We start from the raw sequence: 72,089 nt of genomic DNA on the forward strand, positions 1-72,089 counted from the left end.
TGTTGATGAAACACAGAAATTGCATCGGGATTGAATACAACAGTCACCATGCGCACTTGCCTAAATGGGAGTAATGTCTCTAACAGTCTATGATTTGATCGTTCCCAGGAAGACCAGTAGTAGCTTCCGATGCACATCTGGAGGCATTCTGTAATCTGTGGAGTATCAGAGTGTTGATGAAACACGGAAATTGCATCGGGTTGAATACAATAGTCACCATGCGCGCTTTCCTCCATGGCAGTAGTGTCTCAAACAGTCTACGTTTTGATCGTTCCATGGAAGACCAGTAGTAGTTTCCGAAGCACATCTGGTGGCATTCTGTAATCTGTGGACTATCAGAGTGTTGATGAAACACAGAAATTGCATCGGGATTGAATACAACAGTCCCCAGTCGCACTTTCCTCCACGGGAGTAATGTCTCAAACAGTTTACACTTTGATCGTTCCCTGGAAGACCAGTAGTAGTTTCCGATGCACGTCTGGTGGCATTCTGTAATCTGTGGAGTATCAGAGTGTTGATGAAACACAGAAATCGTATCGGGATTGAATACAACAGTCACCATGCACACTTTTCTCCACGGGAGTAATGTCTCAAAGAGTCTTCGCTTTGATCGTTCCCTGGAAGATCAGAAGTAGTTTCCGCTGCACATCTGGTGGCATTCTGTAATCTGTGGACTATCAGAGTGTTGATGAAACACAGAAATTGCATCGGGATTGAATACAACAGTCACCATGCGCAGTTTCCTCCACAGGAGTAAAGTCTCAAACAGTCTACGCTTTGATAGTTCCGTGAAGACCAGTGGTAGTTTCCGATGCACATCTGGTGTCATTCCTGAATCTGAGGACTATCAGAGTGTTGATGAAACACAGAAATTGCATCGGGATTGAATACAATAGTTACCATGCGCACTTGCCTAAATGGGAGTAATGTCTCAAACAGCCTACGCTTTGATCGTTCACTGGAAGACCAGTGGTAGTTTACAATGCACATCTGGATGCATTCGGTAATCTGTGGACCTTCAAAGTGTTGATGAAACACAGAAATTGCATCGGGATTGAATACAACAGTCACCATGCGCACTTGCCTAAATGGGAGTAATGTCTCTAACAGTCTACGATTTGATCGTTCCCAGGAAGACCAGTAGTAGCTTCCGATGCACATCTGGAGGTATTCTGTAATCTGTGGACCTTCAGAGTGTTGCTGAAACAGAGAAATTGCATCGGGATTGAATACAACAGTCACCATGCGCAATTGCCTACTTGTTAGTAATGTCTCAAACAGTGTATGCTTTGATCGTTCCCTGGAAGACCAGTGGTAGTTTCCGATGCACATCTGGAGGCATTCTGTAATCTGTGGACTATCAGAGTGTTGATGAAACACAGAAATTGCATCGGGATTGAATACAACAGTCACCATGCGCACTTTCCTCCATGGGAGTAATGTCTCAAAGAGTCTACGCTTTGAGTTCCCTGGAAGACCAGTAGTAGTTTCCGATGCACATCTGGAGGCATTCTGTAATCTGTGGACTATCAGAGTGTTGATGAAACACAGAAATTGCATCGGGATTGAATACAACCGTCACCATGCGCACTTTCCTCCATGGGAGTAGTGTCTCTAACAGTTTACGCTTTGATCGTTACCTGGAAGACCAGTAATAGTTTCCGATGCACATCTGGAGGCATTCTCTACTCTGTGGAGTATCGGAGTGTTGATGAAGCACAGTAATTGGATCGGGATTGAATACAACAGTCACCATGCGCACTTTCCTCCATGGGAGTAGTGTCTCAAACAGTCTACGCTTTGATCGTTCCCTGAATGACCAGTAGTAGTTTCCGATGCAAATCTTGAAACATTCTGCAATCTGTGGACTATCAGAGCGTTGATGAGACACAGATATTGCATCGGGATTGAATACAACAGTCACCATGCGCAATTGCCTACTTGTTAGTAATGTCTCAAACAGTGTATGCTTTGATCGTTCCCTGGAAGACCAGTGGTAGTTTCCGATGCACATCTGGAGGCATTCTGTAATCTGTGGACTATCAGAGTGTTGATGAAACACAGAAATTGCATCGGGATTGAATACAACAGTCACCATGCGCACTTTCCTCCATGGGAGTAATGTCTCTAACAGTCTACGCTTTGATCGTTCCCAGGAAGACCTGTAGTAGCTTCCGATGCACATCTGGAGGCATTCTGTAATCTGTGCAGTATCAGACTGTTGATGAAACACAGACATTGCATCGGGATTGAATACAATAGTCACCATGCGCGCTTTCCTCATCGGGAGTAATGTCTCACACAGTCTACGCTTTGATCATTCTTTGGAAGACCAGTAGTAGTTTCCGATGCACGTCTGGTTTTATTCTGTAATCTGTGGACTATCAGAGTGTTGATGAAACTCAGAAATTGCATCGGGAATGAATACAACAGTCAGCATGAGCACTTCCCTCCATGGGAGTAATGTCTCAAACAGCCTACGCTTTGAATGTTCCCTGGAATACCAGTAGTAGTTTCCGATGCGCATACGGAAGCATTCTGCAATCTGTGGACTATCAGGGAGTTGATGAAACACAGAAATTACATCGGGATTGAATACAACAGTCAACATGCGCACTTTCCGCAATGGGAGTAATGTCTCAAACAGTATAAGCTTTGATCGTTCTCTGGAAGACCAGTAGTAGTTTCCGATGCACATCTGGAGGCATTCTGTAATCTGTCTACTATCAGAGTGTTGATGGAAGAGAGAAATTGCAACGGGATTCAATACAACAGTCACCATGCGCACTTGCCTACATGTTAGTAATGTCTCAAACAGTCTACGCTTTGATCGTTCCCTGGAAGACCAGTGGTAGTTTCCGATGCACATCCGGAGGCATTCTGCAATCTGTGGACTATCAGAGTGTTGATGAAACACAGAAATAGCATCGGGATTGAATACAACAATCACCATGCGCACATTCCTCCACGGAGTAATGTCTCAAACAGCCTACGCTTTGATCGTTCACTGGAAGACCAGTGGTAGTTTACAATGCACATCTGGATGCATTCGGTAATCTGTGGACCTTCAAAGTGTTGATGAAACACAGAAATTGCATCGGGATTGAATACAACAGTCACCATGCGCACTTGCCTAAATGGGAGTAATGTCTCTAACAGTCTACGATTTGATCGTTCCCACGAAGACCAGTAGTAGCTTATGATGCACATCTGGAGGCATTCTGTAATCTGTGGACCTTCAGAGTGTTGATGAAACAGAGAAATTGCATCGGAATTGAATACAACAGTCACCATGCGCAATTGCCTACTTGTTAGTAATGTCTCAAACAGTGTATGCTTTGAACGTTCCCTGGAAGACCAGTGGTAGTTTCCGATGCACATCTGGAGGCATTCTGTAATCTGTGGACTATCAGAGTGTTGATGAAACACAGAAATTGCATCGGGATTGAATACAACAGTCACCATGCGCACTTTCCTCCATGGGAGTAATGTCTCTAACAGTCTACGCTTTGATCGTTACCTGGAAGACCAGTAGTAGTTTCCGATGCACATCTGGAGGCATTCTGTACTCTGTGGAGTATCGGAGTGTTGATGAAGCACAGTAATCGGATCGGGATTGAATACAACAGTCACCATGCGCACTTTCCTCCATGGGAGTAGTGTCTCAAACAGTCTACGCTTTGATCGTTCCCTGGATGACCAGTACTAGTTTCCGATGCAAATCTTGAATCATTCTGCAATCTGTGGACTATCAGAGCGTTGATGAGACACAGATATTGCATCGGGATTGAATACAACAGTCACCATACGCATTTTCCTCCATTGGAGTAAAGTCACAAACAGTCTACGCTTTGATCCTTCCCTGGAAGACCAGTAGTAGTTTCCGATGCACATCTGGAGGCATTCTGTAATCTGTGGACCTTCAGAGTGTTGATGAAGCAGAGAAATTGCATCGGAATTGAATACAACAGTCACCATGCGCAATTGCCTACTTGTTAGTAATGTCTCAAACAGTGTATGCTTTGATCGTTCCCTGGAAGACCAGTGGTAGTTTCTGATGCACATCTGGAGGCATTCTGTAATCTGTGGACTATCAGAGTGTTGATGAAACACAGAAATTGCATCGGGATTGAATACAACAGTCACCATGCGCACTTTCCTCCATGGGAGTAATGTCTCTAACAGTCTACGCTTTGAGATCCCTGGAAGACCAGTAGTAGTTTCCGATGCACATCTGGAGGCATTCTGTAATCTGTCTACTATCAGAGTGCTGATGAAACACAGAATTTGCATGGGGATTGAATACAACAGTCACCATGCGCACTTTCCTCCACAGGAGTAATGTCTCAAACAGTCTTTGCTTTGATCGTTCCCTGGAAGACGAGTAGTAGTTTCCGAAGCACATCTGGTGGCATTCTGTAATCTGTGGACTATCAGAGTGTTGATGAAACACAGAAATAGCATCGGGATTGAATACAACAATCACCATGCACACATTCCTCCACGGAGTAATGTCTCAAACAGTCTACGCTTTGATCGTTCCCTGGAAGACCAGTAGTAGTTTCCGATGCACATCTGGATGCATTCGGTAATCTGTGGACCTTCAAAGTGTTGATGAAACACAGAAATTGCATCGGGATTGAATACAACAGTCACCATGCGCACATTCCTCCACGGAGTAATGTCTCAAACAGCCTACGCTTTGATCGTTCAATGGAAGACCAGTGGTAGTTTCCAATGCACATCTGGATGCATTCGGTAATCTGTGGACCTTCAAAGTGTTGATGAAACACAGAAATTGCATCGGGATTGAATACAACAGTCACCATGCGCACTTGCCTAAATGGGAGTAATGTCTCTAACAGTCTATGATTTGATCGTTCCCAGGAAGACCAGTAGTAGCTTCCGATGCACATCTGGAGGCATTCTGTAATCTGTGGAGTATCAGAGTGTTGATGAAACACGGAAATTGCATCGGGTTGAATACAATAGTCACCATGCGCGCTTTCCTCCATGGCAGTAGTGTCTCAAACAGTCTACGTTTTGATCGTTCCATGGAAGACCAGTAGTAGTTTCCGAAGCACATCTGGTGGCATTCTGTAATCTGTGGACTATCAGAGTGTTGATGAAACACAGAAATTGCATCGGGATTGAATACAACAGTCCCCAGTCGCACTTTCCTCCACGGGAGTAATGTCTCAAACAGTTTACACTTTGATCGTTCCCTGGAAGACCAGTAGTAGTTTCCGATGCACGTCTGGTGGCATTCTGTAATCTGTGGAGTATCAGAGTGTTGATGAAACACAGAAATCGTATCGGGATTGAATACAACAGTCACCATGCACACTTTTCTCCACGGGAGTAATGTCTCAAAGAGTCTTCGCTTTGATCGTTCCCTGGAAGATCAGAAGTAGTTTCCGATGCACATCTGGTGGCATTCTGTAATCTGTGGACTATCAGAGTGTTGATGAAACACAGAAATTGCATCGGGATTGAATACAACAGTCACCATGCGCAGTTTCCTCCACAGGAGTAAAGTCTCAAACAGTCTACGCTTTGATAGTTCCGTGAAGACCAGTGGTAGTTTCCGATGCACATCTGGTGTCATTCCTGAATCTGAGGACTATCAGAGTGTTGATGAAACACAGAAATTGCATCGGGATTGAATACAATAGTTACCATGCGCACTTGCCTAAATGGGAGTAATGTCTCAAACAGCCTACGCTTTGATCGTTCACTGGAAGACCAGTGGTAGTTTACAATGCACATCTGGATGCATTCGGTAATCTGTGGACCTTCAAAGTGTTGATAAAACACAGAAATTGCATCGGGATTGAATACAACAGTCACCATGCGCACTTGCCTAAATGGGAGTAATGTCTCTAACAGTCTACGATTTGATCGTTCCCAGGAAGACCAGTAGTAGCTTCCGATGCACATCTGGAGGTATTCTGTAATCTGTGGACCTTCAGAGTGTTGCTGAAACAGAGAAATTGCATCGGAATTGAATACAACAGTCACCATGCGCAATTGCCTACTTGTTAGTAATGTCTCAAACAGTGTATGCTTTGATCGTTCCCTGGAAGACCAGTGGTAGTTTCCGATGCACATCTGGAGGCATTCTGTAATCTGTGGACTATCAGAGTGTTGATGAAACACAGAAATTGCATCGGGATTGAATACAACAGTCACCATGCGCACTTTCCTCCATGGGAGTAATGTCTCAAAGAGTCTACGCTTTGAGTTCCCTGGAAGACCAGTAGTAGTTTCCGATGCACATCTGGAGGCATTCTGTAATCTGTGGACTATCAGAGTGTTGATGAAACACAGAAATTGCATCGGGATTGAATACAACCGTCACCATGCGCACTTTCCTCCATGGGAGTAGTGTCTCTAACAGTTTACGCTTTGATCGTTACCTGGAAGACCAGTAGTAGTTTCCGATGCACATCTGGAGGCATTCTCTACTCTGTGGAGTATCGGAGTGTTGATGAAGCACAGTAATTGGATCGGGATTGAATACAACAGTCACCATGCGCACTTTCCTCCATGGGAGTAGTGTCTCAAACAGTCTACGCTTTGATCGTTCCCTGAATGACCAGTAGTAGTTTCCGATGCAAATCTTGAAACATTCTGCAATCTGTGGACTATCAGAGCGTTGATGAGACACAGATATTGCATCGGGATTGAATACAACAGTCACCATGCGCAATTGCCTACTTGTTAGTAATGTCTCAAACAGTGTATGCTTTGATCGTTCCCTGGAAGACCAGTGGTAGTTTCCGATGCACATCTGGAGGCATTCTGTAATCTGTGGACTATCAGAGTGTTGATGAAACACAGAAATTGCATCGGGATTGAATACAACAGTCACCATGCGCACTTTCCTCCATGGGAGTAATGTCTCTAACAGTCTACGCTTTGATCGTTACCTGGAAGACCTGTAGTAGTTTCCGATGCACATCTGGAGGCATTCTGTACTCTGTGGAGTATCGGAGTGTTGATGAAGCACAGTAATTGGATCGGGATTGAATACAACAGTCACCATGCGCACTTTCCTCCATGGGAGTAGTGTCTGAAACAGTCTACGCTTTGATCGTTCCCTGGAAGACCAGTTCTAGTTTCCGATGCACATCTGGAATCATTCTGTAACCTTTGGACTATCAGAGTGTTGATGAAATTCAGAGATTGCATCGGGATTGAATACCACAGTCACCATGCGCACTTTCCTCCATGGGAGTAATGTCTCAAATAGTCTGCGCTTTGATCGTTCCCTGGAAGACCAGTAGTAGTTTCCGATGCATATTTGGATGCATTCTATTATCTGAGGACCTTCAAAGTGTTGATGAAACCCAGATATTGCATTGGGATTGAATACAACAGTCACCATGCGCACTTGCCATCATATTAGTAATGTCTCAAACAGTCTACGCTTTTATCGTTCCCTGGGAGACCAGTGGTAGATTCCGATGCTCATCTGGAGGCATTCTGTAATCTGTGGACTATCAGAATGTTGATGAAACACAGAAATTGCATTAGGATTGAATACAACAGTCACCATGCGCACTTTCCTCCACGGGAGTAATGTCTCAAACAGTCTACTCTTTGTTCGTTCCCTGGAAGACCAGTAGTAGTTTCCGATGCACATCTGGTGGCATTCTGTTGTCTGTGGATTATCAGAGTGTTGATGAAACAATGAAATTGCATCGGGATTGAATACAACAGTCACCATGCGCACTTTCCTCCACAGGTGTAAAGTCTCTAACAGTCTGCGCTTTGATCGTTCCCTGGAAGACAAGTAGTAGTTTCCGATGCACATCTGTTGTCATTCCTTAATCTGTGGACTATCAGAGTGTTGATGAAACACAGATATTGCATCGGGATTGAATACAACAGTCACCATGCGCACTTTCCTCCACGTGAGTAATGTCTCAAACAGTCTACGCTTAGATCATACTCTGGAAGACCAGTAGTAGTTTCCGATGCACGTCTGGTGGCATTCCCTAATCTGTGGACTATCAGAGTGTTGATGAAACTCAGAAATTGCATCGGGATTGAATACAACAATCAGCATGCGCACTTTCCTCCATGGGAGTAATGTCTCAAACAGTCTACGCCTTGATCGTTCCCTGGAAGATCAGGAGTAGTTTCCGATGCACATCTGGAGGCATTCTGAAATCTGTGGACTAACTGAGTGTTGATGAAGCACAGAAATTGTATCGGGATTGAATACAACAGTCACCATGCGCACTTTCCTCCACAGGACTAATGTCTCAAACAGTCTACGCTTTGATCGTTCCCTGGAACACCAGTAGTAGTTTCCGATGCACATCTGGTGGCATTCCTTAATCTGTGGACTATAAGAGTGTTAATGAAACACAGAAATTGCATCGGGATTGAATACAACAGTCACCATGCGCACTTTCCTCCATGGGAGTAGTGTCTCAAACAGTCTACGCTTTGATCGTTCCCTGGAAGACCAGTAGTAGTTTCCGATGCACATCTGGATGCATTTAGTAATCTGTGGACCTTCAAAGTGTTGATGAAACAAAGAAATTGCATCGGGATTGAATACAACAGTCACCATGGGCACCTCCCTACATGGGAGTAATGTCTCAAACACTCTACGCTTTGAGATCCCTGGAAGACCAGTAGTAGTTTCCGATGCACATCTGGAGGCATTCTGTACTCTGTGGAGTATCGGAGTGTTGATGAAGCACAGTAATCGGATCGGGATTGAATACAACAGTCACCATGCGCACTTTCCTCCATGGGAGTAGTGTCTCAAACAGTCTACGCTTTGATCGTTCCCTGGATGACCAGTACTAGTTTCCGATGCAAATCTTGAATCATTCTGCAATCTGTGGACTATCAGAGCGTTGATGAGACACAGATATTGCATCGGGATTGAATACAACAGTCACCATACGCATTTTCCTCCATTGGAGTAAAGTCACAAACAGTCTACGCTTTGATCCTTCCCTGGAAGACCAGTAGTAGTTTCCGATGCACATCTGGAGGCATTCTGTAATCTGTGGACCTTCAGAGTGTTGATGAAACAGAGAAATTGCATCGGAATTGAATACAACAGTCACCATGCGCAATTGCCTACTTGTTAGTAATGTCTCAAACAGTGTATGCTTTGATCGTTCCCTGGAAGACCAGTGGTAGTTTCTGATGCACATCTGGAGGCATTCTGTAATCTGTGGACTATCAGAGTGTTGATGAAACACAGAAATTGCATCGGGATTGAATACAACAGTCACCATGCGCACTTTCCTCCATGGGAGTAATGTCTCTAACAGTCTACGCTTTGAGATCCCTGGAAGACCAGTAGTAGTTTCCGATGCACATCTGGAGGCATTCTGTAATCTGTCTACTATCAGAGTGCTGATGAAACACTGAATTTGCATGGGGATTGAATACAACAGTCACCATGCGCACTTTCCTCCACAGGAGTAATGTCTCAAACAGTCTTTGCTTTGATCGTTCCCTGGAAGACGAGTAGTAGTTTCCGAAGCACATCTGGTGGCATTCTGTAATCTGTGGACTATCAGAGTGTTGATGAAACACAGAAATAGCATCGGGATTGAATACAACAATCACCATGCACACATTCCTCCACGGAGTAATGTCTCAAACAGTCTACGCTTTGATCGTTCCCTGGAAGACCAGTAGTAGTTTCCGATGCACATCTGGATGCATTCGGTAATCTGTGGACCTTCAAAGTGTTGATGAAACACAGAAATTGCATCGGGATTGAATACAACAGTCACCATGCGCACATTCCTCCACGGAGTAATGTCTCAAACAGCCTACGCTTTGATCGTTCAATGGAAGACCAGTGGTAGTTTCCAATGCACATCTGGATGCATTCGGTAATCTGTGGACCTTCAAAGTGTTGATGAAACACAGAAATTGCATCGGGATTGAATACAACAGTCACCATGCGCACTTGCCTAAATGGGAGTAATGTCTCTAACAGTCTATGATTTGATCGTTCCCAGGAAGACCAGTAGTAGCTTCCGATGCACATCTGGAGGCATTCTGTAATCTGTAGAGTATCAGAGTGTTGATGAAACACGGAAATTGCATCGGATTGAATACAATAGTCACCATGCGCGCTTTCCTCCATGGCAGTAGTGTCTCAAACAGTCTACGTTTTGATCGTTCCATGGAAGACCAGTAGTAGTTTCCGAAGCACATCTGGTGGCATTCTGTAATCTGTGGACTATCAGAGTGTTGATGAAACACAGAAATTGCATCGGGATTGAATACAACAGTCCCCAGTCGCACTTTCCTCCACGGGAGTAATGTCTCAAACAGTTTACACTTTGATCGTTCCCTGGAAGACCAGTAGTAGTTTCCGATGCACGTCTGGTGGCATTCTGTAATCTGTGGAGTATCAGAGTGTTGATGAAACACAGAAATCGTATCGGAATTGAATACAACAGTCACCATGCACACTTTTCTCCACGGGAGTAATGTCTCAAAGAGTCTTCGCTTTGATCGTTCCCTGGAAGATCAGAAGTAGTTTCCGATGCACATCTGGTGGCATTCTGTAATCTGTGGACTATCAGAGTGTTGATGAAACACAGAAATTGCATCGGGATTGAATACAACAGTCACCATGCGCAGTTTCCTCCACAGGAGTAAAGTCTCAAACAGTCTACGCTTTGATAGTTCCGTGAAGACCAGTGGTAGTTTCCGATGCACATCTGGTGTCATTCCTGAATCTGAGGACTATCAGAGTGTTGATGAAACACAGAAATTGCATCGGGATTGAATACAATAGTTACCATGCGCACTTGCCTAAATGGGAGTAATGTCTCAAACAGCCTACGCTTTGATCGTTCACTGGAAGACCAGTGGTAGTTTACAATGCACATCTGGATGCATTCGGTAATCTGTGGACCTTCAAAGTGTTGATGAAACACAGAAATTGCATCGGGATTGAATACAACAGTCACCATGCGCACTTGCCTAAATGGGAGTAATGTCTCTAACAGTCTACGATTTGATCGTTCCCAGGAAGACCAGTAGTAGCTTCCGATGCACATCTGGAGGCATTCTGTAATCTGTGGACCTTCAGAGTGTTGCTGAAACAGAGAAATTGCATCGGAATTGAATACAACAGTCACCATGCGCAATTGCCTACTTGTTAGTAATGTCTCAAACAGTGTATGCTTTGATCGTTCCCTGGAAGACCAGTGGTAGTTTCCGATGCACATCTGGAGGCATTCTGTAATCTGTGGACTATCAGAGTGTTGATGAAACACAGAAATTGCATCGGGATTGAATACAACAGTCACCATGCGCACTTTCCTCCATGGGAGTAATGTCTCAAAGAGTCTACGCTTTGAGTTCCCTGGAAGACCAGTAGTAGTTTCCGATGCACATCTGGAGGCATTCTGTAATCTGTGGACTATCAGAGTGTTGATGAAACACAGATATTGCATCGGGATTGAATACAACCGTCACCATGCGCACTTTCCTCCATGGGAGTAGTGTCTCAAACAGTCTACGCTTTGATCGTTACCTGGAAGACCAGTAGTAGTTTCCGATGCACATCTGGAGGCATTCTCTACTCTGTGGAGTATCGGAGTGTTGATGAAGCACAGTAATTGGATCGGGATTGAATACAACAGTCACCATGCGCACTTTCCTCCATGGGAGTAGTGTCTCAAACAGTCTACGCTTTGATCGTTCCCTGGATGACCAGTAGTAGTTTCCGATGCAAATCTTGAAACATTCTGCAATCTGTGGACTATCAGAGCGTTGATGAGACACAGATATTGCATCGGGATTGAATACAACAGTCACCATGCGCAATTGCCTACTTGTTAGTAATGTCTCAAACAGTGTATGCTTTGATCGTTCCCTGGAAGACCAGTGGTAGTTTCCGATGCACATCTGGAGGCATTCTGTAATCTGTGGACTATCAGAGTGTTGATGAAACACAGAAATTGCATCGGGATTGAATACAACAGTCACCATGCGCACTTTCCTCCATGGGAGTAATGTCTCTAACAGTCTACGCTTTGATCGTTACCTGGAAGACCTGTAGTAGTTTCCGATGCACATCTGGAGGCATTCTGTACTCTGTGGAGTATCGGAGTGTTGATGAAGCACAGTAATTGGATCGGGATTGAATACAACAGTCACCATGCGCACTTTCCTCCATGGGAGTAGTGTCTGAAACAGTCTACGCTTTGATCGTTCCCTGGAAGACCAGTTCTAGTTTCCGATGCACATCTGGAATCATTCTGTAACCTTTGGACTATCAGAGTGTTGATGAAATACAGAGATTGCATCGGGATTGAATACCACAGTCACCATGCGCACTTTCCTCCATGGGAGTAATGTCTCAAATAGTCGGCGCTTTGATCGTTCCCTGGAAGACCAGTAGTAGTTTCCGATGCATATTTGGATGCATTCTATTATCTGAGGACCTTGAAAGTGTTGATGAAACCCAGATATTGCATTGGGATTGAATACAACAGTCACCATGCGCACTTGCCATCATATTAGTAATGTCTCAAACAGTCTACGCTTTTATCGTTCCCTGGGAGACCAGTGGTAGATTCCGATGCTCATCTGGAGGCATTCTGTAATCTGTGGACTATCAGAATGTTGATGAAACACAGAAATTGCATTAGGATTGAATACAACAGTCACCATGCGCACTTTCCTCCACGGGAGTAATGTCTCAAACAGTCTACTCTTTGTTCGTTCCCTGGAAGACCAGTAGTAGTTTCCGATGCACATCTGGTGGCATTCTGTTGTCTGTGGATTATCAGAGTGTTGATGAAACAATGAAATTGCATCGGGATTGAATACAACAGTCACCATGCGCACTTTCCTCCACAGGTGTAAAGTCTCTAACAGTCTGCGCTTTGATCTTTCCCTGGAAGACAAGTAGTAGTTTCCGATGCACATCTGTTGTCATTCCTTAATCTGTGGACTATCAGAGTGTTGATGAAACACAGATATTGCATCGGGATTGAATACAACAGTCACCATGCGCACTTTCCTCCACGTGAGTAATGTCTCAAACAGTCTACGCTTAGATCATACTCTGGAAGACCAGTAGTAGTTTCCGATGCACGTCTGGTGGCATTCCCTAATCTGTGGACTATCAGAGTGTTGATGAAACTCAGAAATTGCATCGGGATTGAATACAACAATCAGCATGCGCACTTTCCTCCATGGGAGTAATGTCTCAAACAGTCTACGCCTTGATCGTTCCCTGGAAGATCAGGAGTAGTTTCCGATGCACATCTGGAGGCATTCTGAAATCTGTGGACTAACTGAGTGTTGATGAAGCACAGAAATTGTATCGGGATTGAATACAACAGTCACCATGCGCACTTTCCTCCACTGGACTAATGTCTCAAACAGTCTACGCTTTGATCGTTCCCTGGAACACCAGTAGTAGTTTCCGATGCACATCTGGTGGCATTCCTTAATCTGTGGACTATAAGAGTGTTAATGAAACACAGAAATTGCATCGGGATTGAATACAACAGTCACCATGCGCACTTTCCTCCATGGGAGTAGTGTCTCAAACAGTCTACGCTTTGATCGTTCCCTGGAAGACCAGTAGTAGTTTCCGATGCACATCTGGATGCATTTAGTAATCTGTGGACCTTCAAAGTGTTGATGAAACAAAGAAATTGCATCGGGATTGAATACAACAGTCACCATGGGCACCTCCCTACATGGGAGTAATGTCTCAAACACTCTACGCTTTGAGATCCCTGGAAGACCAGTAGTAGTTTCCGATGCACATCTGGAGGCATTCTGTACTCTGTGGAGTATCGGAGTGTTGATGAAGCACAGTAATTGGATCGGGATTGAATACAACAGTCACCATGCGCACTTTCCTCCGTGGGAGTAGTGTCTCAAACAGTCTACGCTTTGATCGTTCCCTGGATGACCAGTAGTAGTTTACGATGCAAATCTTGAAGCATTCTGCAATCTGTGGACTATCAGAGCGTTGATGAGACACAGATATTGCATCGGGATTGAATACAACAGTCACCATACGCACTTTTCTCCATTGGAGTAAAGTCACAAACAGTCTACGCTTGGTCCTTCCCTGGAAGACCAGTAGTAGTTTCCGATGCACATCTGGAGGCATTCTGTAATCTGTGGACCTTCAGAGTGTTGATGAAACAGAGAAATTGCATCGGAATTGAATACAACAGTCACCATCCGCAATTGCCTACTTGCTAGTAATGTCTCAAACAGTGTATGCTTTGATCGTTCCCTGGAAGACCAGTGGTAGTTTCCGATGCACATCTGGAGGCATTCTGTAATCTGTGGACTATCAGAGTGTTGATGATACACAGAAATTGCATCGGGATTGAATACAACAGTCACCATGCGCACTTTCCTCCATGGGAGTAATGTCTCTAACAGTCTACGCTTTGATCGTTACCTGGAAGACCAGTAGTAGTTTCCGATGCACATCTGGAGGCATTCTGTACTCTGTGGAGTATCGGAGTGTTGATGAAGCACAGTAATTGGATCGGGATTGAATACAACAGTCACCATGCGCACTTTCCTCCACGGGAGTAGTGTCTGAAACAGTCTACGCTTTGATCGTTCCCTGGAAGACCAGTACTAGTTTCCGATGCACATCTGGAATCATTCTGTAACCTTTGGACTATCAGAGTGTTGATGAAATTCAGAGATTGCATCGGGATTGAATACCACAGTCATTATGCGCACTTTCCTCCATGGGAGTAATGTCTCAAATAGTCGGCGCTTTGATCGTTCCCTGGAAGACCAGTAGTAGTTTCCGATGCACATCTGGTGGCATTCTGTTATCTGTGGATTATCAGAGTGTTGATGAAACACTGAAATTGCATCGGGATTGAATACAACAGTCAGCATGCGCACTTGCCTAAATGGGAGTAATGTCTCTAACAGTCTACGATTTGATCGTTCCCAGGAAGACCAGTAGTAGCTTTCGATGCACATCTGGAGGCATTCTGTAATCTGTGGAGTATCAGAGTGTTGATGAAACACAGAAATTGCATCGGGATTGAATACAATAGTCACCATGCGCGCTTTCCTCCATGGGAGTAGTGTCTCAAACAGTCTACTTTTTGAACGTTCCCTGGAAGACCAGTAGTAGTTTCCGAAGCACATCTGGTGGCATTCTGTAATCTGTGGACTATCAGAGTGTTGATGAAACACAGAAATTGCATCGGGAACGAATACAACAGTCCCCAGTCGCACTTTCCTCCACGGGAGTAATGTCTCAAACAGTTTACACTTTGATCGTTCCCTGGAAGACCAGTAGTAGTTTCCGATGTACGTCTTGTGGCATTCTGTAATCTGTGGAGTATCAGAGTGTTGATGAAACACAGAAATTGCATCGGGATTGAATACAATAGTCACCATGCACACTTTCCTCCACGGGAGTAATGTCTCAAACAGTCTACGCTTTGATCGTTCCCTGGAAGATCAGAAGTAGTTTCCGATGCACATCTGGTGGCATTCTGTAATCTGTGGACTATCAGAGTGTTGATGAAACACAGAAATTGCATCGGGATTGAATACAACAGTCACCATGCGCAGTTTCCTCCACAGGAGTGAAGTCTCAAACAGTCTACGATTTGATAGTTCCGTGGAAGACCAGTAGTAGTTTCCGATGCACATCTGGTGTCATTCCTGAATCTGAGGACTATCAGAGTGTTGATGAAACTCAGAAATTGCATCGGGAATGAATACAACAGTCAGCATGAGCACTTTCCTCCATGGGAGTAATGTCTCAAACAGCCTACGCTTTGAATGTTCCTTGGAAGACCAGTAGTAGTTTCTGATGCGCATCTGGAAGCATTCTGCAATCTGTGGACTATCAGAGTGTTGGTGAAACACAGAAATTACATCGGGATTGAATACAACAGTCAACATGCGCACATTCCTCCATGGGAGTAATGTCTCAAACAGTATAAGCTTTGATTCCTCCCTGGAAGACCAGTAGTAGTTTCCGATGCACATCTGGAGGCATTCTGTAATCTGTCTACTATCAGAGTGTTGATGGAACAGAGAAATTGCATCGGGATTGAATACAACAGTCACCATGCGCACTTGCCTACATGTTAGTAATGTCTCAAACAGTCTACGCTTTGATCGTTCCCTGGAAGACCAGTGGTAGTTTCCGATGCACAGCTGGAGGCATTCTGTAATCTGTGGACTATCAGAGTGTTGAAGAAACGCAGATATTGCATTGGGATTGAGAACAACAGCCACCATGCGCACTTCCCTCATCGGGAGTAATGTCTCAAACAGTCTACGCTTTGATCGTTCCCTGGAAGACCAGTAGTAGTTTCCGATACAAATCTTGAAGCATTCTGCAATCTGTGGACTATCAGAGCGTTGATGAAACACAGAAATTGCATCGTGATTGATTACAACAGTCACCATACGCACTTTCCTCCATTGGAGTAATGTCTAAAACAGTCTACGCTTTGATCCTTCCCTGGAAGACCAGTAGTAGATTCCGATGCACATCTGGAGGCATTCTGAAATATGTGGACTAACTGAGTGTTGATGAAACACAGAAATTGTATCGGGATTGAATACAACAGTCACCATGCGCACTTGACTACATGTTAGTAATGTCTCAAACAGTCTAGGTTTTGATCGTTCCCTGGAAGACCAGTGTTAGTTTCCGATGCACATCTGGAGGCATTCTGTAATCTGTGGACAATCAGAGTGTTGATGAAACACAGAAATTGCATCGGGATTGGATACAACAGTCACTATGCGCATTTTCCTCTGCAGGAGTAATGTCTCAAAGAGTCTACGCTTTGATCGTTACCTGGAAGAACAGTAGTACTTTTCGATGCACATCTGGAGGCATTCCTTAATCTGTGGACTATCAGAGAGTTGATGAAACACAGAAATTGCAACGGGATTGAATACAACAGACACCATGCGCACTTTCCTCCACGGGAGTAATGTCTCAAACAGTCTACGCTTTGATCCTTCCCTGGAAGACCAGTAGTAGTTTCCGATGCACATCTGGTGTAATTCTGTAATCTGTGGACCCTCAGAGTGTTGATGAAACACAGAAATTGCATCGGGATTGAATACAACAGTCACCATGCGCACTTTCCTCCATGGGAGTAACGTCTCAAACAGTCTACGCTTTAATCGTTCCCTGGAAAACAACTGGTATTTTCCGATACACATCTGGAGGCATTCAGAAATCTGTGGACTAACTGAGTGTTGATTAAACACAGAAATTGCAATGGGATTGAATACAACAGTCACAATGCGCACTTTCCTCCATGGGAGTAATGTCTCAATCTGTCTACGCTTTGAGTTCCCTGGAAGACCAGTAGTAGTTTCCGATGCACATCTGGAGGCATTCTGTAATCTGTGGACTATCAGAGTATTGATGGAACACAGAAATTGCATCGGGATTGAATACAACAGTCACCATGCGCACTTCCCTCCACGGGAGTAGTGTCTCAAACAGTCTACGCTTTGATCGTTCACTGGAAAACCAGTAGTAGTTTCCGATGCACATCTGGAGGCATTCAGAAATCTGTGGACTAACTGAGTGTTGATTAAACACAGAAATTGCAATGGGATTGAATACAACAGTCACAATGCGCACTTTCCTCCATGGGAGTAATGTCTCAAACTGTCTACGCTTTGAGTTCCCTGGAAGACCAGTAGTAGTTTCCGATGCACATCTGGAGGCATTCTGAAATCTGTGGACCTTCAGAGTGTTGATGAAACATAGAAATTGCAACGGGATTGAATACAACAGTCACCATGCGCACTTGCCTACATGTTAGTAATTTCTCAAACAGTCTACGCTTTGATCGTTCCCTGGTAGACCAGTGGTAGTTTCCGATGCACATCCGGAGGCATTCTGTAATATGTGGACTATCAGAGTGTTGAAGAAACACAGTTATTGCATTGGGATTGAGAACAACAGCCACCATGCGCACTTTCCTCATCGGGAGTAATGTCTCAAACAGTCTACGTTTTGATCGTTCACTGGAAGACCAGTGGTAGTTTACAATGCACATCTGGATGCATTCGGTAATCTGTGGACCTTCAAAGTGTTGATGAAACACAGAAATTGCATCGGGATTGAATACAACAGTCACCATCCGCATTTTCCTCCATGGGAGTAATGTCTCTAACAGTCTACGCTTTGATCGTTACCTGGAAGACCAGTAGTAGTTTCCGATGCACATCTGGAGGCATTCTGTAATCTGTGGACCTTCAGAGTGTTGATGAAACAGAGAAATTGCATCGGAATTGAATACAACAGTCACCATGCGCAATTGCCTACTTGTTAGTAATGTCTCAAACAGTGTATGCTTTGATCGTTCCCTGGAAGACCAGTGGTAGTTTCCGATGCACATCTTTAGGCATTCTGTAATCTGTGGACTATCAGAGTGTTGATGAAACACAGAAATTGCATCGGGATTGAATACAACAGTCACCATGCTCACTTTCCTCCATGGGAGTAATGTCTCTAACAGTCTACGCTTTGATCGTTACCTGGAAGACCAGTAGTAGTTTCCGATGCACATCTGGAGGCATTCTGTACTCTGTGGAGTATCGGAGTGTTGATGAAGCACAGTAATTGGATCGGGATTGAATAGAACAATAACCATGCGCACTTTCCTCCATGGGAGTAGTGTCTCAAACTGTCTACGCTTTGATCGTTCCCTGGATGACGAGTAGTAGTTTCCGATGCAAATCTTGAAACATTCTGCAATCTGTGGACTATCAGAGCGTTGATGAGACACAGATATTGCATCGGGATTGAATACAACAGTCACCATACGCATTTTCCTCCATTGGAGTAAAGTCACAAACAGTCTACGCTTTGATCCTTCCCTGGAAGACCAGTAGTAGTTTCCGATGCACATCTGGAGGCATTCTGTAATCTGTGGACCTTCAGAGTGTTGATGAAACAGAGAAATTGCATCGGAATTGAATACAACAGTCACCATGCGCAATTGCCTACTTGTTAGTAATGTCTCAAACAGTGTATGCTTTGATCGTTCCCTGGAAGACCAGTGGTAGTTTCCGATGCACATCTGGAGGCATTCTGTAATCTGTGGACTATCAGAGTGTTGATGAAACACAGAAATTGCATCGGGATTGAATACAACAGTCACCATGCGCACTTTCCTCCATGGGAGTAATGTCTCTAACAGTCTACGCTTTGATCGTTGCCTGGAAGACCAGTAGTAATTTCCGATGCACATCTGGAGGCATTCTGTACTCTGTGGAGTATCGGAGTGTTGATGAAGCACAGTAATTGGATCGGGATTGAATACAACAGTCACCATGCGCACTTCCCTCCATGGGAGTAGTGTCTGAAACAGTCTACGTTTTGATCGTTCCCTGGAAGACCACTACTAGTTCCCGATGCACATCTGGAATCATTCTGTAACCTTTGGACTATCAGAGTGTTGATGAAATTCAGAGATTGCATCGGGATTGAATACCACAGTCACCATGCGCACTTTCCTCCATGGGAATAATGTCTCAAATAGTCGGCGCTTTGATCGTTCCCTGGAAGACCAGTAGTAGTTTCCGATGCATATTTGGATGCGTTCTGTTATCTGAGGACCTTCAAAGTGTTGATGAAACCCAGATATTGCTTTGGGATTGAATACAACAGTCACCATGCGCACTTGCCTTCATATTAGTAATGTCTCAAACAGTCTACGCTTTTATCGTTCCCTGGAAGACCAGTGGTAGTTTCCAATGCACATCTGGAGGCATTCTGTAATCTGTGGACTATCAGAGTGTTGATGAAACACAGAAATTGCATCGGGATTGAATACAACAGTCACCATGCGCACTTTCCTCCATGGGAGTAATGTCTCTAACAGTCTACGCTTTGATCGTTACCTGGAAGACCAGTAGTAGTTTCCGATGCACATCTGGAGGCATTCTGTACTCTGTGGAGTATCGGAGTGTTGATGAAGCACAGTAATTGGATCGGGATTGAATACAACAATCACCATGCGCACTTTCCTCCATGGGAGTAGTGTCTCAAACAGTCTACGCTTTGATCGATCCCTGGATGACGAGTAGTAGTTTCCGATGCAAATCTTGAAACATTCTGCAGTCTGTGGACTATCAGAGCGTTGATGAGACACAGATATTGCATCGGGATTGAATACAACAGTCACCATACGCATTTTCCTCCATTGGAGTAAAGTCACAAACAGTCTACGCTTTGATCCTTCCCTGGAAGACCAGTAGTAGTTTCCGATGCACATCTGGAGGCATTCTGTAATCTGTGGACCTTCAGAGTGTTGATGAAACAGAGAAATTGCATCGGAATTGAATACAACAGTCACCATGCGCAATTGCCTACTTGTTAGTAATGTCTCAAACAGTGTATGCTTTGATCGTTCCCTGGAAGACCAGTGGTAGTTTCCGATGCACATCTGGAGGCATTCTGTAATCTGTGGACTATCAGAGTTTTGATGAAACACAGAAATTGCATCGGGATTGAATACAACAGTCACCATGCGCACTTTCCTCCATGGGAGTAATGTCTCTAACAGTCTACGCTTTGATCGTTACCTGGAAGACCAGTAGTAGTTTCCGATGCACATCTGGAGGCATTCTGTACTCTGTGGAGTATCGGAGTGTTGATGAAGCACAGTGATTGGATCGGGATTGAATACAACAGTCACCATGCGCACTTCCCTCCATGGGAGTAGTGTCTGAAACAGTCTACGCTTTGATCGTTCCCTGGAAGACCAGTACTAGTTTCCGATGCTCATTTGGAATCATTCTGTAACCTTTGGACTATCAGAGTGTTGATGAAATTCAGAGATTGCATCGGGATTGAATACCACAGTCACCATGCGCACTTTCCTCCATGGGAGTAATGTCTCAAATAGTCGGCGCTTTGATCGTTCCCTGGAAGACCAGTAGTAGTTTCCGATGCATATTTGGATGCGTTCTGTTATCTGAGGACCTTCAAAGTGTTGATGAAACCCAGATATTGCTTTGGGATTGAATACAACAGTCACCATGCGCACTTGCCTTCATATTAGTAATGTCTCAAACAGTCTACGCTTTTATCGTTCCCTGGGAGACCAGTGGTAGATTCCGATGCTCATCTGGAGGCATTCTGTAATCTGTGGACTATCAGAGTGTTGATGAAACACAGAAATTGCATTAGGATTGAATACAACAGTCACCATGCGCACTTGCCTTCATATTAGTAATGTCTCAAACAGTCTACACTTTTATCGTTCCCTGGAAGACCAGTGGTAGTTTCCGATGCACATCTGGAGGCATTCTGTAATCTGTGGACTATCAGAGTGTTGATGAAACACAGAAATTGCATCGGGATTGAATACAACAGTCACCATGCGCACTTTCCTCCATGGGAGTAATGTCTCTAACAGTCTACGCTTTGATCGTTACCTGGAAGACCAGTAGTAGTTTCCGATGCACATCTGGAGGCATTCTGTACTCTGTGGAGTATCGGAGTGTTGATGAAGCACAGTAATTGGATCGGGATTGAATACAACAATCACCATGCGCACTTTCCTCCATGGGAGTAGTGTCTCAAACAGTCTACGCTTTGATCGTTCCCTGGATGACGAGTAGTAGTTTCCGATGCAAATCTTGAAACATTCTGCAATCTGTGGACTATCAGAGCGTTGATGAGACACATATATTGCATCGGGATTGAATACAACAGTCACCATACGCATTTTCCTCCATTGGAGTAAAGTCACAAACAGTCTACGCTTTGATCCTTCCCTGGAAGACCAGTAGTAGTTTCCGATGCACATCTGGAGGCATTCTGTAATCTGTGGACCTTCAGAGTGTTGATGAAACAGAGAAATTGCATCGGAATTGAATACAACAGTCACCATGCGCAATTGCCTACTTGTTAGTAATGTCTCAAACAGTGTATGCTTTGATCGTTCCCTGGAAGACCAGTGGTAGTTTCCGATGCACATCTGGAGGCATTCTGTAATCTGTGGACTATCAGAGTGTTGATGAAACACAGAAATTGCATCGGGATTGAATACAACAGTCACCATGCGCACTTTCTTCCATGGGAGTAATGTCTCTAACAGTCTACGCTTTGATCGTTACCTGGAAGACCAGTAGTAGTTTCCGATGCACATCTGGAGGCATTCTGTACTCTGTGGAGTATCGGAGTGTTGATGAAGCACAGTAATTGGATCGGGATTGAATACAACAGTCACCATGCGCACTTCCCTCCATGGGAGTAGTGTCTGAAACAGTCTACGCTTTGATCGTTCCCTGGAAGACCAGTACTAGTTTCCGATGCACATCTGGAATCATTCTGTAACCTTTGGACTATCAGAGTGTTGATGAAATTCAGAGATTGCATCGGGATTGAATACCACAGTCACCATGCGCACTTTCCTCCATGGGAGTAATGTCTCAAATAGTCGGCGCTTTGATCGTTCCCTGGAAGACCAGTAGTAGTTTCCGATGCATATTTGGATGCGTTCTGTTATCTGAGGACCTTCAAAGTGTTGATGAAACCCAGATATTGCTTTGGGATTGAATACAACAGTCACCATGCGCACTTGCCTTCATATTAGTAATGTCTCAAACAGTCTACGCTTTTATCGTTCTCTGGGAGACCAGTGGTAGATTCCGATGCTCATCTGGAGGCATTCTGTAATCTGTGGACTATCAGAGTGTTGATGAAACACAGAAATTGCATTAGGATTGAATACAACAGTCACCATGCGCACTTTCCTCCACGGGAGTAATGTCTCAAACAGTCTACTCTTTGTTCGTTCCCTGGAAGACCAGTAGTAGTTTCCGATGCACATCTGGTGGCATTCTGTTGTCTGTGGATTATCAGAGTCTTGATGAAACAATGAAATTGCATCGGGATTGAATACAACAGTCACCATGCGCACTTTCCTCCACAGGTGTAAAGTCTCTAACAGTCTACGCTTTGATCGTTCCCTGGAAGACAAGTAGTAGTTTCCGATGCACATCTGGTGTCATTCCTTAATCTGTGGACTATCAGAGTGTTGATGAAACACAGAAATTGCATCGGGATTGAATACAACAGTCACCATGCGCACTTTCCTCCATGGGAGTAGTGTCTCCAACAGTCTACGCTTTGATCGTTCCCTGGGAGACCAGTGGTAGATTCCAATGCACATCTGGATGCATTTTGTAATCTGTGGACCTTCAAAGTGTTGATGAAACACAGAAATTGCATCGGGATTGAATACAACAGTCACCATGGGCACCTCCCTTCATATGAGTAATGTCTCAAACACTCTACGCTTTGAGATCCCTGGAAGACCAGTAGTAGTTTCCGATGCACATCTGGAGGCATTCTGTAATCTGTCTACTATCAGAGTGTTGATGAAACACAGAATTTGCATGGGGATTGAATACAACAGTCACCATGCGCAATTGCCTACTTGTTAGTAATGTCTCAAACAGTGTATGCTTTGATCGTTCCCTGGAAGACCAGTGGTAGTTTCCGATGCACATCTGGAGGCATTCTGTAATCTGTGGACTATCAGAGTGTTGATGAAACACAGAAATTGCATTAGGATTGAATACAACAGTCACCATGCGCACTTGCCTTCATATTAGTAATGTCTCAAACAGTCTACACTTTTATCGTTCCCTGGAAGACCAGTGGTAGTTTCCGATGCACATCTGGAGGCATTCTGTAATCTGTGGACTATCAGAGTGTTGATGAAACACAGAAATTGCATCGGGATTGAATACAACAGTCACCATGCGCACTTTCCTCCATGGGAGTAATGTCTCTAACAGTCTACGCTTTGATCGTTACCTGGAAGACCAGTAGTAGTTTCCGATGCACATCTGGAGGCATTCTGTACTCTGTGGAGTATCGGAGTGTTGATGAAGCACAGTAATTGGATCGGGATTGAATACAACAATCACCATGCGCACTTTCCTCCATGGGAGTAGTGTCTCAAACAGTCTACGCTTTGATCGTTCCCTGGATGACGAGTAGTAGTTTCCGATGCAAATCTTGAAACATTCTGCAATCTGTGGACTATCAGAGCGTTGATGAGACACAGATATTGCATCGGGATTGAATACAACAGTCACCATACGCATTTTCCTCCATTGGAGTAAAGTCACAAACAGTCTACGCTTTGATCCTTCCCTGGAAGACCAGTAGTAGTTTCCGATGCACATCTGGAGGCATTCTGTAATCTGTGGACCTTCAGAGTGTTGATGAAACAGAGAAATTGCATCGGAATTGAATACAACAGTCACCATGCGCAATTGCCTACTTGTTAGTAATGTCTCAAACAGTGTATGCTTTGATCGTTCCCTGGAAGACCAGTGGTAGTTTCCGATGCACATCTGGAGGCATTCTGTAATCTGTGGACTATCAGAGTGTTGATGAAACACAGAAATTGCATCGGGATTGAATACAACAGTCACCATGCGCACTTTCTTCCATGGGAGTAATGTCTCTAACAGTCTACGCTTTGATCGTTACCTGGAAGACCAGTAGTAGTTTCCGATGCACATCTGGAGGCATTCTGTACTCTGTGGAGTATCGGAGTGTTGATGAAGCACAGTAATTGGATCGGGATTGAATACAACAGTCACCATGCGCACTTCCCTCCATGGGAGTAGTGTCTGAAACAGTCTACGCTTTGATCGTTCCCTGGAAGACCAGTACTAGTTTCCGATGCACATCTGGAATCATTCTGTAACCTTTGGACTATCAGAGTGTTGATGAAATTCAGAGATTGCATCGGGATTGAATACCACAGTCACCATGCGCACTTTCCTCCATGGGAGTAATGTCTCAAATAGTCGGCGCTTTGATCGTTCCCTGGAAGACCAGTAGTAGTTTCCGATGCATATTTGGATGCGTTCTGTTATCTGAGGACCTTCAAAGTGTTGATGAAACCCAGATATTGCTTTGGGATTGAATACAACAGTCACCATGCGCACTTGCCTTCATATTAGTAATGTCTCAAACAGTCTACGCTTTTATCGTTCCCTGGGAGACCAGTGGTAGATTCCGATGCTCATCTGGAGGCATTCTGTAATCTGTGGACTATCAGAGTGTTGATGAAACACAGAAATTGCATTAGGATTGAATACAACAGTCACCATGCGCACTTTCCTCCACGGGAGTAATGTCTCAAACAGTCTACTCTTTGTTCGTTCCCTGGAAGACCAGTAGTAGTTTCCGATGCACATCTGGTGGCATTCTGTTGTCTGTGGATTATCAGAGTCTTGATGAAACAATGAAATTGCATCGGGATTGAATACAACAGTCACCATGCGCACTTTCCTCCACAGGTGTAAAGTCTCTAACAGTCTACGCTTTGATCGTTCCCTGGAAGACAAGTAGTAGTTTCCGATGCACATCTGGTGTCATTCCTTAATCTGTGGACTATCAGAGTGTTGATGAAACACAGAAATTGCATCGGGATTGAATACAACAGTCACCATGCGCACTTTCCTCCATGGGAGTAGTGTCTCCAACAGTCTACGCTTTGATCGTTCCCTGGGAGACCAGTGGTAGATTCCAATGCACATCTGGATGCATTTTGTAATCTGTGGACCTTCAAAGTGTTGATGAAACACAGAAATTGCATCGGGATTGAATACAACAGTCACCATGGGCACCTCCCTTCATATGAGTAATGTCTCAAACACTCTACGCTTTGAGATCCCTGGAAGACCAGTAGTAGTTTCCGATGCACATCTGGAGGCATTCTGTAATCTGTCTACTATCAGAGTGTTGATGAAACACAGAATTTGCATGGGGATTGAATACAACAGTCACCATGCGCACATTCCTCCACGGAGTAATGTCTCAAACAGCCTACGCTTTGATCGTTCACTGGAAGACCAGTGGTAGTTTCCAATGCACATCTGGATGCATTCGGTAATCTGTGGACCTTCAAAGTGTTGATGAAACACAGAAATTGCATCGGGATTGAATACAACAGTCACCATGCGCACTTTCCTCCATGGGAGTAATGTCTCAAACAGTCTACGCTCTGATCGTTCCCTGGAAGACCAGTAGTAATTTCCGATGCGCATCTGGAAGCATTCTGCAATCTGTGGACTATCAGAGTGTTGGTGAAACACAGAAATTACATCGGGATTGAATACAACACTCAACATGCGCACATTCCTCCATGGGAGTAATGTCTCAAACAGTATAAGCTTTGATCGTTCCCTGGAAGACCAGTAGTAGTTTCCGATGCACATCTGGAGGCATTCTGTAATCTGTCTACTATCAGAGTGTTGATGGAACAGAGAAATTGCATCGGGATTGAATACAACATTCACCATGCGCACTTGACTACATGTTAGTAATGTCTCAAACAGTCTACGCTTTGATCGTTCCCTGGAAGACCAGTGGTAGTTTCCGATGCACAGCTGGAGGCATTCTGTAATCTGTGGACTATCAGAGTGTTGAAGAAACACAGATATTGCATAGGGATTGAGAACAACAGCCACCATGCGCATTTCCCTCATCGGGAGTAATGTCTCAAACAGTCTACGCTTTGATCGTTCCCTGGAAGACCAGTAGTAGTTTCCGATGCAAATCTTGAAGCATTCTGCAATCTGTGGACTATCAGAGCGTTGATGAAACACAGAAAGTGCATCGTGATTGGTTACAACAGTCACCATACGCACTTTCCTCCATTGGAGTAATGTCTAAAACAGTCTACGCTTTGATCCTTCCCTGGAAGACCAGTAGTAGATACCGATGCACATCTGGAGGCATTCTGAAATCTGTGGACTAACTGAGTGTTGATGAAACACAGAAATTGAATCGGGATTGAATACAACAGTCACCATGCGCACTTGACTACATGTTAGTAATGTCTCAAACAGTCTAGGATTTGATCGTTCCCTGGAAGACCAGTGTTAGTTTCCGATGCACATCTGGAGGCATTCTGTAATCTGTGGACAATCAGAGTGTTGATGAAACACAGAAATTGCATCGGGATTGGATACAACAGTCACCATGCGCATTTTCCTCCGCAGGAGTAATGTCTCAAAGAGTCTACGCTTTGATCGTTACCTGGAAGAACAGTAGTACTTTTCGATGCACATCTGGAGGCATTCCTTAATCTGTGGACTATCAGAGAGTTGATGAAACACAGAAATTGCAACGGGATTGAATACAACAGACACCATGCGCACTTTCCTCCACGGGAGTAATGTCTCAAACAGTCTACGCTTTGATCCTTCCCTGGAAGACCAGTAGTAGTTTCCGATGCACATCTGGTGTAATTCTGTAATCTGTGGACCCTCAGAGTGTTGATGAAACACAGAAATTGCATCGGGATTGAATACAACAGTCACCATGCGCACTTTCCTCCATGGGAGTAACGTCTCAAACAGTCTACGCTTTAATCGTTCCCTGGAAAACAAGTAGTATTTTCCGATACACATCTGGAGGCATTCAGATATCTGTGGACTAACTGAGTGTTGATTAAACACAGAAATTGCAATGGGATTGAATACAACAGTCACAATGCGCACTTTCCTCCATGGGAGTAATGTCTCAAACTGTCTACGCTTTGAGTTCCCTGGAAGACCAGTAGTAGTTTCCGATGCACATCTGGAGGCATTCTGTAATCTGTGGACTATCAGAGTGTTGATGGAACACAGAAATTGCATCGGGATTGAATACAACAGTCACCATGCGCACTTCCCTCCACGGGAGTAGTGACTCAAACAGTCTACGCTTTGATCGTTCATTGGAAAACCAGTAGTAGTGTCCGATGCACATCTGGAGGCATTCAGAAATCTGTGGACTAACTGAGTGTTGAGTAAACACAGAAATTGCAATGGGATTGAATACAACAGTCACCATGCGCACTTTCCTCCATGGGAGTAACGTCTCAAACAGTCTACGCTTTGATCGTTCCCTGGAAAACAAGTAGTATTTTCCGATACACATCTGGAGGCATTCAGAAATCTGTGGACTAACTGAGTGTTGATTAAACACAGAAATTGCAATGGGATTGAATACAACAGTCACAATGCGCACTTTCCTCCATGGGAGTAATGTCTCAAACTGTCTACGCTTTGAGTTCCCTGGAAGACCAGTAGTAGTTTCCGATGCACATCTGGAGGCATTCTGTAATCTGTGGACCTTCAGAGTATTGATGAAACAGAGAAATTGCATCGGAATGGAATACAACAGTCACCATGCGCAATAACCTACTTGTTAGTAATGTCTCAAACAGTCTATGCTTTGATCGTTCCCTGGAAGACCAGTGGTAGTTTCCGATGCACATCTGGAGGCATTCTGTAATCTGTGGACTATCAGAGTGTTGATGAAACACAGAAATTGCATGGGGATTGAATACAACAGTCACCATGCACACTTTCCTCCATGGGAGTAATGTCTCTAACAGTCTACGCTTTGATCGTTACCTGGAAGACCAGCAGTAGTTTCCGATGCACATCTTGAGGCATTCTGTACTCTGTGGAGTATCGGAGTGTTGATGAAACACAGTAATTGGATCGGGATTGAATACAACAGTTACCATGCGCACTTTCCTCCAAGGGAGTAGTGTCTGAAACTGTCTACGCTTTGATCGTTCCCTGGAAGACCAGTAGTAATTTCCGATGCACATCTGGAATCATTCTGTAACCTTTGGACTATAAGAGTGTTGATGAAATTCAGAGATTGCATCGGGCTTGAATACCACAGTCACCATGCGCACTTTCCTCATTGGGAGTAATGTCTCAAACTGTCTACGCTTTGAGTTCCCTGGAAGACCAGTAGTAGTTTCCGATGCACATCTGGAGGCATTCTGTAATCTGTGGATTATCAGAGTGTTGATGGAACACAGAAATTGCATCGGGATTGAATACAACAGTCATCATGCCCACTTTCCACCATGGTAGTAACGTCTCAAACAGTCTACACTTTCATCGTTCCCTGGAAGAGCAGTAGTAGTTTCCGATGCACATCTGGTGGCATTCTGTAATCTGTGGACTATCAGAGTGTTGATGAAACGCAGAAATGGCAGCAGGATTGAATACAACAGTCACCATGCGCTGTTTCCTACATGGGAGTAATGTCTCAAATAGTCGACGCTTTGATCGTTCCCTGGAAGACCAGTAGTAGTTTCCGATGCACATTTGGAAACATTCTGTAATCTGTGGACCTTCAAAGTGTTGATGAAACATAGAAATTGCATCGGGATTGAATACAACAGTCACCATGCGCACTTGCCTACATGCTAGTAATGTCTCAAACAGTCTACGGTTTGATCGTTCCCTGGAAGACCAGAAGTAGTTTCCGATACACATCTGGAGGCATTCTGTAATCTGTGGACTATCAGAGTGTTGATGGAACACAAAAATTGCATCGGGATTGAATACAACAGTCACCATGCGCACTTCCCTCCACGGGAGTAATGTCTCAAACAGTCTACGATTTGATCGTTCACTGGAAAACCAGTAGTAGTTTCCGATGCACATCTGGATGTATTCTGTAATCTGTGGAGTATCAGAGTGTTGATGAAACACAGAAATTGCATCGGGATTGAATACAACAGTCACCATGCGCACTTGCCTACATGTTAGTAATGTCTAAAACAGTCTACGCTTTGATCGTTCCCTGGAAGACCAGTGGTAGTTTCCGATGCACATCTGGAGGCATTCTGTAATCTGTGGGCAGTCAGAGTGTTGATGAAACACAGAAATTGCATTGGGATTAAATACAACAGTCACCATGCGCACTTTCCTCCATGAGAGTAGTGTCTCAAACAGTCTACGTTTTGATCGTTCCCTGGAAGACCAGTAGTAGTTTCCGAAACACATCTGGAAGCATTCTGTAATCTGTGGACTATAAGAGTGTTGATGACACACAGAAATTGCATTGGGATTGAATACAACAGTCACCATGCGCACTTTCCTCCATGGGAGTAATGTCTCAAATAGTTTACGATTTGATCGTTAACTGGAAGACAGTGGTAGTTTCCGATGCACATCTGAAGGAATTCTGTAATCTGTGGACTATCAGAGTGTTGATGAAACACAGAAATTGCATCGGGATTGAATACAACAGTCACCATGCGCACTTTCCTCCATGGGAGAAATTTCACAAACAGTCTACGCTTTGATCTTTCCCTGGAAGACCAGTTGTAGTTTCCGATGCACATCTGGTAGCATTCTGTAATCTGTGGACTATAAGAGTGTTGATGAAACACAGAAATTGCATCGGGATTGAATACAACAGTCAAAATGCGCACCTTCCTCCATGGGAGTAATGTCTCAAACAGGTTACGCTTTGATCGTTCCCTGGAAGACCAGTAGTAGTTTCTGATGCAAATCTGGTGGCATTCTGTAATCTGAGGACTATCAGACTGTTGATGAAACACAGAAGTTGCATCGGAATTGAATGCAACACTCACCACGCGCACTATCCTCCATGGGAGTAATGTCTCAAATAGTCTACGCTTTGTTTGTTACCTGGAAGACCAGTAGTAGTTTCCGATGCACATCTGGTAGCATTCTGTAATCTGTGGACTATCAGAGTGTTGATGAAACACAGAAATTGCATCGGGATTGAATACAACAGTCACAATGCGCACCGTCCTCCATGGGAGTAATGTCTCAAACAGGCTACGCTTTGATCGTTCCCTGAAAGACCAGTAGTAGTTTCTGATGCACATCTGGAGTCATTCTGTAATCTGTGGACTATCAGAGTCTTGATGGAACACAGAAATTGCATCGGGATTCAATACAACAGTCACCATGCGCACTTTCCTCCACGGGAGTAATGTCTCAAACAGTCTACGATTTGATCGTTTCCTGGAAGACCAGTAGTAGTTTCCGATGCACTTCTGGAGATATTCTGAAATCTGTGGACTAACTGAGTGTTGATGAATCACAGAAATTGTATTGGGATTGAATACATCAGTCACCATGCGCACTTTCCTCCACGGGAGTAATGTCTCAAACAGTCTAGGCTGTGATCGTTCCCTGGAAGACCAGTAGTAGTTTCCGATGCACATCTGGAGGCATTCTGAAATCTGTGGACTAACTGAGTCTTCATGAATCACAGAAATTGCATTGGGATTGTATACAACAGTCACCAAGCGCACTTTCCTCCACGGGAGTAATGTCTCAAACAGTCTACGCTTTGATCGTTCCCTGGAAGACCAGAAGTAATTTGCGATGCACATCTGGAGGCATTCTGTAATCTGTGGGATATCAGAGTGTTGATGAAACACAGAAATTGCATCGGGATTGAATACAACAGTCACCATGCGCACTTTCTTCTATGGGAGTAATGTCTCAAACAGTTTACGCTTTGATCGTTCCCTGAAAGACCAGTAGTAGTTTCCGATGCACATCTGGAGGCATTCTGTAATCTGTGGACTAACAGGGTGTTGATGAAACACAGAAATTGCATCGGGATTGAGTACAACAGTCACCATGCGCACTTTCCTCCATGGGAGTAATGTCTCAAACAGACTACGCTTTGATCATTCCCTGGGAGACCCGTAGTACTTTCCGATGCACATCTGGTGGCATTCTGTAATCTGTGAATTATCAGAGTGTTGATGAAACACAGAAATTGCATCGGGATTGAATACAACATTACCCATGCGCACTTTCCACCGTGGGTGTAATGTCTCAAATAGTCTACGCTTTGATCGTTACCTGGAAGACAGTGGTAGTTTCCGATGCACATCTGGAGGCATTCTGTAATCTGTGGGCTGTCAGAGTGTTGATGAAACACAGAATTGCATCTCCGATTGAATACAACAGTCACAATGCGCACCTTCCTCCATGGGAGTAATGTCTCAAAAAGTCAACGATTTGATCGTTTCCTGGAAGACCAGTAGTAGTTTCTGATGCACATCTGGAGGCATTCTGAAATCTGTGGACTAACTGAGTGTTGATGAATCACAGAAATTGTATTGGGATTGATAACAACAGTCACCATGCGCACTTTCCTCCACAGGAGTAATGTCTCAAACAGTCAACGCTTTGATCGTTCCCAGGAAGACCAGTAGTACTGTCCGATGCACATCTGGTAGCATTCTGTAATCTGTGGACTATCAGAGTGTTGATGGAACACAGAAATTGCATCGGGATTGAATACAACATTCACCATGCCCACTTTCCTCCATGGGAGTAATGTATCAAACAGTCTACGCTTTGATCGTTCCCTGGAAGACCAGTAGTAGTTTCCGATGCACATCTGGAGGCATTCTGTAATCTGTGGACTATCAGAGTGTTGATGAAACACAGAAATTGCATTGGGATTGAATACAACAGTCACCATGCGCACTTTACTCCGTAGGAGTAATGTCATAAACAGTATACGCTTTGATCGTTCCCAGAAAGACCAGTAGCAGTTTCCAGTGCACATCTGGAGGCATTCTGTAATCTGTGGACTAAGTGATTGTTGATGAAACACAGAAATTGCATCGGGATTGAATACAACAAGTCACCATGCGCACTTTCCTCTATGGGAGTAATGTCTCAAACAGTTTACGCTTTGATCGTTCCCTGAAAGACCAGCAGTAGTTACCGATGCACATCTGGAGGCATTCTGTAATCTGTGGACTAACAGGGTGTTGATGAAACACAGAAATTGCATCGGGATTGAGTACAACAGTCACCATGCGCACTTTCCTCCGTAGGAATAATGTCACAAAAAGTCTACGCTTTGATCGTTCCCAGGAAGACCGGTAGTAGTTTCCAATGCACATCTGGAGGCATTCTGTAATCTGTGGACTAACTGAGTGTTGATGAAACACGGAAATTGCATCGGGATTGAATACAACAGTGACCATGCGCACTTTCCTCCATGGGAGTAATGTCTCAAACAGACTACGCTTTGATCATTCCCAGGGAGACCCGTAGTACTTTCCGATGCACATCTGGTGGCATTCTGTAATCTGTGAACTATCAGAGTGTTGATGAAACACAGAAATTGCATCGGGATTGAATACAACAGTACCCATGCGCACATTCCTCCACGGGAGTAATGTCTCGAAAAGTTAATGATTTGATCGTTCCCTGGAAGACCAGTAGTAGTTTCCGATGCACATCTTTTGGCATTCTGCAATCTGTGGGCTATCAGAGTGTTGATGGGACACAGAAATTGCATCGGGATTGAATACAACAGTCACAATGCGCACTTTCCTCCACGGTAGTAAGATCCCAAACGGTCTACGCTATGATCGTTCCCTGGAAGACCAGTAGTAGTTTCCGATGTACATCTGGTGGCATTCTGTAATTTGTGGACAATCAGAGTGTTGATGAAACACAAAAATTGCATCGGGATTGAATACAACAGTCACAATGCGCACTTTCCTCCATGGGAGTAATGTCTCAAACAGTCTACGCTTTGATCGTTCCCTGGAAGACCAGAAGTAGTTTCCGTTGCACATCTGGTGGCATTCTGTAATCTGTGGACTATCAGAGTGTTGATGGAACACAGAAATTGCATCGGGATTGAATACAACTGTAACCATGCGCACATTCCTCCACGGGAGTAATGTCTCGAGCAGTCAATGATTTGATCGTTCCCTGGAAGACCAGTAGTAGTTTCCGATGCACATCTCTTGGCATTCTGCAATCTGTGGGCTATGAGAGTGTTTATGGGACACAGAAATTGCATCAGGATTGAATACAACAGTCACCATGCGCACTTTCCTCCACGCGAGTAAGATCCCAAACGGTCTACGCTATGATCGTTCCCTGGAAGACCAGTAGTAGTTTCCGATGTACATCTGTTGGCATTCTGTAATTTGTGGGCAATCAGAGTGTTGATGAAACACAGAAATTGCATCGGGATTGAATACAACAGTCACAATGCGCACTTTCCTCCATGGGAGTAATGTCTCAAACAGTCTACGCTTTGATCGTTCCCTGGAAGACCAGAAGCAGTTTCCGTTGCACATCTGGTGGCATTCTGTAATCTGTGGACTATCAGAGTGTTGATGGAACACAGAAATTGCATCGGGATTGAATACAACAGTAAACATGCGCACATACCTCCACGGGAGTAATGTCTCGAACAGTCAATGATTTGATCGTTCCCTGGAAGACCAGTAGTAGTTTCCGATGCACATCTGGTGGCATTCTGCAATCTGTGGGCTATCAGAGTTTTGATGGAACACAGAAATTGCATCGGGATTGAATACAACAGTCACCATGCGCACTTTACTCCATGGGAGTAAGATCCCAAACGGTCTACGCTTTGATCGTTCCCTGGAAGACCAGTAGTAGTTTCCGATGCACATATGGAGGCATTCTGTAACCTGTGGACTATCAGAGTGTTGATGAAACACAGAAATTGCATCGGGATTGAATACAACTGTCACAATGCGCGATTTCCTCCATGTTAGTAATGTCTCAAACAGTCTACGCTTTGATCGTTCCCTGGAAGACCAGTGGTAGTTTCCAATGCACATCTGGATGCATTCTGTAATCTGTAGACTAACTGAGTGTTGATGGAACACAGAAATTGCATCGGGATTGAATACAACAGTAACCATGCGCACATTCCTCCACGGGAGTAATGTCTCGAACAGTCAATGATTTGATCGTTTCCTGGACGACCAGTAGTAGTTTCCGATGTACATCTGGTGGCATTCTGTAATTTGTGGACAATCAGAGAGTTGATGAAACACAGAAATGGCATCGGGATTGAATACAACAGTCACAATGCGCACTTTCCTCCATGGGAGTAATGTCTCAAACAGTCTACGGTTTGATCGTTCCCTGGCAGACCAGAAGTAGTTTCCGTTGCACATCTGGAGGCATTCTGTAATCTGTGGACTAACTGAGTGTTGATGGAACACAGAAATTGCATCGGGATTGAATACAACAGTAACCATGCACACATTCCTCCACGGAAGTAATGTCTCGAACAGTCAATGATTTGATCGTTCCCTGGAAGACCAGTAGTAGTTTCCGATGCACATCTGGTGGCATTCTGCAATCTGTGGGCTATCAGAGTGTTGATGGAACACAGAAATTGCATCGGGATTGAATACAACAGTCACCATGCGCACTTTCCTCCACGGGAGTAAGATCCCAAACGGTCTACGCTTTGATCGTTCCCTGGAAGACCAGTAGTAGTTTCCGATGCAAGTCTGGTGGTATTCTGTAATGTGTGGACTATCAGAGTGTTGATGAAACACAGATATTGCATCGGGATTGAATACAACAGTCACCATGCGCACTCTCCTCCACGGGAGTAATGTCTCAAACAGTCTACGGTTTGATTGTTCCCTGGAAGACCAGTAGTAGTTTCCGATGCACATCTGGTGGCATTCTGTAATCTGTGGAGTATCAATGTGTAAATGAAACACAGATATTGCATCGGGATTGAATACAACAGTCACCATGCGCACCTTCCTCAAAGGGAGTAATGTCTCAAAGAGTTTACCGTTTGATCGTTCCCTGGAAGACCAGTAGTAGTTTCCGATGCACATATGGAGGCATTCTGTACCCTGTGGACTATCAGAGTGTTGATGAAACACAGAAATTGCATCGGGATTGAATACAAGTGTCACCATGCGCAATTTCCTTCATGTTAGTAACGTCTCAAACAGTCTACGCTTTGATCCTTCCCTGGAAGACCTGTTGTAGTTTCCAATGCACATCTGGAGGCATTATGTAATCTGTGGACTATCAGAGTGTTGATGAATTACAGAAATTGCAACGTGATTGAATACAACAGTCAGCATGCGCACTTTCCTCCACGGGAGGTATGTCTCAAACAGTCTACGCTTTGATCGTTCCCTGGAAGACCAGTAGTAGTTTCCGATGCACATCTGGAGGCATTCTGTAATCTGTGGACCTTCAAAGTGTTGATGAAACACAGATATTTCATTGGGATTGAATACAACAGTCACCATGCTCCCTTTCCTCCATATGAGTAATGTCTCTAAGAGTCTATGCTTTGAACGTTCCGTGGAAGACCAGTAGTAGTTTCAGATGCACGTTTGGAGGCTTCTGTAATCTGTCGACTATCAGAGTGTTGATGAAACACAGAAATTGCACCGGATTGGATACAGCAGTTACTATGCGCACTTTCCTCCATGGGAGTAATTCTCAAACAGACTACGCTTTGATCGTTCTCTGGAATACCAGTAGTAGTTTCCGATGCTCATCTGGTGGCATTCTGTAATCTGTGGACTATCAGAGTGTTGATGAAACACAGAAATTGCATCGGGATTGAATACAAAAATCTCCATGACAACTTTCCTCCACGGGAGGTATGTCTCAAACAGTCTACGCTTTGATCGTTCCCTGGAAGACCAGTAGTAGTATCCGATGCACATCTGGTGGCATTGTGTAATCTGTTTACTATCAGAGTGTGGATGAAACACAGAAATGGCATCGGGATTCAATACAACAATCGCCATGCGCACTTTCCTCCCCAGGAGTAATGTCTCAAACAGTCTACGCTTTGATCGTTCCCTGGAAGACCAGTAGTAGTTTCCGATGCACATCTGGAGGCATTCTGTAATCTGTGGACCTTCAAAGTGTTGATGAAACACAGATATTGCATCGGGATTGAATACAACAGTCACCATGCGCACTTTCATCCATATGAGTAATGTCTCAAAGAGTCTACGCTTTGAACGTTCCCTGGAACACCAGTAGTAGTTTCCGATGCACATCTGGAGGCATTCTGTAATCTGTGGACCTTCAAAGTGTTGATGAAACACAGAAATTGCATTGGGATTGAATACAACAGTCACCATGCGCACTTTCCTCCACGGGAGTAATGTCTCAAACAGTCTACGGTTTGATTGTTCCCTGGAAGACCAGTAGTAGTTTCCGATGCACATCTGGTGGCATTCTGTAATCTGTGGAGTATCAGTGTGTGGATGAAACACAGATATTGCATCGGGATTGAATATAACAGACACCATGCTCACCATCATAAAAGGGAGTAATGTCTCAAAGAGTTTACGGTTTGATCGTTCCCTGGAAGACCAGTAGTAGTTTCCGATGCACATATGGAGGCATTCTGTAACCTGTGGACCTTCAAAGTGTTGATGAAACCCTTATATTGCATCGGGATTGAATACAACAGTCACCATGCGCACTTTCCTTCATTTTAGTAATGTTTAAAACAGTCTACGCTTTGATCGTTCCCTGGAAGACCAGTGGTAGTTTCCGATACACATCTGGAGGCATTCTGTAATCTGTGGACTACCAGAGTGTTGATGAAACACAGAAATTGCATCAGTATTGAATACAACAGTCACCATGCGCACTTTCCTCCATGTTGGTAATGTCTCAAACAGTCTACAATTTGATCGTTCCCTGGAAGACCAGTTGTAGTTTCCAATGCACATCTGGTGGCATTATGTAATCTGTGGACTATCAGAGTGTTGATGAAACACAGAAATTGCATCTGGATTAAATACAACAGTCACCATGCGCACTTTCCTCCATATGAGTAATGTCTCTAAGAGTCTATGTATTGAACGTTCCCTGGTAGACCAGTAGTAGTTTCCGATGCACATCTGAAGGCTTCTGTAATCTGTTGACTATCAGAGTGTTGATGAAACACAGAAATTGCATCGGGATTGGATACAGCAGTTACTATGCGCACTTTCCTCCATGGGAGTAATTCTCAAACAGACTACGCTTTGATCGTTCCCTGGAATACCAGTAGTAGTTTCCGATGCACATCTGGTGGCATTTTGTAATCTGTGGACTATCAGAGTGTTGATGAAACACAGAAATTGCATCTCGATTGAACACAACAGTCCCCATGCGCACTTTCCTCCACAGGAGCTATGTCTCGAACTGTCTACGCTTTGATCGTTCCCTGGAATACCAGTAGTAGTTTCCGATGCACATCTGGTGGCATTTTGTAATCTGTGGACTATCAGAGTGTTGATGAAACACAGAAATTGCATCTGGATTGAATACAACAGTCTCCATGCGCACTTTCCTCCACAGGAGCTATGTCTCGAACTGTCTACGCTTTGATCGTTCCCTGGAAGAACAGTAGTAGTTTCCGATGCACATCTGGGGGCATTCTGTAATCTGTGGACTATCAGAGTGTTGATGAAACACAGATATTGCATCGGGATTGAATACAACAGTCCCCATGCGCACTTTCCTCCACGGGAGGTATGTCTCGAAATGTCTACGCTTTGATCAATCCCTGGAAGACCAGTAGTAGTTTCCGATGCACATCTGGTGGCATTCTGTAATCTGTGGACTATCAGAGTGTTGATGAAATACAGAAATGGCATCGGGATTGAATACAACAATCAGCATGCACATGTTCCTCCACAGGAGTAATGTCTCAAACAGTCTACGCTTTGATCGTTCCCTGCAAGACCAGTAGTAGTTTCCGATGCGCATCTGGAGGCATTCTGTAATCTGTGGACCTTCAAAGTGTTGATGAAACACAGATATTGCATTGGGATTGAATACAACAGTCACCATGCGCACTTTCCTCCATATGAGTAATTTCTCTAAGAGTCTACGCTTTGAACGTTCCCTGGAAGACCAGTAGTAGTTTCCGATGCACATCTGGAGGCATTATGTAATCTGTGAACTATCAGAGTTTTGATGAAGCACAGAATTTGCATCGTGATTGAATACGACAGTCACCATGCGCACTTTCCTCCATGGGAGTAAGGTCTGAAACAGTCCACGATTTGATCGTTCAGTGGAAGACCAGTAGTAGTTTCCGATGCACATCTGGTGGCATTCTGTTATGTGTTTACTATCAGAGTGTTGATGAAACTCAGAAATTGATTCGGGACTCAATACAAAAGTCAACATGCCCACTTTCCTGCACGGGAGGTATGTCTCAAACAGTCTACGCTTTGATCGTTCCCTGGAATACCAGTAGTAGTATCCGATGCACATCTGGTGGCATTCTCTTATGTGTTTACTATCAGAGTGTTGATGAAACACAGAAATTGATTCGGGACTCAATACAAAAGTCAACATGCCCACTTTCCTCCACGGGAGGTATGTCTCAAACAGTCTACGCTTTGATCGTTCCCTGGAAGACCAGTCGTAGTATCCGATGCATATCTGGTGGCATTCTGTAATCTGTGGACTATCAGAGTGTTGATGAAATACAGAAATGGCATCGGGATTGAATACAACAATCACCATGCACACTTTCCTCCACAGGAGTAATGTCTCAAGCAGTCTACCCTTTGATCGTTCCCTGCAAGACCAGTAGTAGTTTCCGATGCGCATCTGGAGGCATTCTGTAATCTGTGGACCTTCAAAGTGTTGATGATACACAGATATTGCATTGGGATTGAATACAAAAGTCACCATGCGCACTTTCCTCCATATGAGTAATGTCTCTAAGAGTCTACGCTTTGAACGTTCCCTGGAAGACCAGTAGTAGTTTCCGATGCACATCTGGAGGCTTCTGTAATCTGTGGACTATCAGAGTGTTGATGAAACACAGAACTTGCATCGGGATTGGATACAGCAGTTACAATGCGCACTTCCCTCCATGGGAGTAATTCTCAAACAGTCTACGCTCTGATCGATCCCATGAATACCAGTAGTAGTTTCCGATGCACATCTGGTGGCATTCTGTAATCTGTGGACTATCAGAGAGTTGATGAAATACAGAAATTGCATCGGGATTGAATACAACAGTCACCATGCGCACTTTCCTCCATGTTGGTAGTGTCTTAAACAGTCTACACTTTGATCGTTCCCTGGAAGACCAGTAGAAGTTTCCGATGCACATCTGGTGTCATTCTGTAATCTGTGGACTATATGAGTGTTGATGAAACACAGAAATTGCATCGGGATTGAATACAAAAATCACCATGACCACTTTCCTACACGGGAGGTAAGTCTCAATCAGTCTACGCTTTGATCGTTCCCTGGAAGACCAGTAGTAGTATCCGATGCACATCTGTTGGCATTCTGTAATCTGTGGACTATCAGAGTGTGGATGAAACACAGAAATGGCATCGGGATTGAATACAACAAGCACCATGCGCACTTTCCTCCACAGGAGTAATGTCTCAAACAGTCTGCGCTTTGATCGTTCCCTGGAAGACCAGTTGTAGTTTCCGATGCACATCTGGAGGCATTCTGTAATATGTGGAGTATCAGAATGTTGATGAAATACAGAAATGGCATCGGGATTGAATACAACAATCACCATGCACACCTTCCTCCACAGGAGTAATGTCTCGAACAATCTACGTTTTGATCGTTCCCTGGAAGACCAGTAGTAGTTTCCGATGCACATCTGGAGGCATTCTGTAATCTGTGGACCTTCAAAGTGTTGATGAAACACAGATATTGCATCGGGATTGAATACAATGGTCACCATGCGCACTTTCCTCCTTGGGTGTAATGTCTCAAACAGTCTACGCTTTGATCGTTCCCTGGAAGACCAGTAGTAGTTTCCGATGTACATCTGGTGGCATTCTGTAATCTTTGGACTATATGAGTGTTGATGAAACACAGAAATTGCATCGGGATTGAATACAAAAATCACCATGCCCACTTACCTCCACGGGAGGTATGTCCCAAACAGTCTACGCTTTGATCGTTCCCTGGAAGACCAGTAGTAGTTTCCGATGCACATCTGGAGGCATTCTGTAATCTGTGGACCTTCAAAGTGTTGATGAAACACAGATATTTCATTGGGATTGAATACAACAGTCACCATGCTCCCTTTCCTCCATATGAGTAATGTCTCTAAGAGTCTATGCTTTGAACGTTCCGTGGAAGACCAGTAGTAGTTTCCGATGCACGTTTGGAGGCTTCTGTAATCTGTGGACTATCAGAGTGTTGATGAAACACAGAAATTGCACCGGATTGGATACAGCAGTTACTATGCGCACTTTCCTCCATGGGAGTAATTCTCAAACAGACTACGCTTTGATCGTTCTCTGGAATACCAGTAGTAGTTTCCGATGCTCATCTGGTGGCATTCTGTAATCTGTGGACTATCAGAGTGTTGATGAAACACAGAAATTGCATCGGGATTGAATACAAAAATCTCCATGACAACTTTCCTCCACGGGAGGTATGTCTCAAACAGTCTACGCTTTGATCGTTCCCTGGAAGACCAGTAGTAGTATCCGATGCACATCTGGTGGCATTGTGTAATCTGTTTACTATCAGAGTGTGGATGAAACACAGAAATGGCATCGGGATTTAATACAACAATCGCCATGCGCACTTTCCTCCCCAGGAGTAATGTCTCAAACAGTCTACGCTTTGATCGTTCCCTGGAAGACCAGTAGTAGTTTCCGATGCACATCTGGAGGCATTCTGTAATCTGTGGACCTTCAAAGTGTTGATGAAACACAGATATTGCATCGGGATTGAATACAACAGTCACCATGCGCACTTTCCTTCATTTTAGTAATGTTTAAAACAGTCTACGCTTTGATCGTTCCCTGGAAGACCAGTGGTAGTTTCCGATACACATCTGGAGGCATTCTGTAATCTGTGGACTACCAGAGTGTTGATGAAACACAGAAATTGCATCGGTATTGAATACAACAGTCACCATGCGCACTTTCCTCCATGTTGGTAATGTCTCAAACAGTCTACAATTTGATCGTTCCCTGGAAGACCAGTTGTAGTTTCCAATGCACATCTGGTGGCATTATGTAATCTGTGGACTATCAGAGTGTTGATGAAACACAGAAATTGCATCTGGATTAAATACAACAGTCACCATGCGCACTTTCCTCCATATGAGTAATGTCTCTAAGAGTCTATGCATTGAACGGTCCCTGGTAGACCAGTAGTAGTTTCCGATGCACATCTGAAGGCTTCTGTAATCTGTTGACTATCAGAGTGTTGATGAAACACAGAAATTGCATCGGGATTGGATACAGCAGTTACTATGCGCACTTTCCTCCATGGGAGTAATTCTCAAACAGACTACGCTTTGATCGTTCCCTGGAATACCAGTAGTAGTTTCCGATGCACATCTGGTGGCATTTTGTAATCTGTGGACTATCAGAGTGTTGATGAAACACAGAAATTGCATCTCGATTGAACACAACAGTCCCCATGCGCACTTTCCTCCACAGGAGCTATGTCTCGAACTGTCTACGCTTTGATCGTTCCCTGGAATACCAGTAGTAGTTTCCGATGCACATCTGGTGGCATTTTGTAATCTGTGGACTATCAGAGTGTTGATGAAACACAGAAATTGCATCTGGATTGAATACAACAGTCCCCATGCGCACTTTCCTCCACAGGAGCTATGTCTCGAACTGTCTACGCTTTGATCGTTCCCTGGAAGAACAGTAGTAGTTTCCGATGCACATCTGGGGGCATTCTGTAATCTGTGGACTATCAGAGTGTTGATGAAACACAGATATTGCATCGGGATTGAATACAACAGTCCCCATGCGCACTTTCCTCCACGGGAGGTATGTCTCGAAATGTCTACGCTTTGATCAATCCCTGGAAGACCAGTAGTAGTTTCCGATGCGCATCTGGAGGCATTCTGTAATCTGTGGACCTTCAAAGTGTTGATGAAACACAGATATTGCATTGGGATTGAATACAACAGTCACCATGCGCACTTTCCTCCATATGAGTAATTTCTCTAAGAGTCTACGCTTTGAACGTTCCCTGGAAGACCAGTAGTAGTTTCCGATGCACATCTGGAGGCATTATGTAATCTGTGAACTATCAGAGTTTTGATGAAGCACAGAATTTGCAACGTGATTGAATACAACAGTCACCATGCGCACTTTCCTCCATGGGAGTAAGGTCTGAAACAGTCCACGCTTTGATCGTTCAGTGGAAGACCAGTAGTAGTTTCCGATGCACATCTGGTGGCATTCTGTTATGTGTTTACTATCAGAGTGTTGATGAAACTCAGAAATTGATTCGGGACTCAATACAAAAGTCAACATGCCCACTTTCCTCCACGGGAGGTATGTCTCAAACAGTCTACGCTTTGATCGTTCCCTGGAATACCAGTAGTAGTATCCGATGCACATCTGGTGGCATTCTCTTATGTGTTTACTATCAGAGTGTTGATGAAACACAGAAATTGATTCGGGACTCAATACAAAAGTCAACATGCCCACTTTCCTCCACGGGAGGTATGTCTCAAACAGTCTACGCTTTGATCGTTCCCTGGAAGACCAGTAGTATTATCCGATGCATATCTGGTGGCATTCTGTAATCTGTGGACTATCAGAGTGTTGATGAAATACAGAAATGGCATCGGGATTGAATACAACAATCACCATTCACACTTTCCTCCACAGGAGTAATGTCTCAAGCAGTCTACCCTTTGATCGTTCCCTGCAAGACCAGTAGTAGTTTCCGATGCGCATCTGGAGGCATTCTGTAATCTGTGGACCTTCAAAGTGTTGATGATACACAGATATTGCATTGGGATTGAATACAAAAGTCACCATGCGCACTTTCCTCCATATGAGTAATGTCTCTAAGAGTCTACGCTTTGAACGTTCCCTGGAAGACCAGTAGTAGTTTCCGATGCACATCTGGAGGCTTCTGTAATCTGTGGACTATCACAGAGTTGATGAAACACAGAACTTGCATCGGGATTGGATACAGCAGTTACTATGCGCACTTTCCTCCATGGGAGTAATTCTCAAACAGTCTACGCTCTGATCGATCCCATGAATACCAGTAGTGGTTTCCGATGCACATCTGGTGGCATTCTGTAATCTGTGGACTATCAGAGAGTTGATGAAATACAGAAATTGCATCGGGATTGAATACAACAGTCACCATGCGCACTTTCCTCCATGTTGGTAATGTCTTAAACAGTCTACACTTTGATCGTTCCCTGGAAGACCAGTAGAAGTTTCCGATGCACATCTGGTGTCATTCTGTAATCTGTGGACTATATGAGTGTTGATGAAACACAGAAATTGCATCGGGATTGAATACAAAAATCACCATGACCACTTTCCTACACGGGAGGTATGTCTCAATCAGTCTACGCTTTGATCGTTCCCTGGAAGACCAGTAGTAGTATCCGATGCACATCTGTTGGCATTCTGTAATCTGTGGACTATCAGAGTGTGGATGAAACACAGAAATGGCATCGGGATTGAATACAACAAGCACCATGCGCACTTTCCTCCACAGGAGTAATGTCTCAAACAGTCTGCGCTTTGATCGTTCCCTGGAAGACCAGTTGTAGTTTCCGATGCACATCTGGAGGCATTCTGTAATATGTGGACTATCAGAATATGGATGAAATACAGAAATGGCATCGTGATTGAATACAACAATCACCATGCACACCTTCCTCCACAGGAGTAATGTCTCGAACAGTCTACGTTTTGATCGTTCCCTGGAAGACCAGTAGTAGTTTCCGATGCACATCTGGAGGCATTCTGTAATCTGTGGACCTTCAAAGTGTTGATGAAACACAGATATTGCATCGGGATTGAATACAATGGTCACCATGCGCACTTTCCTCCTTGGGTGTAATGTCTCAAACAGTCTACGCTTTGATCGTTCCCTGGAAGACCAGTAGTAGTTTCCGATGCACATCTGGTGGCATTCTGTAATCTTTGGACTATATGAGTGTTGATGAAACACAGAAATTGCATCGGGATTGAATACAAAAATCACCATGCCCACTTACCTCCACGGGAGGTATGTCCCAAACAGTCTACGCTTTGATCGTTCCCTGGAAGACCAGTTGAAGTTTCCGATGCACATCTGGAGGCATTCTGTAATCTGTGGACTATCAGAGTGTTGATGAAACACAGAATTTGCATCGTGATTGAATACAACAGTCACCATGCGCACTTTCCTCCACGGGAGTGAGGTCTGAAACAGTCCACGCTTTGATCGTTCAGTGGAAGACCAGTAGTAGTTTCCGATGCACATCTGGTGGCATTCTATTATCTGTGGACTATCAGAGTGTTGATGAATCACAGAAATTGATTCGGGACTGAATACAAAAATCAACATGCCCACTTTCCTCCACAGGAGTAATGTCTCAAAGAGTCTACGATTTTGATCGTTCCCTGGAAGACCAGTAGTAGTTTCCGATGCGCATCTGGAGGCATTCTGTAATCTGTGGACCTTCAAAGTGTTGATGAAACACAGATATTGCATTGGGATTGAATACAACAGTCACCATGCGCGCTTTCCTCCTTATGAGTAATGTCTCTAGGAGTCTACGCTTTGAACGTTCCCTGGAAGACCAGTAGTAGTTTCCGATGCACATCTGGAGATATTCTGTAATCTGTGGACTATCAGAGAGTTGATGAAACACAGAAATTGAATCGGGATTGAATACAACAGTCACCATGCGCACTTTTCTCCATGGGAGTATGTCTCAAACAGTCTACGATTTGATCGTCCCTGGAAGACCAGTAGTTGTTTCCGATGCACATCTGGAGGCTTCTGTAATCTGTGGACTATCAGAGTGTTGATGAAACACAGAAATTGCATCGGGATTGGATACAGCAGTTACTATGCGCACTTTCCTCCATGGGAGTAATTCTCCAACAGTCTACGCTTTGATCGATCCCATGAATACCAGTAGTAGTTTCCGATGCACATCTGGTGGCATTCTGTAATCTGTGGACTATCAGCGTGTTGACGAAACACAGAAATTGCATCGGGATTGAATACAACAGTCCCCATGCGCACTTTCCTCCACGGGAGGTATGTCTCGAACTGTCTACGCTTAGATCGTTCCCTGGAAGACCAGTAGTAGTTCCCGATGCACATCTGGAGATATTCTGCAATCTGTGGACTATCAGAGTGTTGATGAAACACAGAAATTGCATCGGGATGGAATACAACAGTCACCATGCGCACTTTCCTCCATGTTGGTAATGTCTTAAACAGTCTACACATTGATCGTTCCCTGGAAGACCAGTAGAAGTTTCCGATGCACATCTGGTGGCATTCTGTAATCTGTGGACTATATGAGTGTTGATGAAACACAGAAATTGCATCGGGATTGAATACAAAAATCACCATGCCCACTTTCCTCCACGGGAGGTATGTCTCAAACAGTCTACGGTTTGATCGTTCTCTGGAAGACCAGTAGTAGTATCCGATGCACATCTGGTGGCATTCTGTTATCTGTGGACTATCAGATTGTTGATGAAACACAGAAATTGCATCGGGATTGAATACAACAGTCCCCATGCGCACTTTCCTCCATGGGAGTATGTCTCAAACAGTCTACGCTTTGATCGTCCCTGGAACACTAGTAGTAGTTTCCGATGCACATCTGGAGGCATTCTGTAATCTGTGGACTATCAGAGTGTTGATGAAACACAGAAATTGCATCGTGATTGAATACAACAATCACCATCCGCACTTTCCTCGATGGGAGTAATGTCTGAAACAGTCTACGATTTGATCGTTCCCTATAAGACCAGTAGTATTTTCCGATGCACATCTGGTGGCATTCTGTATTCTGCGGACTATCACAGTGTTGATGAACACAGAAATTGCATCGGGATTGAATACAACAGTCACCATGCGCACTTTCCTCCACGGGAATAATGTTTCAAACTGTCTACGCATTGATCGTTCCCTGGAAAACCAGTGGTAGTTTCCAATGCACATCTGGAGGCATTATGTAATCTCTGAACTATCAGAGTGTTGATGAAACACAGAAATTGCATCGTGATTGAATACAACAGTCACCATGCGCACTTTCCTCCATGGGAGTAAGGTCTGAAACAGTCCACGCTTTGATCGTTCAGTGGAATACCAGTAGTAGTTTCCGATGCACATCTGGTGGCATTCTGCAATCTGTGGACTATCAGAGTGTTGATGAAATACAGAAATTGCATCGGGATTGAATACTACAGTCACCATGCGCACTTTCCTCCTTGTTGGTAATGTCTTAAACAGTCTACACTTTGATCGTTCCCTGGAAGACCAGTAGTAGTTCCCGATGCACATCTGGTGGCATTCTGAAATCTGTGGACTATATGAGTGTTGACGGAACACAGAAATTGCATCGTGATTGAATACAAAAATCACCATGCCCACTTACCTTAACGGGAGGTATGTCTCAAACTGTCTACGCTTTAATCGTTCCCTGGAAGACCAGTAGTAGTTTCCGATGCACATCTGGAGGCATTCTGTAATCTGTGGACCTTCAAAGTGTTGATGAAACACAGATATTGCATCGGGAATGAATACAACAGTCACCAAGCGCACTTTCTTCCATATGAGTAATGTCTCTAAGAGTCTACGCTTTGAACGTTCCCTGGAAGACCAGTAGTAGTTTTCGATGCACATCTGGAGATATTCTGTAATCTGTGGACTATCAGAGTGTTGATGATACACAGAAATTGCATCGGGATTGAATACAAGAGTCCCCATGCGCACTTTGCTCCACGGGAGGTATGTCTCGAACTGTCTACGCTTAGATCGTTCCCTGGAAGACCAGTAGTAGTTCCCGATGCACATCTGGAGATATTCTGCAATCTGTGGACTATCAGAGTGTTGATGAAACATAGAAATTGCATCGCGATGGAATACAACAGTCACCATGCGCACTTTCCTCCATGTTGGTAATGTCTTAAACAGTCTACACATTGATCGTTCCCTGGAAGACCAGTAGAAGTTTCCGATGCACATCTGGTGGCATTCTGTAATCTGTGGACTATATGAGTGTTGATGAAACACAGAAATTGCATCGGGATTGAATACAAAAATCACCATGCCCACTTTCCTCCACGGGAGGTATGTCTCAAACAGTCTACGCTTTGATCGTTCTCTGGAAAACCAGTAGTAGTATCCGATGCACATCTGGTGGCATTCTGTTATCTGTGGACTATCAGATTGTTGATGAAACACAGATATTGCATCGGGATTGAATACAACAGTCCCCATGCGCACTTTCCTCCATGGGAGTATGTCTCAAACAGTCTACGCTTAGATCGTCCCTGGAACACTAGTATTAGTTTCCGATGCACATCTGGAGGCATTCTGTAATCTGTGGACAATCAGAGTGTTGATGAAACACAGAAATTGCATCGGGATTGGATACACCAGTTATCATGCGCACTTTCCTCCATATGAGTAATTCTCAAACAGTCTACGTTTTGATCGTTCCCTCGAATACCAGCAGTAGTTTCCGATGCACATCTGGTGGCACTCTGCAATCTGTGGACTATCAGCGTGTTGATGAAACACAGAAATTGCATCGGAATTGAATACAACAGTCCCCATATTCACTTTCCTCCACGGGAGGTATGTCTCGAACTTTCTACGCTTTGATCGTTCCCTGGATGACCAGTAGTAGTTCCCGATGCACATCTGGAGATATTCTGTAATCTGTGGACTATCAGAGTGTTGATGAAACACAGAAATTGCATCGTGATTGAATACAACAGTCACCATGCGCACTTTCCTCCACGGGAGTAAGATCCCAAACGGTCGACGCTTTGATCGTTCCCTGGAAGACCAGTAGTAGTTTCCGATGCAAGTCTGGTGGTATTCTGTAATGTGTGGACTATCAGAGTGTTGATGAAACACAGATATTGCATCGGGATTGAATACAACAGTCACCATGCGCACTCTCCTCCACGGGAGTAATGTCTCAAACAGTCTACTGTTTGATTGCTCCCTGGAAGACCAGTAGTAGTTTCCGATGGACATCTGGTGGCATTCTGTAATCTGTGGAGTATCAATGTGTAAATGAAACACAGATATTGCATCGGGATTGAATACAACAGTCACCATGCGCACCTTCCTCAAAGGGAGTAATGTCTCAAAGAGTTTACCGTTTGATCGTTCCCTGGAAGACCAGTAGTAGTTTCCGATGCACATATGGAGGCATTCTGTAACCTGTGGACTATCAGAGTGTTGATGAAACACAGAAATTGCATCGAGATTGAATACGTCACCATGCGCAATTTCCTTCATGTTAGTAACGTCTCAAACAGTCTACGCTTTGATCCTTCCCTGGATGACCAGAAGTAGTTTCCGTTGCACATCTGGAGGCATTCTGTAATCTGTGGACTATCAGAGTGTTGATGGAACACAGAAATTGCATCGGTATTGAATACAACAGTAACCATGCGCACATTCCTCCACGGGAGTAATGTCTCGAACAGTCAATGATTTGATCGTTCCCTGGAAGACCAGTAGTAGTTTCCAATGCACATCTGGTGGCATTATGCAATCTGTGGGCTATCAGAGTGTTGATGGAATACAGAAATTGCATCGGGATTGAATACAACAGTCACCATGCGCACTATCCTCCACGGGAGTAAGATCCCAAACGGTCTACGCTTTGATCGGTCCCTGGAAGACCAGTAGTACTTTCCGATCCACATATGGAGGCATTCTGTAACCTGTGGACTATCAGAGTGTTGATGAAACACTGAAATAGCATCGGGATTGAATACAAGTGTCACCATGCGCAATTTCCTCCATGTTAGTAATGTCTCAAACAGTCTACGCTTTGATCGTTCCCTGGAAGACCAGTGGTAGTTTCCAATGCACATCTGGAGGCATTCTGTAATCTGTGGACTATCAGAGTGATGATGAAACACAGAAATTGCATCGGGATTGAATACAACAGTAACAATGCGCACATTCCTCCACGGGAGTAATGTCTCGAACAGTCAATGATTTGATCGTTCCCTGGAAGACCAGTAGTAGTTTCCGATGCACATCTGGTGGCATTCTGCAATCTGTGGGCTATCAGAGTGTTGATGGGACACAGAAATTGCATCGGGATTGAATACAACAGTCACCATGCGCACTTTCCTCCACGGGAGTAAGATCCCAAACGGTCTACGCTAAGATCGTTCCCTGGAAGACCAGTAGTAGTTTCCGATGTACATCTGGTGGCATTCTGTAATTTGTGGACAATCAGAGTGTTGATGGAACACAGAAATTGCATCGGGATTGAATACAACAGTAACCATGCGCACATTCCTCCACGGGAGTAATGTCTCGAACAGTCAATGATTTGATCGTTCCCTGGAAGACCAGTAGTAGTTTCCAATGCACATCTGGTGGCATTATGCAATCTGTGGGCTATCAGAGTGTTGATGGAATACAGAAATTGCATCGGGATTGAATACAACAGTCACCATGCGCACTTTCCTCCACGGGAGTAAGATCCCAAACGGTCTACGCTTTGATCGGTCCCTGGAAGACCAGTAGTACTTTCCGATGCACATATGGAGGCATTCTGTAACCTGTGGACTATCAGAGTGTTGATGAAACACTGAAATTGCATCGGGATTGAATACAAGTGTCACCATGCGCAATTTCCTCCATGTTAGTAATGTCTCAAACAGTCTACGCTTTGATCGTTCCCTGGAAGACCAGTGGTAGTTTCCAATGCACATCTGGAGGCATTCTGTAATCTGTGGACTATCAGAGTGATGATGAAACACAGAAATTGCATCGGGATTGAATACAACAGTAACAATGCGCACATTCCTCCACGGGAGTAATGTCTCGAACAGTCAATGATTTGATCGTTCCCTGGAAGACCAGTAGTAGTTTCCGATGCACATCTGGTGGCATTCTGCAATCTGTGGGCTATCAGAGTGTTGATGGGACACAGAAATTGCATCGGGATTGAATACAACAGTCACCATGCGCACTTTCCTCCACGGGAGTAAGATCCCAAACGGTCTACGCTTTGATCGTTCCCTGGAAGACCAGTAGTAGTTTCCGATGCACGTCAGGTGGTATTCTGTAAACTGTGGACTATCAGAGTGTTGATGAAACACAGATATTGCATCGGGATTGAATACAACAGTCACCATGCGCACTTTCCTCCACAGGGGTAATGTCTCAAACAGTCTACGGTTTGATTGTTCCCTGGAAGACCAGTAGTAGTTTCCGATGCACATCTGGTGGCATTCTGTAATCTGTGGAGTATCAGAGTGTGGATGAAACACAGATATTGCATCGGGATTGAATACAACAGTCACCATGCGCACCTTCCTCAAAGGGAGTAATGTCTCAAAGAGTTTACGGTTTGATCGTTCCCTGGAAGACCAGTAGTAGTTTCCGATGCACATATGGAGGCATTCTGTAACCTGTGGACTATGAGAGTGTTGATGAAACACAGAAATTGCATCGGGATTGAATACAAGTGTCACCATGCGCACTTTCCTCCATGGGAGTAATGTCTCAAACAGTCTACGCTTTGATCGTTCCCTGGAAGACCAGTAGTAGTTTCCGATGCACATCTGGAGGCATTCTGCTTTCTGTGGACGTTCAAAGTGTTGATGAAACCCATATATATTGCATCGGGATTGAATACAACAGTCACCATGCGCACTTTCCTTCATTTTAGTAATGTTTAAAACAGTCTACGCTTTGATCGTTCCCTGGAAGACCAGTGGTAGTTTCCAATGCATATCTGGAGGCAATCTGTAATCTGTGGACTATCAGAGTGTTGATGAAACACAGAAACTGCATCGGGATTGAATACAACAGTAACCATGCGCACCTTCCTCCATGGGAGTAATGTTTCAAAGAGTTTACGCTTTGATCATTCCCTGGACGACCAGTAGTAGTTTCCGATGCACATCTGGAGTCATTCTGTAATCTGTGGACTATCAGAGTGTTGATGAAACACAGAATTTGCATCGGGATTGAAAACAACAGTCAGCATGCACACCTTCCTCCATGGGAGTAATGTCTCAAAGAGTTTACGCTTTGATCGTTCCCTAGAAGACCAGTAGTAGTTTCCGATACACATCTAGAGGCATTCTGTAATCTGTGGACTACCAGAGTGTTGATGAAACACAGAAATTGCATCGGGATTGAATACAACAGTCACCATGCGCACTTTCCTCCATGTTAGTAATGTCTCAAACAGTCTACAATTTGATGGTTCCCTGGAAGACCTGTTGTAGTTTCCAATGCACATCTGGAGGCATTATGTAATCTGTGGACTATCAGAGTGTTGATGAATTACAGAAATTGCAAAGTGATTGAATACAACAGTCAGCATGCGCACTTTCCTCCACGGGAGGTATGTTTCAAACAGTCTACGCTTTGATCGTTCCCTGGAAGACCAGTAGTAGTTTCCGATGCTCATCTGGTGGCATTCTGTAATCTGTGGACTATCAGAGTGTTGATGAAACACAGAAATTGCATCGGGATTGAATACAAAAACCTCCATGTCCACTTTCCTCCACGGGAGGTATGTCTCAAACAGTCTACGCTTTGATCGTTCCCTGGAAGACCAGTAGTAGTTTCCGGTGCACATCTGGAGGCATTCTGTAATCTGTGGACCTTCAAAGTGTTGCTGAAACACAGATATTGCATCGGGATTGAATACAACAGTCACCATGCGCACTTTCATCCATATGAGTAATGTCTCAAAGAGTCTACGCTTTGAACGTTCCCTGGAAGACCAGTAGTAGTTTCCGATGCACATCTGGAGATATTCTGTAATCTGCGGACTATCAGAATGTTGATGAAACACAGGAATTGCATCGGGATTGAATACAACAATCACCATGCGCACTTTCCTCCACAGGAGTAATGTCTCAAACAATCTACGCTTTGATCTTTCCCTGGAAGACCAGTAGTAGTTTCCGATGCACATCTGGAGGCATTCTGTAATCTGTGGACCTTCAAAGTGTTGATGAAACACAGATATTGCATTGGGATTGAATAAAACAGTCACCATGCGCACTTTCCTCCATATGAGTAATGTCTCTAAGAGTCTAAGCTTTGAACGTTCCCTGGAAGACCAGTAGTAGTTTCCGATGCACATCTGGAGGCTTCTGTAATCTGTGGACTATCAGAGTGTTGATGAAACACAGAAATTGCATCGGGATTGGATACAGCAGTTATCATGCGCACTTTCCTCCACGGGAGTAATGTCTCAAACTGTCTACGGTTTGATTGTTCCCTGGAAGACCAGTAGTAGTTTCCGATGCACATCTGGTGGCATTCTGTAATCTGTGGAGTATCAGAGTGTGGATGAAACACAGATATTGCATCGGGATTGAATATAGCAGTCACCATGCTCACCATCCTAAAAGGGAGTAATGTCTCAAAGAGTTTACGGTTTGATCGTTCCCTGGAAGACCAGTAGTAGTTTCCGATGCAAAAATGGAGGCATTCTGTAACCTGTGGACCTTCAAAGTGTTGATGAAACCCATATATTGCATCGGGATTGAATACAACAGTCACCATGCGCACTTTCCTTCATTTTAGTAATGTTTAAAACAGTCTACGCTTTGATCGTTCCCTGGAAGACCAGTGGTAGTTTCCGATACACATCTGGAGGCATTCTGTAATCTGTGGACTACCAGAGTGTTGATGAAACACAGAAATTGCATCGGTATTGAATACAACAGTCACCATGCGCACTTTCCTCCATGTTGGTAATGTCTCAAACAGTCTACAATTTGATCGTTCCCTGGAAGACCAGTTGTAGTTTCCAATGCACATCTGGTGGCATTATGTAATCTGTGGACTATCAGAGTGTTGATGAAACACAGAAATTGCATCTGGATTAAATACAACAGTCACCATGCGCACTTTCCTCCATATGAGTAATGTCTCTAAGAGTCTATGCATTGAACGTTCCCTGGTAGACCAGTAGTAGTTTCCGATGCACATCTGAAGGCTTCTGTAATCTGTTGACTATCAGAGTGTTGATGAAACACAGAAATTGCATCGGGATTGGATACAGCAGTTACTATGCGCACTTTCCTCCATGGGAGTAATTCTCAAACAGACTACGCTTTGATCGTTCCCTGGAATACCAGTAGTAGTTTCCGATGCACATCTGGTGGCATTTTGTAATCTGTGGACTATCAGAGTGTTGATGAAACACAGAAATTGCATCTGGATTGAACACAACAGTCCCCATGCGCACTTTCCTCCACAGGAGCTATGTCTCGAACTGTCTACGCTTTGATCGTTCCCTGGAATACCAGTAGCAGTTTCCGATGCACATCTGGTGGCATTTTGTAATCTGTGGACTATCAGAGTGTTGATGAAACACAGAAATTGCATCTGGATTGAATACAACAGTCCCCATGCGCACTTTCCTCCACAGGAGCTATGTCTCGAACTGTCTACGCTTTGATCGTTCCCTGGAAGAACAGTAGTAGTTTCCGATGCACATCTGGGGGCATTCTGTAATCTGTGGACTATCAGAGTGTTGATGAAACACAGATATTGCATCGGGATTGAATACAACAGTCCCCATGCGCACTTTCCTCCACGGGAGGTATGTCTCGAAATGTCTACGCTTTGATCAATCCCTGGAAGACCAGTAGTAGTTTCCGATGCACATCTGGTGGCATTCTGTAATCTGTGGACTCTCAGAGTGTTGATGAAATACAGAAATGGCATCGGGATTGTATACAACAATCACCATGCACATGTTCCTCCACAGGAGTAATGTCTCAAACAGTCTACGCTTTGATCGTTCCCTGCAAGACCAGTAGTAGTTTCCGATGCGCATCTGGAGGCATTCTGTAATCTGTGGACCTTCAAAGTGTTGATGAAACACAGATATTGCATTGGGATTGAATACAACAGTCACCATGCGCACTTTCCTCCATATGAGTAATTTCTCTAAGAGTCTACGCTTTGAACGTTCCCTGGAAGACCAGTAGTAGTTTCCGATGCACATCTGGAGGCATTATGTAATCTGTGAACTATCAGAGTTTTGATGAAGCACAGAATTTGCATCGTGATTGAATACAACAGTCACCATGCGCACTTTCCTCCATGGGAGTAAGGTCTGAAACAGTCCACGCTTTGATCGTTCAGTGGAAGACCAGTAGTAGTTTCCGATGCACATCTGGTGGCATTCTGTTATGTGTTTACTATCAGAGTGTTGATGAAACTCAGAAATTGATTCGGGACTCAATACAAAAGTCAACATGCCCACTTTCCTCCACGGGAGGTATGTCTCAAACAGTCTACGCTTTGATCGTTCCCTGGAATACCAGTAGTAGTATCCGATGCACATCTGGTGGCATTCTGTTATGTGTTTACTATCAGAGTGTTGATGAAACACAGATATTGATTCGGGACTCAATACAAAAGTCAACATGCCCACTTTCCTCCACGGGAGGTATGTCTCAAACAGTCTACGCTTTGATCGTTCCCTGGAAGACCAGTAGTAGTATCCGATGCACATCTGGTGGCATTCTGTAATCTGTGGACTATCAGAGTGTTGATGAAATACAGAAATGGCATCGGGATTGAATACAACAATCACCATGCACACTTTAATCCACAGGAGTAATGTCTCAAGCAGTCTACCCTTTGATCGTTCCCTGCAAGACCAGTAGTAGTTTCCGATGCGCATCTGGAGGCATTCTGTAATCTGTGGACCTTCAAAGTGTTGATGATACACAGATATTGCATTGGGATTGAATACAACAGTCACCATGCGCACTTTCCTCCATATGAGTAATGTCTCTAATAGTCTACGCTTTGAACGTTCCCTGGAAGAAAAGTAGTAGTTTCCGATGCACATCTGGTGGCATTCTGTAATCTGTGGACTATCAGAGAGTTGATGAAATACAGAAATTGCATCGGGATTGAATACGACAGTCACCATGCGCACTTTCCTCCATGTTGGTAATGTCTTAAACAGTCTACACTTTGATCGTTCCCTGGAAGACCAGTAGTAGTTTCCGATGCACATCTGGTGTCATTCTGTAATCTGTGGACTATATGAGTGTTGATGAAACACAGAAATTGCATCGGGATTGAATACAAAAATCACCATGACCACTTTCCTACACGGGAGGTATGTCTCAATCAGTCTACGCTTTGATCGTTCCCTGGAAGACCAGTAGTAGTATCCGATGCACATCTGTTGGCATTCTGTAATCTGTGGACTATCAGAGTGTGGATGAAACACAGAAATGGCATCGGGATTGAATACAACAAGCACCATGCGCAATTTCCTCCACAGGAGTAATGTCTCAAACAGTCTGCGCTTTGATCGTTCCCTGGAAGACCAGTTGTAGTTTCCGATGCACATCTGGAGGCATTCTGTAATATGTGGACTATCAGAATGTTGATGAAATACAGAATTGGCATCGGGATTGAATACAACAATCACCATGCACACCTTCGTCCACAGGAGTAATGTCTCGAACAGTCTACGTTTTGATCGTTCCCTGGAAGACCAGTAGTAGTTTCCGATGCACATCTGGAGGCATTCTGTAATCTGTGGACCTTCAAAGTGTTGATGAAACACAGATATTGCATCGGGATTGAATACAATGGTCACCATGCGCACATTCCTCCATGGGAGTAATGTCTCAAACAGTCTACAATTTGATCGTTCCCTGGATGACCAGTAGTAGTTTCCGATGCACATCTGGAGGCATTCTGCTTTCTGTGGACCTTCAAAGTGTTGATGAAACCCATATATATTGCATCGGGATTGAATACAACAGTCACCATGCGCACTTTCCTTCATTTTAGTAATGTTTAAAACAGTCTACGCTTTGATCGTTCCCTGGAAGACCAGTGGTAGTTTCCAATGCATATCTGGAGGCAATCTGTAATCTGTGGACTATCAGAGTGTTGATGAAACACAGAAACTGCATCGGGATTGAATACAACAGTAACCATGCGCACCTTCCTCCATGGGAGTAATGTTTCAAATAGTTTACGCTTTGATCGTTCCCTAGAAGACCAGTAGTAGTTTCCGATACACATCTAGAGGCATTCTGTAATCTGTGGACTACCAGAGTGTTGATGAAACACAGAAATTGCATCGGGATCGAATACAACAGTCACCATGCGCACTTTCCTCCATGTTAGTAATGTCTCAAACAGTCTACAATTTGATGGTTCCCTGGAAGACCTGTTGTAGTTTCCAATGCACATCTGGTGGCATTATGTAATCTGTGGACTATCAGAGTGTTGATGAATTACAGAAATTGCAACGTGATTGAATACAACAGTCAGCATGCGCACTTTCCTCCACGGGAGGTATGTCTCAAACAGTCTACGCTTTGATCGTTCCCTGGAAGACCAGTAGTAGTTTCCGATGCTCATCTGGTGGCATTCTGTAATCTGTGGACTATCAGAGTGTTGATGAAACACAGAAATTGCATCGGGATTGAATACAAAAACCTCCATGTCCACTTTCCTCCACGGGAGGTATGTCTCAAACAGTCTACGCTTTGATCGTTCCCTGGAAGACCAGTAGTAGTTTCCGATGCACATCTGGAGGCATTCTGTAATCTGTGGACCTTCAAAGTGTTGCTGAAACACAGATATTGCATCGGGATTGAATACAACAGTCACCATGCGCACTTTCATCCATATGAGTAATGTCTCAAAGAGTCTACGCTTTGAACGTTCCCTGGAAGACCAGTAGTAGTTTCCGATGCACATCTGGAGATATTCTGTAATCTGCGGACTATCAGAATGTTGATGAAACACAGGAATTGCATCGGGATTGAATACAACAATCACCATGCGCACTTTCCTCCACAGGAGTAATGTCTCAAACAATCTACGCTTTGATCTTTCCCTGGAAGACCAGTAGTAGTTTCCGATGCACATCTGGAGGCATTCTGTAATCTGTGGACCTTCAAAGTGTTGATGAAACACAGATATTGCATTGGGATTGAATAAAACAGTCACCATGCGCACTTTCCTCCATATGAGTAATGTCTCTAAGAGTCTAAGCTTTGAACGTTCCCTGGAAGACCAGTAGTAGTTTCCGATGCACATCTGGAGGCTTCTGTAATCTGTGGACTATCAGAGTGTTGATGAAACACAGAAATTGCATCGGGATTGGATACAGCAGTTATCATGCGCACTTTCCTCCACGGGAGTAATGTCTCAAACAGTCTACGGTTTGATTGTTCCCTGGAAGACCAGTAGTAGTTTCCGATGCACATCTGGTGGCATTCTGTAATCTGTGGAGTATCAGAGTGTGGATGAAACACAGATATTGCATCGGGATTGAATATAACAGTCACCATGCTCACCATCCTAAAAGGGAGTAATGTCTCAAAGAGTTTACGGTTTGATCGTTCCCTGGAAGACCAGTAGTAGTTTCCGATGCAAAAATGGAGGCATTCTGTAACCTGTGGACCTTCAAAGTGTTGATGAAACCCATATATTGCATCGGGATTGAATACAACAGTCACCATGCGCACTTTCCTTCATTTTAGTAATGTTTAAAACAGTCTACGCTTTGATCGTTCCCTGGAAGACCAGTGGTAGTTTCCGATACACATCTGGAGGCATTCTGTAATCTGTGGACTACCAGAGTGTTGATGAAACACAGAAATTGCATCGGTATTGAATACAACAGTCACCATGCGCACTTTCCTCCATGTTGGTAATGTCTCAAACAGTCTACAATTTGATCGTTCCCTGGAAGACCAGTTGTAGTTTCCAATGCACATCTGGTGGCATTATGTAATCTGTGGACTATCAGAGTGTTGATGAAACACAGAAATTGCATCAGGATTAAATACAACAGTCACCATGCGCACTTTCCTCCATATGAGTAATGTCTCTAAGAGTCTATGCATTGAACGTTCCCTGGTAGACCAGTAGTAGTTTCCGATGCACATCTGAAGGCTTCTGTAATCTGTTGACTATCGGAGTGTTGATGAAACACAGAAATTGCATCGGGATTGGATACAGCAGTTACTATGCGCACTTTCCTCCATGGGAGTAATTCTCAAACAGACTACGCTTTGATCGTTCCCTGGAATACCAGTAGTAGTTTCCGATGCACATCTGGTGGCATTTTGTAATCTGTGGACTATCAGAGTGTTGATGAAACACAGAAATTGCATCTGGATTGAACACAACAGACCCCATGCGCACTTTCCTCCACAGGAGCTATGTCTCGAACTGTCTACGCTTTGATCGTTCCCTGGAATACCAGTAGTAGTTTCCGATGCACATCTGGTGGCATTTTGTAATCTGTGGACTATCAGAGTGTTGATGAAACACAGAAATTGCATCTGGATTGAATACAACAGTCCCCATGCGCACTTTCCTCCACAGGAGCTATGTCTCGAACTGTCTACGCTTTGATCGTTCCCTGGAAGAACAGTAGTAGTTTCCGATGCACATCTGGGGGCATTCTGTAATCTGTGGACTATCAGAGTGTTGATGAAACACAGATATTGCATCGGGATTGAATACAACAGTCCCCATGCGCACTTTCCTCCACGGGAGGTATGTCTCGAAATGTCTACGCTTTGATCAATCCCTGGAAGACCAGTAGTAGTTTCCGATGCACATCTGGTGGCATTCTGTAATCTGTGGACTATCAGAGTGTTGATGAAATACAGAAATGGCATCGGGATTGTATACAACAATCACCATGCACATGTTCCTCCACAGGAGTAATGTCTCAAACAGTCTACGCTTTGATCGTTCCCTGCAAGACCAGTAGTAGTTTCCGATGCGCATCTGGAGGCATTCTGTAATCTGTGGACCTTCAAAGTGTTGATGAAACACAGATATTGCATTGGGATTGAATACAACAGTCACCATGCGCACTTTCCTCCATATGAGTAATTTCTCTAAGAGTCTACGCTTTGAACGTTCCCTGGAAGACCAGTAGTAGTTTCCGATGCACATCTGGAGGCATTATGTAATCTGTGAACTATCAGAGTTTTGATGAAGCACAGAATTTGCATCGTGATTGAATACAACAGTCACCATGCGCACTTTCCTCCATGGGAGTAAGGTCTGAAACAGTCCACGCTTTGATCGTTCAGTGGAAGACCAGTAGTAGTTTCCGATGCACATCTGGTGGCATTCTGTTATGTGTTTACTATCAGAGTGTTGATGAAACTCAGAAATTGATTCGGGACTCAATACAAAATTCAACATGCCCACTTTCCTCCACGGGAGGTATGTCTCAAACAGTCTATGCTTTGATCGTTCCCTGGAATACCAGTAGTAGTATCCGATGCACATCTGGTGGCATTCTGTTATGTGTTTACTATCAGAGTGTTGATGAAACACAGAAATTGATTCGGGACTCAATACAAAAGTCAACATGCCCACTTTCCTCCACGGGAGGTATGTCTCAAACAGTCTACGCTTTGATCGTTCTCTGGAAGACCAGTAGTAGTATCCGATGCATATCTGGTGGCATTCTGTAATCTGTGGACTATCAGAGTGTTGATGAAATACAGAAATGGCATCGGGATTGAATACAACAATCACCATGCACACTTTAATCCACAGGAGTAATGTCTCAAGCAGTCTACCCTTTGATCGTTCCCTGCAAGACCAGTAGTAGTTTCCGATGCGCATCTGGAGGCATTCTGTAATCTGTGGACCTTCAAAGTGTTGATGATACACAGATATTGCATTGGGATTGAATACAACAGTCACCATGCGCACTTTCCTCCATATGAGTAATGTCTCTAAGAGTCTACGCTTTGAACGTTCCCTGGAAGACCAGTAGTAGTTTCCGATGCACATCTGGAGGCTTCTGTAATCTGTGGACTATCACAGAGTTGATGAAACACAGAACTTGCATCGGGATTGGATACAGCAGTTACTATGCGCACTTTCCTCCATGGGAGTAATTCTCAAACAGTCTACGCTCTGATCGATCCCATGAATACCAGTAGTAGTTTCCGATGCACATCTGGTGGCAATCTGTAATCTGTGGACTATCAGAGAGTTGATGAAATACAGAAATTGCATCGGGATTGAATACAACAGTCACCATGCGCACTTTCCTCCATGTTGGTAATGTCTTAAACAGTCTACAATTTGATCGTTCCCTGGAAGACCAGTAGAAGTTTCCGATGCACATCTGGTGTCATTCTGTAATCTGTGGACTATATGAGTGTTGATGAAACACAGAAATTGCATCGGGATTGAATACAAAAATCACCATGACCACTTTCCTACACGGGAGGTATGTCTCAATCAGTCTACGCTTTGATCGTTCCCTGGAAGACCAGTAGTAGTATCCGATGCACATCTGTTGGCATTCTGTAATCTGTGGACTATCAGAGTGTGGATGAAACACAGAAATGGCATCGGGATTGAATACAACAAGCACCATGCGCAATTTCCTCCACAGGAGTAATGTCTCAAACAGTCTGCGCTTTGATCGTTCTTTGGAAGACCAGTTGTAGTTTCCGATGCACATCTGGAGGCATTCTGTAATATGTGGACTATCAGAATGTTGATGAAATACAGAATTGGCATCGGGATTGAATACAACAATCACCATGCACACCTTCGTCCACAGGAGTAATGTCTCGAACAGTCTACGTTTTGATCGTTCCCTGGAAGACCAGTAGTAGTTTCCGATGCACATCTGGAGGCATTCTGTGATCTGTGGACCTTCAAAGTGTTGATGAAACACAGATATTGCATCGGGATTGAATACAATGGTCACCATGCGCACATTCCTCCATGGGAGTAATGTCTCAAACAGTCTACAATTTGATCGTTCCCTGGATGGCCAGTAGTAGTTTCCGATGCACATCTGGTGTCATTCTGTAATCTGTGGACTATTTGAGTGTTGATGAAACACAGAAATTGCATCGGGATTGAATACAAAAATCACCATGACCACTTTCCTACACGGGAGGTATGTCTCAATCAGTCTACGCTTTGATCGTTCCCTGGAAGACCAGTAGTAGTTTCCGATGCACATCTGGTGGCATTCTGTAATCTTTGGACTATATGAGTGTTGATGAAACACAGAGATTGCATCGGGATTGAATACAAAAATCACCATGCCCACTTACCTCCACGGGAGGTATGTCCCAAACAGTCTACGCTTTGATCGTTCCCTGGAAGACCAGTTGTAGTTTCCGATGCACATCTGGAGGCATTCTGTAATCTGTGGACTATCAGAGTGTTGATGAAACACAGAATTTGCATCGTGATTGAATACAACAGTCACCATGCGCACTTTCCTCCACGGGAGTGAGGTCTGAAACAGTCCACGCTTTGATCGTTCAGTGGAAGACCAGTAGTAGTTTCCGATGCACATCTGGTGGCATTCTATTATCTGTGGACTATCAGAGTGTTGATGAAACACAGAATTTGCATCGTGATTGAATACAACAGTCACCATGCGCACTTTCCTCCACAGGAGTAATGTCTCAAAGAGTCTACGATTTTGATCGTTCCCTGGAAGACCAGTAGTAGTTTCCGATGCGCATCTGGAGGCATTCTGTAATCTGTGGACCTTCAAAGTGTTGATGAAACACAGATATTGCATTGGGATTGAATACAACAGCCACCATGCGCGCTTTCCTCCTTATGAGTAATGTCTCTAGGAGTCTACGCTTTGAACGTTCCCTGGAAGACCAGTAGTAGTTTCCGATGCACATCTGGAGATATTCTGTAATCTGTGGACTATCAGAGAGTTGATGAAACACAGAAATTGCATCGGGATTGAATACAACAGTCACCATGCGCACTTTTCTCCATGGGAGTATGTCTCAAACAGTCTACGATTTGATCGTCCCTGGAAGACCAGTAGTTGTTTCCGATGCACATCTGGAGGCTTCTGTAATCTGTGGACTATCAGAGTGTTGATGAAACACAGAAATTGCATCGGGATTGGATACACCAGTTACTAAGCGCACTTTCCTCCATGGGAGTAATTCTCAAACAGTCTACGCTTTGATCCATCCCATGAATACCAGTAGTAGTTTCCGATGCACATCTGGTGGCATTCTGTAATCTGTGGACTATCAGCGTGTTGACGAAACACAGAAATTGCATCGGGATTGAACAGAGCAGTCCCCATGCGCACTTTCCTCCACGGGAGGTATGTCTCGAACTGTCTACGCTTAGATCGTTCCCTGGAAGACCAGTAGTAGTTCCCGATGCACATCTGGAGATATTCTGCAATCTGTGGACTATCAGAGTGTTGATGAAACACAGAAATTGCATCGGGATGGAATACAACAGTCACCATGCGCACTTTCCTCCATGTTGGTAATGTCTTAAACAGTCTACACATTGATCGTTCCCTGGAAGACCAGTAGAAGTTTCCGATGCACATCTGGTGGCATTCTGTAATCTGTGGACTATATGAGTGTTGATGAAACACAGAAATTGCATCGGGATTGAATACAAAAATCACCATGCCCACTTTCCTCCACGGGAGGTATGTCTCAAACAGTCTACGGTTTGATCGTTCTCTGGAAGACCAGTAGTAGTATCCGATGCACATCTGGTGGCATTCTGTTATCTGTGGACTATCAGATTGTTGATGAAACACAGAAATTGCATCGGGATTGAATACAACAGTTCCCATGCGCACTTTCCTCCATGGGAGTATGTCTCAAACAGTCTACGCTTTGATCGTCCCTGGAACACTAGTAGTAGTTTCCGATGCACATCTGGAGGCATTCTGTAATCTGTGGACAATCAGAGTGTTGATGAAACACAGAAATTGCATCGGGATTGGATATACCAGTTATCATGCGCACTTTCCTCCATATGAGTAATTCTCACACAGTCTACGTTTTGATCGTTCCCTCGAATACCAGAAGTAGTTTCCGATGCACATCTGGTGGCATACTGCAATCTGTGGACTATCAGCGTGTTGATGAAACACAGAAATTGCATCGGAATTGAATACAACAGTCCCCATATTCACTTTCCTCCACGGGAGGTAAGTCTCGAAATTTCTACGCTTTGATCGTTCCCTGGAAGACCAGTAGTAGTTCCCGATGCACATCTGGAGATATTCTGTAATCTGTGGACTATCAGAGTGTTGATGAAACACAGAAATTGCATCGTGATTGAATACAACAATCACCATCCGCACTTTCCTCGATGGGAGTAATGTCTGAAACAGTCTACGATTTGATCGTTCCCTATAAGACCAGTAGTATTTTCCGATGCATATCTGGTGGCTTTCTGTATTCTGCGGACTATCACAGTGTTGATGAACACAGAAATTGCATCGGGATTGAATACAACAGTCACCATGCGCACTTTCCTCCACGGGAATAATGTTTCAAACTGTCTACGCATTGATCGTTCCCTGGAAAACCAGTGGTAGTTTCCAATGCACATCTGGAGGCATTATGTAATCTCTGAACTATCAGAGTGTTGATGAAACACAGAAATTGCATCGTGATTGAATACAACAGTCACCATGCGCACTTTCCTCCATGGGAGTAAGGTCTGAAACAGTCCACGCTTTGATCGTTCAGTGGAATACCAGTAGTAGTTTCCGATGCACATCTGGTGGCATTCTGGAATCTGTGGACTATCAGAGTGTTGATGAAATACAGAAATTGCATCGGGATTGAATACTACAGTCACCATGCGCACTTTCCTCCTTGTTGGTAATGTCTTAAACAGTCTACACTTTGATCGTTCCCTGGAAGACCAGTAGTAGTTTCCGATGCACATCTGGTGGCATTCTGAAATCTGTGGACTATATGAGTGTTGACGAAACACAGATATTGCATCGGGATTGAATACAACAGTCACCAAGCGCACTTTCTTCCATATGAGTAATGTCTCTAAGAGTCTACGCTTTGAACGTTCCCTGGAAGACCAGTAGTAGTTTTCGATGCACATCTGGAGATATTCTGTAATCTTTGGACTATCAGAGTGTTGATGAAACACAGAAATTGCATCGGGATTGAATACAACAGTCCCCATGCGCACTTTCCTCCACGGGAGGTATGTCTCGAACTGTCTACGCTTAGATCGTTCCCTGGAAGACCAGTAGTAGTTCCCGATGCACATCTGGAGATATTCTGCAATCTGTGGACTATCAGAGTGTTGATGAAACATAGAAATTGCATCGCGATGGAATACAACAGTCACCATGCGCACTTTCCTCCATGTTGGTAATGTCTTAAACAGTCTACACTTTGATCGTTCCCTGGAAGACCAGTAGAAGTTTCCGATGCACATCTGGTGGCATTCTGTAATCTGTGGACTATATGAGTGTTGATGAAACACAGAAATTGCATCGGGATTGAATACAAAAATCACCATGCCCACTTTCCTCCACGGGAGGTATGTCTCAAACAGTCTACGCTTTGATCGTTCTCTGGAAGACCAGTAGTAGTATCCGATGCACATCTGGTGGCATTATGTTATCTGTGGACTATCAGATTGTTGATGAAACACAGATATTGCATCGGGATTGAATACAACAGTCCCCATGCGCACTTTCCTCCATGGGAGTATGTCTCAAACAGTCTACGCTTAGATCGTCCCTGGAACACTAGTATTAGTTTCCGATGCACATCTGGAGGCATTCTGTAATCTGTGGACAATCAGAGTGTTGATGAAACACAGAAATTGCATCGGGATTGGATACACCAGTTATCATGCGCACTTTCCTCCATATGAGTAATTCTCAAACAGTCTACGTTTTGATCGTTCCCTCGAATACCAGCAGTAGTTTCCGATGCACATCTGGTGGCACTCTGCAATCTGTGGACTATCAGCGTGTTGATGAAACACAGAAATTGCATCGGAATTGAATACAACAGTCCCCATATTCATTTTCCTCCACGGGAGGTATGTCTCGAACTTTCTACGCTTTGATCTTTCCCTGGAAGACCAGTAGTAGTTCCCGATGCACATCTGGAGATATTCTGTAATCTGTGGACTATCAGAGTGTTGATGAAACACAGAAATTGCATCGTGATTGAATACAACAGTCACCATCCGCACTTTCCTCGATGGGAGTAATGTCTGAAACAGTCTACGATTTGATCGTTCCCTATAAGACCAGTAGTATTTTCCGATGCACATCTGGTGGCATTCTGTATTCTGCGGACTATCACAGTGTTGATGAACACAGAAATTGCATCGGGATTGAATAATACAGTCACCATGCGCACTTTCCTCCACGGGAATAATGTCTCAAACTGTCTACGCATTGATCGTTCCCTGGAAAACCAGTGGTAGTTTCCAATGCACATCTGGAGGCATTATGTAATCTCTGAACTATCAGAGTGTTGATGAAACACAGAAATTGCATCGTGATTGAATACAACAGTCACCATGCGCACTTTCCTCCATGGGAGTAAGGTCTGAAACAGTATACTCTTTGATCGTTCAGTGGAATACCAGTAGTAGTTTCCGATGCACATCTGGTGGCATTCTGCAATCTGTGGACTATCAGAGTGTTGATGAAATACAGAAATTGTATCGGGATTGAATACTACAGTCACCATGCGCACTTTCCTCCATGTTGGTAATGTCTTAAACAGTCTACACTTTGATCGTTCCCTGGAAGAACAGTAGTAGTTTCCGATGCACATCTGGTGGCATTCTGAAATCTGTGGACTATATGAGTGTTGACGAAACACAGAAATTGCATCGGGAATGAATACAAAAATCACCATGCCCACTTACCTTAACGGGAGGTATGTCTCAAACTGTCTACGCTTTGATCGTTCATTGGAAGACCAGTAGTAGTATCCGATGCACATCTGGTGGCATTCTGTAATCTGTGGACTATCAGAGTGTGGATGAAACACAGAAATGGCATCGGGATTGAATACTACAATCACCATGCGCACTTTCCTCCACGGGAGTAATGTCTCAAACTGTCTACGTTTTGATCGTTCCCTGGAAGACCAGTGGTAGTTTCCAATACACATCTGGAGGCATTATGTAATCTGTGAAATCTCAGAGTGTTAATGAAACACAGAAATTGCATCGTGATTGAATAAAACAGTCACCATGCCCAATTTCCTCCATTGTAGTAAGGTCTGAAACAGTCCACGCTTTGATCGTTCATTGGGAGACCAGTAGTAGTTTCCGATGCACATCTGGTGGCAATCTGCTATCTGTGGTCCATCAGAGTGTTGATGAAACACAGAAATTGATTCGGGATTGAATACAAAAGTCAACATGCCCACTTTCCTCCACGGGAGGTATGTCTCAAGCAGTCTACGCTTTGATCGTTCCCTGGAAGACCAGTAGTAGTATCCGATGAAAATCTGGTGGCATTCTGTAATCTGTGGACTATCAGAGTGTTGATGAAACACAGAAATTGCATCAGGATTGAATACAACAATCACCATCCGCACTTTCCTCGATGGGATTAATGTCTGAAACAGTCTACGATTTGATCGTTCCCTATAAGACCAGTAGTAGTTTTCGATGCACATCTGGTGGCATTTTGTAATCTGTGGACTATCAGAGTGTTGATGAAACCAAGAAATTGCATCGGGATTGAATACAACAGTCACCATCCGCACGTTCCTCCATGGGAGTAATGTCTGAAACAGGCTATGCTTTGATCGTTCCCTGGAAGACCAGTAATAGTTTCCGATGCACATCTGGTGGCATTCTGTAATCTGTGGACTATCAAAATGTTGATGAAACACAGAAATGGCATCGGGATTGAATACAACATTCACCATCCGCACTTTCCTCCGTGGGAGTAATGTCTCAAACAGTCTACGCTTTGATCGTCCCTGGAAGACCAGTAGTAGTTCGATGCACATCTGTAGGCATTCTGAAATCTGTGGACTAACTGAGTGTTGATGAAACACAGAAATTGCATCGGGATTGAATACAACAGTCACCATGCGCATATTCCTCCATGGGAGTATGTCTCAAACAGTCTACGCTTTGATCGTTCCCTGGAATACCTGTACTAGTTTCCGATGCACATCTGGTGGCATTCTGAAATCTGTGGACTATCAGAATGTTGATGAAACACAGAAATTGCATCGGGATTGAATTCAACAGTCACCATGCACACTTTCCTCCAGGGGAGTAATGTCTCAAACTGCCTACGCTTTGATCGTTCCCTGGAAGACCAGTAGTAGTTTCCGATGCACATCTGGTGGCATTTTGTAATCTGTGGACTATCAGAGTGTTGATGAAACAAACAAATTGCATCGGGATTGAATACAACAGTCACCATCCGCACGTTCCTCCATGGGAGTAATGTCTGAAACAGACTACGCTTTGATCGTCCCTGGAATACCTGTAGTAGTTTCCGATGCACATCTGGTGGCATTCTGTTATCTGTGGACTATCAGAGTGTTGATGAAACACAGATATTGCATCGGGATTGATTCAACAGTCACCATGCACACTTTCCTCCACGGGAGAAATGCTCAAACAGTCTACGTTTTTATCGTTCCCAGGAAAATCAGTAGTACTTTCCGATGCACATCTTGAGGCATTCTGTAATCTGTGGACTATCAGAGTGTTGATGAAACTCAGAAATTGCATCGGGATTGAATACAACAGTCACCATGCGCACTTTCCTCAATGGGAGTAATGTCTCAAACAGTCTAGGCTTTGATCGTTGCCTGGAAGACCAGTAGTAGTTCCCGACGTACATCTGTTGGCATTCTGTTATTTGTGGACTGTCAGAGTGTTGATGAAACACAGAAATTGCATCGGGATTGAATACAACAGTCACCATCCGCACTATCCTCCATTGGAGTAATGTCTCAAATAGTCTACGCTTTGATCGTTCCCTGGAAGACCAGTAGTAGTTTCCGATGCACATCTGGTGGCATTCCGTATTCTGCGGACTATCACAGTGTTGATGAAACACAGAAATTGCATCGGGATTGAATACAACAGTCACCATGCGCACTTTCCTCCACGGGGCTAATGTCTCAAACAGTCTACGCTTTGATCGTTCGCTGGAAGACCAGTAGCAGTTTCCGATGCACAACTGGAGGCATTCTGTAATCTGTGGACCTTCAAAATGTTGATGAAACACAGCAATTGCATCGGGATTCAATACAACAGACACCATCCGCACTTTCCTCCATGGGAGTAATGTCTGAAACAGTCTACGCTTTGATCGTTCCCAGGAAGACCAGTAGTAGTTTCCGATGAACATCTGGAGGCAATCTGTAATCTGTGGACTATCAGAGTGTTGATGAAACACAGAAATTGCATCGGGATTGAATACAACAATCACCATGCACACTTTCCTCCACAGGAGTAATGTCTTAAACATGCTACGCTTTGATCGTTCCCGGGAAGACCAGTAGTAGTTTCCGATGCACATCTGGAGGCATTCTGTAATCTGTGGACCTTCAAAGTGTTGATGAAATACAGATATTGCATCGGGATTGAATACAATAGTCGCCATGCGCACTTTCCTCCATATGAGTAATGTCTCTAAGAGTCTACGCTTAGAACGTTCCCTGGAAGACCAGTAGTAGTTTCCGATGCACATTTGGATGCATTCTGTAATCTGTGGACTATCAGAGTGTTGATGAAACACAGAAATTGCATTGGGATTGAATACAACAGTCACCATGCGCAGTTTCCTCCACGGGAGGTATGTCTCGAACAGTCTACGCTTCCGATGCACATCTGGTGGCATTCTGTAATCTGTGGACTATCAGAGTGTTGATGAAACACAGAAATTGCATCAGGATTGAATACAACAATCACCATCCGCACTTTCCTCGATGGGATTAATGTCTGAAACAGTCTACGATTTGATCGTTCCCTAAAAGACCAGTAGTAGTTTCCGATGCACATCTGGTGGCATTTTGTAATCTGTGGACTATCAGAGTGTTGATGAAACCAAGAAATTGCATCGGGATTGAATACAACAGTCACCATCCGCACGTTCCTCCATGGGAGTAATGTCTGAAACAGGCTATGCTTTGATCGTTCCCTGGAAGACCAGTAATAGTTTCCGATGCACATCTGGTGGCATTCTGTAATCTGTGGACTATCAAAATGTTGATGAAACACAGAAATGGCATCGGGATTGAATACAACATTCACCATCCGCACTTTCCTCCATGGGAGTAACGTCTCAAACAGTCTACGCTTTGATCGTCCCTGGAAGACCAGTAGTAGTTTCCGATGCACATCTGTAGGCATTCTGAAATCTGTGGACTAACTGAGTGTTGATGAGACACAGAAATTGCATCGGGATTGAATACAACAGTCACCATGCGCACATTCCTCCATGGGAGTATGTCTCAAACAGTCTACGTTTTGATCGTTCCCTGGAATACCAGTAGTAGTTTCCGATGCACATCTGGTGGCATTCTGAAATCTGTGGACTATCAGAGTGTTGATGAAACACTTAAATTGCACCGGGATTGAATTCAACAGTCACCATTCACACTTTCCTCCAAGGGAGTAATGTCTCAAACTGCCTACGCTTCGATCGTTCCCTGGAAGACCAGTAGTAGTTTCCGATGCACATCTGGTGGCATTCCGTATTCTGCGGACTATCACAGTGTTGATGAAACACAGAAATTGCATCGGGATTGAATACAACAGTCACCATGCGCACTTTCCTCCACGGGGCTAATGTCTCAAACAGTCTACCCTTTGATCGTTCCCTGGATGACTAGTAGTAGTTTCCGACGCACATCTGGTGGCATTCTGTAATCTGTGGACTATCAGAAAGTTGAAGAAACACAGAAATTGCATCGGGATTTAATATGACATTCACCATCCGCACTGTCCTCCATGGAAGTAATGTCTCAAACAGTCTACGATTTGATCGTTTTTTGGAAGACCAGAAGTAGTTTCCGATGCACATCTGGAGGCATTCTGGATTCTGCGGACTATCACAGTGTTGATGAAACACAGAAATTGCATCGGCATTGAATACAACAGTCACCATTCGCACTTTCCTCCACGGGAGTAATGCTCAAACAGTCTACGTTTTTATCGTTCCCAGGAAGATCAGTAGTACTTTCCGATGCACATCTGGAGGCATTCTGTAGTCTGTGGACTATCAGAGTGTTGATGAAACACAGAAATTGCATCGGGATTGAATACAACAGTCACCATGCACACTTTCCTCCATGGGAGTAATGTCTCAAACAGTCTACGCTTCGATCGTTCCCTGGAAGACCAGTAATGTTTCCCGATGCACATCTGGTGGCATTCTGTAATCTGTGCATTATCAGAGTGTAGATGAAACAAAAATTTGCTTCGGGATTGAATACGACAGTCACCATTCGCACTTTCCTCCACGGGAGTAATGCTCAAACAGTCTACGTTTTTATCGTTCCCAGGAAGATCAGTAGTACTTTCCGATGCACATCTGGAGGCATTCTGTAGTCTGTGGACAATCAGAGTGTTGATGAAACACAGAAATTGCATCGGGATTGAATACAACAGTCAGCATCCGCACTTTCCTCCATGGGAGTAATGTCTGAAACAGTCCACGCATTGATCGTTCCCTGGAAGACCAGTAGTAGTTTCCGATGGACATCTGGTGGAATTCTGTAATCTGTGGACTATCAGAGTGTTGATGAAACACAGAATTTGCCTCGGGATTGATTACAACAGTCACCATGCCCACTTTCCTCCACGGGAGTAATGTCTCAAACAGTCTACGCTTTGATCGTTCCCAGGAAGACCAGTAGTAGTTTCCGGTGCAGATCTGGATTCAATCTGTAATCTGTGGACTATCAGAGTGTTGATGAAACACAGAAATTGAATCGGGATTGAATACAACAGTCACCATCTGCACTTTCCTCCATGGGAATAATGTCTGAAACAGTCTACGCTTTGATCGTTCCCTGGAAGACTAGTAGTAGTTTCCGATGCACATCTGGATTCAATCTGTTATCTGTGGACAATCGAGTGTTGATGAAAATCAGAAATTGCATCGGGATTGAATACAACAGTCACCATGCACACTTTCCGCCATGGGAGTAATGTCTCAAACAGTCTACGCTTCGATAGTTCCCTGGAATACCAGTAGTGTTTCCCGATGCACATTTGGTGGCATCCTGTAATCTAAGCAATATCAGAGTGTAGATGAAACAAAGAATTTGCTTCGGGATTGAATACAACAGTCACCATGCGCACTTTCCTAAACTGGAGTAATGTCTCAAACAGTCTACGCATTGACCGTTCCCTGGAAGACCAGCACTAGTTTCCGATGCACATTTGGTGCGATTCTGTAATCTGTGGACTATAAGAGTGTTGATGAAACACAGAAATTGCATCGGTATTGAATACAACAGTCACCATCCGCACTTTCCTAAATGGGAGTAATGTCTGAAACAGTCCACGCTTTAGTCGTTCCCTGGAAGACCAGTAGTAGTTTCCGATGCACATCTGGTGGCATTCTGTAATCTGTGGACTATCAGAGTGTTGATGAAACACAGAAATTGCCTCGTGATTGATTACAACAGTCACCATGCCCA

This window comes from Schistocerca gregaria, chromosome 7, assembly GCF_023897955.1.
Source record: "Schistocerca gregaria isolate iqSchGreg1 chromosome 7, iqSchGreg1.2, whole genome shotgun sequence".
Taxonomy (NCBI): Eukaryota; Metazoa; Arthropoda; class Insecta; order Orthoptera; family Acrididae; genus Schistocerca; species Schistocerca gregaria.